The 61,413-nt window shown below is 44.3% G+C and overlaps 1 protein-coding gene across 1 annotated transcript; it reads left to right on the top strand.

Annotated features, from left to right (window-relative positions):
* The first annotated feature begins 775 nt into the window (after positions 1-775).
* Positions 776-12,885, top strand: tmem59l (transmembrane protein 59-like). The gene is given in 9 exon segments (XM_061240130.1): positions 776-1,082; positions 3,064-3,175; positions 4,837-4,931; positions 6,292-6,444; positions 10,824-10,932; positions 11,571-11,685; positions 12,094-12,175; positions 12,178-12,213; positions 12,703-12,885. Coding segments are annotated over 9 exon segments (1,026 nt in total). The 5' UTR covers positions 776-917; the 3' UTR covers positions 12,862-12,885.
* Positions 12,886-61,413: the final 48,528 nt, after the last annotated feature.

The raw sequence follows: 61,413 nt of genomic DNA, 5'->3' as shown, positions 1-61,413 counted from the left end.
ATCAATCATACGGAAGCCTCCATTTACCAAACTGGGGAGATTGGCACTTCTGTGAGATTCATCACGGTACATTTCACTTCACAAAACTTTACAGCTTGACTCCAGAAGGGCACGTGGACCATTTCCAGACCTGCCCTTCTCCCGCCCTTCTCCTTTCCTCTCTTACTTGCCGGGAGCAACAACACAAAAAAAATGTGCGTGTAAATTTTTCAGATAGGCTGTTCCTAAATTGAAATATGAGCATAGCATATTCCCAAATTAGATTGTTATTGTATTTACAATTTAATAATGTGTGGATATCATTAAAATATTTTGTGTTTTTTTCTGCCGAAAACTGGTTCTTGTGGGAAATTTTAAAAAAGAACAAAAAAAAAAAAATTGGTTAATAGCGTAGCATATAAAATTGGTCGTCACGTGTATATCTTCCTGGGTTTTTTTTCCCTGCACGTTTGCCCAAATTATGTTTTATGCGATGAGCCAACGGGGATTAGGTCATCAGATTCCTGTTGGGGTATCCATTGATGCACGCCTCGAATATGGATACAGAGCATGAATTTCCACTAGCATTTATGCTACTGGAGAATAAGCGCCAGTGAATTCCGGAATTAGGCTAAATGTGATTATTTTCGACTCACTATACCTGTGCGCAAAATACATATATATGTAGGCCTACATGAAGGAAACTTGATGTGTGCATCTCTCTTTCTTCCGCAGTGTCTTGCATAGTGAGGGAGAAAGGGCCGGGGGAGGAGGGGGGCACGTGTGTGATGATGTTCGGAGTGACGACATCACGGACCCATAGCACAAGATTAGTAGAGGAGGCTGTTACCGAGACCAAGCGGCAGTTTACAGAGATAGAGAGCCCACTAAAGCGCCAGTGCTCGCCGATACTGTGGGTTACAGAGTCCTGCTTCGCGATGCTTCAGTTCGGCGGCAGGGTGTGTGGTGTCCCCGTTCTCGTCTCGCTGATTCTGGCGGGGCTGGCGGCCGCCTCTTCTGATCTGTTTGATAACGACCTAGGCGACATCAATTACTGCAAAAAGCAATGCCAGATCACCATCAAAAACAAAAGCCCGTCTAAAGTAAGTGACACATATGCGCATTAAAATAATTCATACTCGTAATGATAAAATATGCAGGCTATTGCATAACTGTGAATTTGCAGACTGCCTTATATCTACCGTTTAAAAGTGGTCCTTTGTCGTCCTGCATGGTGTTACAGTAGCTGGATGTACAATGCGTACTTGCAACGTGTTCGATGCTGTTTTGCGCTAAAATGTTTCCATGCAATCAAACAGGAATTTAGCAGGAAGGGCATCCATTTTCACGCAAGGACTACAATCTGTGCCGAACACGTCGTCCCGTTTTCGGTGTAAATAGGTGGATATCATTTCATAATCAGCATGTCAGACTACCTTTAATCAATTAATCGACCCCTGGCCGTCAGTATTTGTCCACCATTTCCAGTGGCCGTTCTGCACATTGACAGTGTCGATTATGCCGTGTCGATATGTGATGCGTTTTAATGCATTGCATTTTATGACGCATTTAATTTTCTTGCATATCACCACGCATAAAATAGCTACCAATTCGGGGTTTCGTTTCAGAAGCAATGTTGATTCCAACAAGAAGTGATTTGCAGTGTTTCTTAAGTGTTAATATTGCCATCACCAACATATCGGCAGCATTCTCTCCACCGGCGAATGTTATTAGATCGTTTTAAATTGCATAGAGTAGCCTGCAATTATTCGTCTGGTACTGATGTACAACGGTCGTCATTTTCCTTTTTTCCTTGCTGTGGTGTCGATGACATCTTTATCTCACGGCCCTGTTTACGATGAACCGCGATGCAACAAAAATGTCCCTGAATCCAACGATGGTTTTTCTAGAATGCAGGTTGTTCTCGCTGCCAAAAGTCATGCTGTTAACAGTTTTGCATCTCTCAGGAGTGAGACACTCGTGCCCTTTAAAATTCTGTTATAATTAAGAGGAGAATAGCCATTTTATGTAGTACTGTTCCTGCGGACTCCTACTGGCTCAGGTGTGGTTTTGAAATCAAGTGCACCATTGAAGAGACGCGTAAAATATATGTATGCGAATAATGGAAAAGCCATATTGATTTACAGGCGGGTAGTGTACACCTGATTAACTTTGATTTAAAATAAATGTTAGATTAGCCCTTTAATACTGCAGCGTTCCCAAACAGATGTTCATTGTTCATTTTATACATGGAACATAATTGCCAATGCTGTTTTACTAAATAAACGACTATAAAAATAGAACAGCGAATTAGAGAATAGAAAAAAATTCAATAAAACGATGTCCCAGAACGCTTCACTATTGGACTGGAAATGTGCTGTAAATTGAATTGCTGACATATACTGTATAATACAGTAGGCTATATTATACAGTACAGTAAGCCTCCAGAATCCTGCGGTTTGAAAGGGGGGTAATTTCTGTCTCCCCATTGTCATCCGTATGGGGGCGCTGTTTTCTTTGTCTTTTTTTTATTGGTCAAATGAAACCAGTTATGTTTTTGCTTAATGGTGTTATTTTTAAGTCAATTAAAAAGCGCAGCCTATATCATATTTAGAATGTAACAACGAGTGCATCCAATCTGACATGAATGATGTTGCCTAACTCACTGAACAATTGCTTTAAATGGATTAAATCAAGCAGTACAGTGGAGGCAAACACACTGAGTTATTCTGAACTAAGTAAATTAAAGCCTATATATGACCTCACACCAACAGTTTCCAACACACATTTTTTAATGTTGGATGAAAGTCTATCCTTTTATGTCCCGGTTTAGCGTCTTTGTGTTTTGTCTTTGTGCAAAGAAACGTTGCTATGGCAAGAACTGTAATGAACACGTAATCAGTGCTGAGGAGAACCCTGTAATAAGCTGAGCAGCACAGCTGACTGCCATCATCGCGCAGTGCCAACGAACCGCTCGCGGAAACCACCGCCGGGATAATACGGGTGTTTCAGATTTCACGCCTTCAAATTAGACCGTTGGCTTGCGTGGGCCGCTCCCTCTGACCCGGGCGCTCTGTTTGTCAGCTGCAGGACACCGTACTCAACGCCTGCCACCGGGGCTGCCGTCTTTTCTCCATCTGCCAGTTCGTGAACGGCAACGCCGGCTTCAACACCAGCAGGGAAGAGTGTCAGGGAGGTGAGGGAGCCGGGGTCGCCGGGTGGGGGTAGGGAGCGGGGAGCGGGGTTTTGGGGGGGGGGGGGGGGGGCTGGATTTGGGGGTGGGTGGTGATGGCGGGGGAGAAGGGGGGCAGGGGGCGGGGGGTTGTTTCACAGCTGTCTTGTTTGCTAGCAGCTGCTGCTAAGGTTAGGGGTCACCTCCGCAATCTGGAAAGAGCAGGATTCCCTCCCCGCTCTGCCTCTCCCCGTCCCCCGTCTTAGAACAATGACACAGTGCGGCCCGTCTGCGAATCCCGCACTGTCACAGTTATAGTCACGCTGCCACCTCCGTGCTAGACCAGTGTCACCGGTGTTACCGGACAATGCGCGGTGTGTCACTTAAGTCGTGGGTGACTGTAATGTGACCAATCCCACAGTGCAAGGCTTATCGCAGGGCTCTACGTGAACAGTGTTTTCCCGAGGTGCACATGTGCTAGTAATTAGAAAATTTTAGGAACACCAATGAATCCCAATTAGTAGATGTGCTCTTAAATTATTTTTTTCCAGTTGGCACACGTCCATTTTTCAGAGCAAACGCTCCAAAACTGGGAGCACTGTAGAGCTGTGAATTGGTTGCATTGCTTATGTTCAAAAAAAACATTTCTTTGACTTTTTGGCTAGATAAGACAAAAATATTGAAATGAGTTTGACTCATTTCAAGATTTTTTACAAGGGGGCAAGGTACAAACTTACAACAAACAGTATTTTCTACTTGAGAAAAAAAAAGATCTGAAGTCTTATTACTAGACTAAAATGCTTGCTAAGACAGTCTTATTTTGCAGTGTAGTAAACTGTAGCTTGCTTAATCCATCGTGGGGATGCCTGTTGGTTGGAAATCAGCATTAAGGTCTGATGTTACTTCCAGTCAATGGTGTTGCACCCTCTTAGTGCCTCTTCCTGTGGTCATTGATGAGGGTTGAGTGAGATGGGTGCACTACAAAAAACAAAAAATAAGTCAGTCTTCACAAGCATTTTAGTCTTATATTTAGACATAAAATCTTATTTCTATAACTTTTTTACTAAACAAGGCAAAAAGATTAGCAACGAAGAAGGTTTTTTTCAGTAAAATCAGCTTTGCTCATTCCAACATTTGCCAATGGGGTATGATAATTTCAGTTGTCAGGCAAAAAGTAACAAGCTAGTATTTCGTACTTTACATTTTTAATCTTGAAAATAAGATACTAAGTTTCATTACAAGACTGAGAGGCTTAGATGTTAAGTTTCATTACAAGACTGAAAGGCTTAGATATGAAGTTTCATTACAAGACTGAAACACTTAGATTTTAAGTTTAATTACAAGACTGAAACACTTATATTTTAAGTTTAATTACAAGACTAAAACACTTATATTTTAAGTTTCATTACAAGACCGAACCACTTAGATACTAAGTTTCATTACATGACCGAAACACTTCAATATTAAGTTTCATTACATGACCGAAACACTTCAATATTAAGTTTCATTACAAGACCAAAACACTTAGTATTAAGTTTCATTACAAGACCGAACCACTTAGATACTAAGTTTCATTACATGACCGAAACACTTCAATATTACGTTTCATTACTGGACAGAAAGGCTTGGTAAGACGGGCTCGTTTTGCGGTGTGACTGACTCGGTGCTGCGCCATCTCTCTGCAGCCTGCCAGGAGGCCTACAGCAGGCAACTGGACCAGGAGGCCTGTAGCACGGGCTGTGGGAACCAGCCGACCGAAACGGAGAGCATGAGGAGGCGGGTGAGTCCCGCCGCCGTCGCCGCGGGTTACGGGCTGCGCGCACGCCGCGCAGTCAACTTGGCGGGCGTATCGCGGAGCGGGATTATCGAATCGACTGGATATGTCCACCGAGTAAACCCCGCGACAGCTGTTTTTACTTCAGTCCGTGTTCCAGTTTTGGAAGGGTTCCGGGTTTTACTCAGTGAACTTATCAGTAATCCCCCCCCCCCCCTCCACACTTATCAACTAAAGCCAGGCTTTTCAACCTTTTATGATCCAACGCCCCACCCAGACTCAAATGCTTCCAGTGGACCCCAATCATAATTTAAAAAGCGGTATATAAAATAAAATAAAAATGTATGTTTTGAAATACCCAAATCTAAGTCATGACAGTACCAGACTCCTGTTGAGAATGCAGAAACAGAATCAACCAATCAGTCCATCAATCAATCAAATCTTCATTTATGTCCAGTGGCGTTTACAAACAGGTTTTCCTACTACGCTTCACAGCGGATATTTTCCAGACGGAATTAATTAACCAGGAAAAAACTCCCAATTGAGCCTGTCCAATCTGGAAAATGACTCCCCTGCCTCCTTAAACGGTGATCAGGATGAACGGGAAAATGGCGGGTTGCCGAAAAAGAATAGCGCAACAAGCAGACACTGGAGAAAGTAGGCCAGAGCTCTTCAGGGGGGGCAGGGTGATTCAGGTGTTGTGTGCAGTAACCTACCAGCCTGGCGTGTATAGAGCCTCCTGTCTTGCAGTTCTGCAGTTCCTAGAACTGCTGGGAAAAGCCATGCAAGATAACTGCAGTGTCAGCGTATCTGTGTTCAAGGTGTGAGGTCACCAATGTGTGATTAGAATGTTCTCAGGTTAACATTCTAACTGTGATGTAACAATCACAACTAGGAATTTGGAAGCAATGGAGTTCTAGAACACTGACTTTTTGAAATTTTGAAAAGAAAAACGTTCCAGAAAACCTGCTCCTGAAAAGGGTTACGTGTTTGTTTCTTCAAACCAATCGGATTTCCCCGTAGTGGCAGCGCGTCACAGGCATGTAGCTAGAGCCTCCTGAGGGTGAAAGCAAACCATTGTTCTGAATAGGGAGCCGTCATAGATAATTGCTATTTCAATTTTAAAATAAATTAAAGGTAATTTTATTTCAGCAAAGTACACTCAGTCGTTAAACACTAGCAGGTATTTTGGCAAAGGACCGGAGTGCTGTCCTTATGGGATTACAGAATGGACAAATTATCCGGCTCAACCGCCTGCGGGTATCACTCCCTGACATCTTCTTCCGTTTTATTAAATCCCAAGTCCATTATGATCCATAACCGTGAAAAGTAGACTGACTCCCCCCCCCCCCCTCCCCTCCTGCAGCTGAAAGCGATGACGCGTCGCACAAAGCCCGTCTCCGTCATGGAGGCCCTGTCCAGCTGGTGCAACGACATCGTCAGCTCCGCCCAGAGCTTCATCTCCTCCACCTGGACCTTCTACCTGCAGGCGGACGACGGCAAGGTGGTGGTGTTCCAGGTCAGTGTCCTCGCCCCCCCCCCGTCAGCGGGAATCCCAAAACGCCTGGGGGATGCTAACACTCGCCTCCCGTTGGAAAACGAATGGGAGCGATGCCAGTGCCGGGGATGTGTGGCTTCAGCCCAAACCTGAGAGGGAGAGGGGAAGGGGGGGGGGGGGGGCAGAGGGAGAGGTAGCGCCATAAAAAATGAACTGCGCCCAAGCTCGACTCACCGAAGGTGGTAGGCGGGGGACTTCCTGTTTACATTATCTCATTAGCGGGGTCGACCCTGTGAGGCAGCGAGGAGTGTATCCCACTCAGGGAGGGGGGAGGAGGCCCCCCCGCCACCGTGTCAAATCCATTAATAAAAAGATGTAATTGGAAGAGACCCTGAGGGGGGAGATGGGAGGGGGGGGGTCAGAGAATAAGAGCAGCCAAAAAAAAGAAAAGGGGCCTGTTCAATCTTTCTTTCTTTTATGTGACATTCTGAGCAGTGAGCGACGCGGGCGTGTTATCGACCGGAGGAGGGGGGCGCGCCGGGGCGTGATGGGGGAGCGGAGACCGAGCCGCCGCGCGGACTCATCCGACAGGCCCGCGGTTAGCGGGACCACTGGCGGGCTGCCAGGGGCCTTGAAGGATCGACTCCGCGTTCGGCGGGGAAGGCGAGAGACCCTCGGAAAAACAGAGAGAGGGAGAGAGAGAGCGAGAGAAAAGAAACCTGACGCTGAGCGACAGCTGGGGAGAAAAAAAAACCCCACCAACAAGCCGTGTGTGTGTAATACAAATCACCGTGTCAGTGCGCAGGGAGCGCGGCGCTGGGGACGGGGAGTGGCGGGGCGGGACGCCGCCGTTTAGACACCGCAGCTCGCCGCTTCCAGGGCAGGGGGGCAAGCCCGGGGGTAACTGCCGGGGCAGAACCACATGTGCGAAACCTGAAACTTCCCCATCGCGGGCGGAAAAAAAAATCTTCTCCAGTGGTGCAGCGCTGAGGCAGAGCAACGGGACGCTAACACAGAGGTGTATTGATTATCGGGGTCTGGAGGGTGGGTGTTAACCAGCATGTGGAACTAATTACCCCCTCCCCGCCCCCCCCCGGGCACTGCTGATTACCCCGGGGGGGGGGGGGGGGGGGGTTGTGTTTGGGGTGAGGGGTTGGGCCGGGTCGGTGTGATGGGCAAGTCCTGGAAGTGACGGCTCGGACACACACACACACACACACACACTCACACACACAAACACTCTCACACACACACACAGACACACACACACACACACACACACACAAACACTCACACACACACACACAAACACTCACACACACACAAACACACACACACACACTGTGGTCCTGACATTAAACATGGGCTCAGGCTAATCAAGGTTGTATCAAGGCCCCATCCATATCTCTCTCCTTCGTGCCATGAAAACAATGGGAGACATTTGTGCCGTTACGTAACGCGTTCGTTGCGGACGGACACCGCCTTTTTTCGGACAGCGGGAACGGGGGGTGGGCGGGCGGGTCGTCACACGCGGGGGCACGGAACACCGCTCCCGAAATTCCTCAATTAGCGGGGACCCTTGATCAAAGCCTTCCCTCTTAATTGCTCCGGGCAAGCCACCTGTGTTTGCGGTGACCGACCTCGGATTTCGGCCCCGCACCGCTTCCCATCAGGGGTGAGCGTGGAGCCAACCCCCGCTCCTCCTCCTCCTCCTCGACGGGGAGTGGGAGGAGGTGCAGCCCTGCGAACAGTATCTCCGGGGGCTCCGCTCCTCGTCGGTTAGGGCCCGGCCCGGGGCCCGCTGCCTCCCCCTAATAGTGTTTATCCGCCCCGTCCGCTCGTTCACGGGCCCTCGGTCGCAATCAGCCGGGAATCAAGATGTTTCCCCTTCGCGCGCGGAGGCCAGTAAACAGACCGCGACAGCGCAATCCCGCCCTTGATTGGGAGAGAACGCTTGTTTAGAGTAGGGTCTGCCGTCTTGTTTAAACTTCCCCCGTGAGTTCAAATGCACGCAGTTTTCCGAACGCATTTGGGTGGGGGGTTGGGAGGGGGGGGGGGGGAGTGTCCCAGAGATGCAGAGAAGCGGAGAAAGAGAGAGAGAGAGAGAGAGAGAGGGTAAGGGAAATGAGATTGTTTCTAATTTGGTAAGGAGCTCGCTCGCTCGCTCGCATAGTTTCTGAAGGCAGGCGAAGCACCTTTGGCATTTTCCTTCAATAATGCATGACAGATGTATATCAGGCTCCTGCTCTCGCCCATGGTAAGATTCCTCCTGTCTGTGGTCAATATGTACTCCCGTCTCTGATGTTTGCCTTTATGTTTTCCTTTTTTTCCCCCCTCTCTCTCCGTTACATCTGGATCCAATGCACCGGGCAAGCATCACCAACAATAAAATCAGACCGGGGGAAGAAGGTCTGAGAAAGAACCATGACAGTTCCGTCTGGAGATTCCCTCCTCCTCCTTCTTTTGCGGGACTAAATTGGTCATTCCGCGAGCGTTCGGTGTCGTATTTAGATATCATCTGTCCGGCTTGGAGGTTTTTGGTCTACCGTCAGGACCGCCCCGTGTCCTTTCTGTATTCCGGGAGTTGCTCATTCCGATCCCCGTGGTCTCCCTCGGCCTTGCGCTCTCCAGCTGCTTCTTCTTTAATGGGGATTTTCTAGGAATATGAGTTCCTGCCATTTTGTTTCAGTGCGTTCTTCCGCAGAGGGCCCGCTAAGTCGGTCCAGACCTCGTTTCGGAACCGAGCTGCAACCGGCCGGCGTGAACGCGGGGTCCGGGGGTGTTTATGTTTCTGCGGCCGTAAACATCGTTTGCGAACATCTTGACGGCCGTCGGAGGGGGCCGGCCATCTGCCACGCAGCCGCGCGCTCTGATTGGCCGAGGCGGCCGCGGCGTTCGTCTGCAGCCCTGCTCTGGCCGTGTCACCTCCGGGCGCCCGGGCCTCCTCTGCCGTTGCCACGGCGGGTTGTTGTTGGAGGAGGTTCAGCGGAGGGGAGCTGAGATCCAGGTTTAATGAACCCTCCTGGGGGAGGAGGAGGTAGCAAAGTCCCCGGTAATGAAGGGAATCAGGCCTGCCCTGAGTCTGCGGTGAAGGCAGGGGAGGGGAGAGGAGGACACCGTGTGTGTGTGTGTGTGTGTGTGTGTGTGTCTGTGTGGGTGTGTGTGTCTGTGTGGGTGTGTGGGTGTGTGCGTGTGAGAGGGTGTGTGTCTGTGTGGGTGTGTGTGTGTGTGTCTGTGTGGGTGTGTGTGGGTGTGTGCGTGTGTGAGGGTGTGTCTGTGTGTGTGTGTCTGTGTGTCTGTGTGTGTGTGTGTCTGTGTGGGTGTGTGTGTGTGTCTGTGTGTGTGTCTGTCTGGGTGTGTGTGTGTGGGTGCGTGTATGTTTGCGTGCATGTGTGTGTGTGCATGTGGGTCTGTGTGTGTGTATATGTGTGTGTGTGTGTGCATGTACATGTGTGTCTTTTTCTGTGTATATTTATATGTCCGTGTCTGTGAGCGCAAGCATTTGTGTGTTTGTTTGGAAAGCCCTCGAGTGGTATTTTGAGGCACCTTCCCCCTAGTCCAGTGGCGGTAACGGACACACAGGTGTGTACTAAAGCTCCTGGGAAGCCACAGGGCACGGGCGTGGATGGGGGGGGGACAACAGGGGTCCGTTTTAACGAAGGAGGACAGGCGGGGAGACTCAGACCCGACACAGCTTGGCCAAACGCCCGCTCCGTCTTCCCAGGCATCCGCCCACATCCTGGGAATGATGACACGCACTTTGGTTTTCCGATCTTATGACTTTATTTCTTTTAATTATTTCCACAACATTTCCCCTGGTCTACTGTTGCCTGATTGCCTTATATTTCCTCAGTGTTTGTTTTTTTCCCCCCATCAGTTTCTCCCGAATATTTACTTTTTTTTTTTTTACAAGTAGCCGTGTAACAGATGCTCTTTGTACGGATTTGTTTGCGTTTGTACATACAGTCCATGTACACAGTCAGTGGGATATTCAGGTTAAATTCCTCACTGAAGTGTACAGTGTTTTTAGGCGTTTAAAAAAAAAAGAAAAAAAGCGGTTTTAGTGTTCCTGAGATTTGAACCTGGGATCTCTGTGCGTTGAATGCCCAGTCCGCCACGCAGGGTTGTAACTTGCTGGGGATTTAACTTATTTTTCCAAGATCTAGCCTGCATTAGTTGTTTTTTTTAACCTGATTGGACCGTTGTGTACCAGTACCGATGTTGCTACACAGATATTGACAGTAAAATGTTGCTGAATCACTGTTGATTCAGCTCTAACAGATTATATTGCGGGTGCAAAATGTTTCACACAATCTAGCAGAGTTATTGTACTCTAGAGTTTTGACTTCATAGTTAAGCGGTCAGGCTGAAAGTGACTGGATGCTTGTTTCCTTTGTCAGAGCCAGCCGGAGATTGAGTACTCTCTGCCCGAGCTTCAAGCCCCCAGGTCCGATGTGGCTGACAAGCCTTGGCCCCCGGTGAACTCCCACACACAAAGACCCCATACCGGTGAGACTCAGACTCCCAGACGTGGCGAACGCCGTTCCCAGACTCCCAGACATCGTGACTCACGGTGACTCTGGGCTGAAATGGCTGGCCACGGCTTTGCGGTCTGCTCTTCCCTCTGTCAGGGGGCCAGAGCAGGAATGTGTGCAGGGCTGGAGGGGACCGAGCGATCTGGGTCAGGACATACAGTGCAGTTACCGTTCACATCAGCAGCTTAGAATCAGTAGTTATCAGCAGTAGCTAGTGGCTAGCGTTAGCATTAGCCGCTAGTATCAGCATCAGTGGTTATCAATAGCAATTAGTTGCTAGCGTTATGATTAGCCACTAGTATTAGAATCAGCCGTTCGTGGCTAGCCTTAGCAGTATCCGCCAGCATCAGCATTAGCAGTCGGCAGTGGCGGTTAGCAGCTAGCTTTAGTGGATGGCAGTTAGCATTAGCGGCTCTGCATTCCTGCTCTGCTAGTTAGTGACTAGCATTAGCCGCTTGCGTCAGCATTGGCGGTCATCAATAGCAGTTAGCGGCTAGCATTAGCAGTAGCCGCTAGAATCAGCATTAGCAGTCGCCCGTAGCAGTTAGCAGCTAGCACCAGTGGACGGCAGTTAGCATTAGCGGCTCTGCATTTGTTCTCTGCTCCTCTCAGGCTCCAGGCAGCGAGGGGAGAAGGCCGCGGCCAGGGCAGGGGGTAAAGGGAAACACGTGAACCAGCACGCTGAGGACCCTGCCGCCGAGCACGACTTCCTGGGCTGCATGTCACGGTAAGAGCCCCCGATTGACCTGAGAGCCCACTGGTCAGTGGGGTCAAAACCCCCCGATCCCACCAGCAACGCAGGCCTGCTGGAGCAACTTACTTCACGTAGAAACAGTGGAACTTACCACGAATATTATTACTGATAATTCATTTCTCCCTTATCCCAAGTATGACAACGATAATCACGAACGATAATCATTTCTACAAAAATTAGTTGTGTGTTTAAAAAATGTTCTTATTTAGAATACAGGACAAAGGACAAAGCTAGTCCTTTTTTTATTGTATGTTTTTAACACCACCCTCCCTGTGATCTATATCAACTTCCTCCTGCCCCCCCCTTCCTCACTGTATCTTTCTTTCTCTCTCCTCTCCTCTCTTCCTCTTTTCTCCGTCTTCCTCTCCCTCTCTCTGACAGTCGCTCCGGGCTGCCTCGCTGGATTCTGGCCGCCTGCCTCTTCCTGTCCATCATGGTCATGCTGTGGCTGAGCTGTGCCAGCCCTGGTCACTGCGCCCCGACCAGCACATTAAGACCCAGGTACCCTCCTGCCCTGCCCCCACGCCCCCACTGGGTGAAAGGGGTTACCCAGCCCCGCCCGCACACTTCAAAAAACTGAGAAGATAGTCAGTCTTAGCCAATATTAGTATATAGGCAAGGTGAGTTTTTAAGATTTGCCAATGGGGTAACCAAATTTCATGTATCAAGCAAAGACTAACTTAAATCAAGCCAGTCATTTTTTCCTTGATAGAAAAAAAAAAGATTTAAGTCTTATTGCAAGACAAAAACACACATTTGTAACATGGAACCAGGGATGTTAAAATATCGATGCTCAAACGACATAAAACCTTCAGATTTACAAGATTCCACTGCTCTTTTGGACAGCAATCTTGTAATGATCAGCACAAGCGAGATTGAGCCATAGTTTTTTTATTTTATTTTAAACAGTTAATTTTCATTTGGATTTTTCAACTGTATTTGCTTCGGTTTAAGCTGTCAATCACATGGTGGCGTGTCTCACTGTTATAGCTGAGCATCAACGGAGACAAAGAGTTCCTGGACGATGTCCAAAAAGTCACCCCTTACCCTTTGGCCCCTGTGATTGCTGTGGCCATCAGCCAATCGGATGAAGGTGAGGAGGCGGGACCGCTGCCGGTGAAGGTTGACCTGAACAAGACCGTTCTCTGAGTGGCCAATGAGGTCAGGCCATGGGGTGGCTGGGAGGGGGGGGGGGGGGGGGGGGGGGGGGAGCTTGTAGTTTCCAATGCTCCCTCACTGTTTTTGTTTTTTTGTTTTTTTTGTCAGGGAGACGAGAACACACACACACACACACACACAAAGACATTTTTTCTAAAAAAGGCATGGCACCATTATTTCACTTCTGTTTATGGTTGAGTCTTGTTTTGAGTTGTAGCTTCTCTAGTGTGCCAGTCTCATAGAGCTTAAACCTCTGCTCTCCAGCAGGGAGGCTTGCCTACATTAGTAGAACATTCATTTCCCATTAGCGCACACGCTAGTCCTGAACCTGACAAGCTTAACGGTACGTTGAAAAATTATGACATTATGTTGGATAATGCGCATAGGCATGTAAATATACTTAATCGTGAGAAAGAGGCAAATTAATCAATAAAGCATAACAACAAATTGTCAAACTTTTACCCATTTTCAGAACCATCTGTAGTGTTCAGATCAAAGGAACAGGCACGGAGAATTCAAACAGAGATGAGAACTATTTGTCTTCTCTCTCCGTGATTAAACTTGTGGAATTGCTTTGCGATTCATCTCGGTTTGGAAATCACAGGAGAGCAGCCAGATGTTTTGTGAAAAGTGATCATGTAAAGTGGTCCAGAGTCAGAACTGAGACGCTATTAGCCAGGCACACATTCAGCCCGATGCAACCCTGCCTCGTTTTTATAATCAGCGTGGCGGGCTTTGCGTGATTTAGCCTCATTGTAGCCCAGCAGTAGGTATGCAGTAGTTTCCGAATTCGCTTAAATTACTCTGTTATGTGACAAACGGAGTTTGTTCTGGTATTGTATCCTCCTAATGTACTGTATCCTCTGAATATGAATAGTCTCTTCCCCATCTCCCATTTTTTTAAAAGAATAAGGGTTGTTTTCATGCATTGGAAAACGAACTGACATTCATACAAATGAAATGTAAGTGATTTTGCCGCTTTAATGGACCCTCCCCAAGCCACTACAAGGCATGGCACTTGGAGATTGAAATATCTGAGATTGAAGATTGAATTGAATACGTTGGCAGAGTGCTTATTGCCCCATATCAACTCTCAGTGGAATCTATTGAGTGACATGTTATTTATTTATTTATTATTTTTTATTTATTTGTATAATCAATGAAACAGTTACAGTTCCGGCTTTCAAAATGTCAGTTTGACAAAAATCAACTGGAATGGTTGAGGTGCGTTGGGAATCTGCATCACTGGTGACCTCACACTTGACTAGAGTCCCCATTGGGTATCAGTCTTCTATGGGCGATGCTATTGGTCTAGAAGACTCTATCAGAAATGTGACAGGAAGAAACTGAGGAAGAATGCTACTTTTGTTTAGCTCTTAGATGTGCCATTGCTAATTTTAGACATTTTTATATGCTTCTAGCTTGCATATGTACACTGAAATCCATTTAAGAGAAAACCAATGTCATGCATAATACAGTGTTTTTAATAGAGGTCGATTAATACATACAATAAATGCTTTTGTAATCAGGTCAAAGTATTGATAAGTTCAAAGTTATTTTTAGTGCAGTTAAAATGTCCGGTAAGGCTCTATCTTCTATCTTCCGTCTGGTTTATCATTTCTTTTCAGTGTCCCGCTACAATGCATGCGTGTATGTTACAACAATTTAGCTCTACAACACATTTACGAATGGCAGGAAACCTGTAGACTTGTGATTTGTGTGTTTCTGCTATTTAAATGTTGAGTAGCTAATGTAATAATCATATACTTTTCTAAGAAACAAAAAGAGAACTCTATCGAAAAGCCATTCATTGTCTGGTCCCAGCAAAGGTCACGGTTTCTGTTGAAAACAAAATAAGTAGAAAAAAAAGGTGTGGTTCCTTTTTAAACTATGGATGTTTTCAATGAAATGATACAAAATAAAGTGTTTTCATGAGATAAATGTGTTGCATTGTTTTGTTTATTGTTTCTTTAATCCTGTTAATCTGCCTGTGAATGAGTAACAAGGATTTATACATAGAATAAGAGCATTTGTAAGCAATAATAGATATAAAACACAGAAGTGCAACCTCCGGGTCACTACTAACAATTAAGGATATAATTATCTGAATGCTGCATCAATGTATTAGTTTCAGCCATCTGGGAGTGAATTGTAATACCAAAAAGATGCATCTTCCAACTATCAACAATAGAGGGCACACACAATCCATCAAAATTCATATAATAGCCACCATTTCTTTGTTTATTGCATTTGTATGCCTTCCAGTATCGGAAGAGACGCGCACATTGGATTAATTACATAAAGCAAATACATGACAGTAGTGTTTTGATTCATGGTCCCAGATATATACACATTTCCCAAATATGTTTGTAGGATCAATTTCCATAAAAGGATTACGGGGAATAATGGATTTACTTGCTCCCCCACCGCCACCCCCCCCCCCCCCCCCCCCCCCCCCCCCACCCCCGAAAATAAAAACAATGCTTCCAAGATGCAGGGACACGTTTCCAGGCACATTCCAGGGAAGAGCTGATGTCTGTGGGCAGAGCAGAGAGCCGAGGGCCCAGAACTGCTGGTTCTCCACCTGGGGGTCAGGTGTGAAGACGTTGGGCTCATTCCAACCACTTATTTTTCTCCTCTTTTTCCTTTTCCTTTCTCGTTTTCTTGCCCCTAGCTCCACCCATCGGGAAATGCTAGGAAAAGATGAAAGAAAAAGATGTAAAGACCAGGAAATCGAGAAAAAACGTGAATTAGGGGAAATGAGTGCCCTTGCTCCTTCAAACGTCAGTTCGAACTCACGTCAGTTACAGACGTGGCAGATGGGGAGAGGTGGACCCACAGGTCGGGCATTTATAGCTCACAAGAAAGGAATGGGAATTCTTAAATGTTCCTTCTAGGAGCTAGAAGTAGAAGTTCATGGGCTGGAATGTCCTTCAAGATGGCGGACCTCGATTGATTTCCGGGTGCCAGGACCCGGACCAGGAAGTGAAGAAGAATAAGCTATTGGAATGAGCCCAGTCTGGTCAATCAATGGCACTATTTGTTCAGTTAGTCACCCAGAAGAAAAGAACACCAGGGCTGGATTTGGATTTGAAGGCCAGATTTGATGATCCCTGGTGTACAGGTTTATTTATCCCTGGTGTACAGCTGACAGGGTGACATTGGCTCAGGCGGTAAGAGCAGTTGTCTGGCAGTCAGAGGGTTGCCAGTTAGATCCTGCTGTGGGTATGTCGAAGTGTCTCTGAGCGGGAATCCTAACCCCTAAACGTTCCTGACGAGCTGGTTGGTGCCTTGCATGGCAGCCATTGGTGAGTGAGTGAGTGAGTGTGTGTATGAATGGGTGAATGAGAAGCATCAATTATACAGCACTTTGGATAAAGGCGCTATATAAATGCTAACCATTTACCATTCTTTAAACTGCACCTTGACTCTCACCCTCCCTCTTTATCCAATTTCCTTCTGGGATAATTTATAAGTACAGCTGTGTAGAGATAAGTTAGCGGTATTTCGGACTTGTCTTGAATTGTTTTGCATGTTTTATTAGTTTGTTCAACTAACCATATACATATTGATCATGAATAGACTTTCTGTGCTTGCTAGGCGATACTACACTTTTGAATTCCTGAGGCTAACACAGTGAGTTAAGTAAGTAACACTTAAGTAAGTTGCTCTGGATACAAGCACCTGCGTGTAGTCACTGTGACTGAAATTTGTGAGGTACTGTCAACAGCTTTAACCGTTTAAGTATCACCCCTCATTCTTAGCACAAGCTAGAAAATGACACACTCAAAATAAAATGGTAACTGTTCTTGAACCCTTTTGACTACAAGCATAATCTTGGTCTCATCTGAAAGGTAATCCTTGGGGGTTTGTTTATGAAGAGTCCAAATTACTCTAAAAATAAGAAAAAATGAGTAAAAGCGAAGTTACAGAAGCTCAAACACAGTGGAAGTGGAAGCTTTTTTTTTCTCACCGAAAACATTCTTTTTGTTTTTGAGTGGATACAGATGCTTGTGGTTGTGCTTGGTGGGCTTAGGAACACAAAAGAACCATAGCGACAATGCAAGACAAACCCCCTTTCAAATTTGATGACAATATCATAAAAATGAGCATTCTGCATTGCTTTTTGTAAGCTATGTCCTGGCAGACTTCCAAAAACACCCTTTGGTGACTCCAAAAGGACACATGGTAACCAAATGATATTTTGGGGTTTATGTGTAAAATACTATATATTGTATACTACATTATCCTGGAAGATATGAAATGCTCCTGATGAAAGTCGCCCCCTGCCTGCCACCCTCCCCCTACCTCACCCTCTCAACCTCCCTCAACTTGCTCTCCCCTCTGGCAGCAGCAGGTACAGACGATTCTAAAAAATAATTAAATTAAGTACAATAATAACATCTCATTTGCTCATAGTATGATCAATGATTAAGGTCCATTGATTTGAGTTTCTTTAAAATACCCCACCCCCATCACAAGTCAAACACATTCCACAATTTCACATGCTATTTATTATTCAAAAGCAGGCTGCTCTTTATTTATAAGCATACTGAATAATACAGTATTCTGTATTATTGATATTCATAAAAATGATTAATATAATTTCATAATTATTTCATAAATGTAATAATATATAAAATGTATTTAGAGGTTCACTGACATAATATTGGGTCGCTAATAATGCACACTATTGTGGAGTCAAATGCGTTTTTAACTGTCTCAGAAATATTCACTCAGAGGCTTCTATTTAGACTTAGTCATTGCAAAATATTTTTTTGTGTTGTAAAACATTAAAAAATTTTGTTAAAGGAAAGTCATCGTAACATTTTTTATACATGTAGAACCATCAGTTTTGGATCTTTACCTCATTGTGACACACTGTGACACACCCTTGGGAGGACAGAAAAGCTGGACACAGGGATATACCAAAACTGCTTATTGACGGGGAGTGCGAGCGGGAGAGAGCACGCAACTTATAAAGAAACAAAAAGTCTCTTCACGGGACCAAGGTTAAAATAACAAACTAAAATAATAAAGGCAAAGTAAACCGAAAATCGGAACGGTAGCTTTTCAGTTTTGCTTTCACCTCGGTCACCGCGAACGGCTCTCTCTCATACGCCGACGGTTACCTGGTCTCAGCCACCTACTGTGGACAGAACCACATAACATGGTCCGGGCGTGGCACGGTCCTCGGTTTGCCCCGCTTCCTTCCCGCAAACCGAGCCAAAATGCCACACACATATTTAATGATCAACAAACCTGCATTATTTTAGACTTTAACAGAGGCACAAATAACAAAACCTATCAAACTGGCCCATGTCTCCCACCACAGACCATCATTTTGCAGTTATAAAATAACTACACATTGTTTACTTCTTAATATCATTCACATAAAGACGCTTAAACAGGCATATTTTAAGGGCTGCAACTACTTTGCAATTTTGCCATCTAGTGGACAAACAGGCTAATGCTGCTACTTGTGACCGAGCCTCCATAAGAGGGAATCACGAGCTATGGATGTAACTGTAGCTGAGTCTGCCCTCTCCAATCACAGCCAATAACAGATGATTGTCTAAAAATGTTGCAGATGTATGAAAAGCATACATTTAGTCAGAATCAGGAGAGATAAAGGGAGATCTCCTGACATGGGACAGAAGAAAAGGATTAGTGATTAGTGATATTTATGCATTTGGATACTGATATTTCTGAATTCAAACCAGCTGTCATGTGGCAGACCTTTTGTACCACCACATCTGCTTTTCCGTAAAAACATCTCTTGCCCCTTAATTATCAACCCAATATTTTACTTACTCTCAATATGTCAAATTGCATAATTCTATTTGCAGCAGAAGGCAAGTTGGACATTTCAAAATGAAACGTACAACCGAAACTGTAAACATTTTTTGCAAATCGCACAATAAAATAACAAAACTGAAGATGAAAAAGATATTTATGGGGAGTATGTACTTCACAATAAAGAACAATATTTCTTCCAGATATACATTCATTGTGCACTTTATTAGGTACATCTGTGCACTAGCTTGTTAATGCTAATATTTAATCAGCAAATCATGTTGCAGTAACTAAATGCATAAACGCATGCAGATATGGTCAAGAGATTCAGCTGGTTTTCAGAATAAATGTCAGAATGGGGAAGAAATGTGATCAAAGTGGCTTTGACCATGGAATGATTGTTGGTACCAGACAGGGTAGTTTGAATAACTCAGAAACTGCTGGTCTCCTGGGATTTTCACGTGCAACAATTTGCAGAGAATGGTGCGAAGAACAAAAAACATCCAGTGAGCAGCAGTTCTGCAGGTGAAAGTGTTGTTAATGAGAGAGGTCAGTGGAGAAGGGCCAGACTGGTCAAAGCTGACAGGAAGGTGACAGTAATGCAAATAACCACACCTCACAACTGTGGTACGCAGAAGAGCATCTCTGAACACAGCAAAGTGGATAGGCTACGGCAGCAGAACACCAATAAGAATAAAATAATGAGTCTAATAAATACCAAATAATACCAAGTGCTCACTGAGTGTATTAACACCACTATAACTTTAAATCAGATAAACTTCTGAACAGGATGCCACCCCCATATGTCACTTAATCTAAACCAATGGACCAATCAGAGTGGGCGCCTTGTAACACCTGACAGTGGTTATATTTCCGTGGCCATGTTGGTGCCACTGTCATTCAAACTCCTTCCCATATAACACCTCCTTGGCATTAACATCACACTCACTAAAAGGTAACAGCTAACTTCCATATTTGGATGAAAAGCTGTAATCACCTTACCCTCAACTATGGCCATGCCCACTTTACCAACTCAGGACCAATGAGAACCAAGTAATATACAAGGGTGAAAAGCCTAGGCTTGAGCAGGGATGGGCTATTCCAGTCCTGGAGGGCCGGTTTGTATGCAGGTTTTGGTTCCACCAGTTACCCTGGCTAAGTGAGCTAACTGGCTGTAGTACACACCAACACTGGCTCACTCATAGATTAGATCACAGTAGAACATTTTGTGTTTGGGATACAGGAAGTCTTTGGCTGTCATTCACACGCTTCATCAAGACAGGTAGCTAGAATGACAGATGGCGTAAATGTGAGGGATAATCGAGTAATTAATGCCAGAAGTTGGCATGAAAACCAGACGCGGATACAGCCCTGGAGCCTCCAGGAAGGTGCGATTGACGTACGGCCGAGACCAGAAGCTGCTGCGGGGAAAAGCAAGAAGGACTGGCGGGTGTTAGCATGTGCCGCTGCGTGGCGTAACCGTGGAAACACCAAAAACGTGACTGAGTGGGTGACATCCAAGGGGCTGTAACTTTGAATGGGTGTGAACTGACAATGTTATGACCTGCTGTTAAAGATCAGCACATAAGGGGCTCTACACCAATGTACCTCAGCATTCTTTAATTCTGTACATTCAAAATCATTTAAAAAATAATAATTAGACTACATGAAAAAGTACTTATGATATTAAATCTATTTTCAGGTCAGATTTAAAATTATGTTCTTTATGCTGAAAGTAAAACAGTGCTTATGCTGTCCACTGCAGGATAATTTGTTGCATGCTATTTTTTTTATTTCCACATTTTATAGGTGCCATTTTAACATTTAATCAGTGCGACCATTTATTTGCCAGTCAGAAGTGAACTTGAAGCGAATCTCAACTTTCATGTTTAGAAATGACATGCTTTGCATCAGAAGTACATTTTGTCATTTTGCCCGGTCGCAAATTGGGAGAAAGTAAGTGTGCACCTTTATCTTTGGCTTAACAAACACTTAAAACGCGAAAGGGCTGATTGATCAGGGTACATACAAACCCCCAACAGGGGACTAATTAAACGAGATTACAACAGAACCAGAGTCAGATTTATGTCCTTCTGCCCGTGTTCCTGTGTTTAAAGTGGGTCTCTGCCAATACAGATATAATCTCTGATATTTCCATCTACTATCAGATATGTTTACTGTATTGTTCAAGATTAATTACTTATTTAATTAGCTAATCATTGTAGGGCCTGGATTCAATGGATGATTAATCTTAATTAGACCCAATGCTAATCCTTATCACTCCTTGGTTTCAGGGCCAAATTAAATTGTACAGGAGCACTTTTTACGTGTATCAGTTTAATGGCAAAAACATGGCTCTGACAGCTTGTCGTTTTCCCAGAAGAGTAAAAGAAATGTTGAAAAGTAAACGTGTGAGGTCATCAGGGAAGCCCCAATGGCACAGAGAATGTATGAACTAATTAACCAACTAATTCATTTCAATTCAATTAATTCAATTTAATGTTTAATTTAATGAATGCTCAATCCTTACCTCAGTGAGTCACACCAGTAATGACCAGTTAAAAACAATTAGCAAAATACAGTGCAATACAACATTCACTCAGTTACACACATATTGGGCCGATCTAACAGGCACAGATTAAGCTTAGTCATGGACTAAATTGAATTATGTGTGGAGAATCTCCATTCAAAATAGAATATAGTCTAGGACTAGGCTTAATATTTCTCTGTGTGTATTAATCAGGCCCATTACAAGCACAATCAAAGAGAAATGTATTAAAGTTGTGTTTGGAAATAGGCCATTCTAAATAAATCATTCTGTTTTTGTCATCAGTGCATGACAGGAAATTAGTGTGGACCAGTGTGTCCTAAAGCAGTGTTCCTCAACTGCAGACCTCGGGATCCACTTGCCAGAAGGTTTTTGTTGCAACCACAAACTCACACACCTGATTTAACTAATCATGGGCATTTCTGGCGGTTTGATTGGTTCAGTCATTAAATCAGGTGTGTGAGTTCCTGGTTAGAACAAAAACCTTCTGGCAGGTAGATCAGGAGTCGAACCACATGGGTCTGGGAATGACTTGATACAAATTACAAAAGAGGTTTCTGTATATAATACACACTGACATACAAACCAGTCAAATGACACTTCACTTGTATGATGTACTGTGCTAGTCATTACGCATGCAGATGTGTTTTTTTTCCATGTCAAAAAACTGTTTAATGCCATATTCAAATATATCTCAGGCTACATTTCAAATGTGGACCACAGAAGACGCGTTTGCTTATTTGTGGGTTGTGAGCTCAACATCTTTGGAGAGCAGTCACTTAAATGCCTATAACTAGTACATACAACTGTATTTTTTATGCCTACTCTCTATAACTTATAACAGATCCCTAAAGCCACAATATTAGAGGTTTGAGCTCTGCTAAATGACAATTACTGAGCAGACCTAGGTCAAATATGTTGATCACAGTTTTGGATTCAAATACTTTTCTGTGGTAGATTGATCTTGCCTGGTGCAACTGGGTCAACAAAGATGCAGGGCTTGCACTTTCTGAGAGTATTTAATGGGCTCCAATACACCAGATAAGCTCGGCAAAGAATATAAAAATATTTTAGTCCAAAAGAATTATGTATTTGACACAGGTCTGGAGTTTGTGGTAGTTTGGGGCGGCCTGTAGCGTAGTGGTTAAGGTACATGACTGGGACACCCATGATCGGTGGTTCTAATCCCGGTGTAGCCACAATAAGATCCGCACAGCCGTTGGGCCCTTGAGCAAGGCCCTTAACCCTGCATTGCTCCAGGGGAGGATTGTCTCCTGCTTAGTCTAATCAACTGTACGTCACTCTGGATAAGAGCGTCTGCCAAATGCCAATAATGTAATGTAATGTAATGGACACAGCGGTTGGGGGCTGGGTGGGAATAAGTCACGCAGAGCTCCTTGGGTGACTTCTGCAGTTATTCTTCCTGCCAAGATGGCAGTCACCCAAATGCTATCAGTTGTCATCAGCGTACACGTCCTGTGGGCCGCGGTGTCTGCAGGCATTGCTTCCGACCATGTGCTCCACCACCGGATTTCACTAATTAACTTATCTGAACCAAGCAGGTAAAATAATTAGTGAAATCAGGTGGTGTAGCGAACGGCAGGAGCAAACGCTGTGGCCCGCAGGATGTGGAGTTGAGAAGCGCTGGTGTCCACCAAGGACATTCAGATTTGTTGGGGGTACCACTCTCCTGGGAATAGTGTTGGGGGGTACCACTCTCCTGGGAATAGTGTTGGGGGGTACCACTCTCCTGGGAACAGTGTTGGGGTACTACTCTCCTGGGAACAGTGTTAGGGTACTACTCCCCTGGGAACAGTGTTGGGGGGTCCTACTCTCCTGGGAACAGTGTTGGGGGTACCACTCTCCTGGGAATAGTGTTGGGGGTAGTAATCTGAAAGCGTAATTGTACAAACTACCAATTACTTCACACTGAAAGTAGTTGAACTACAGCAAAGCAACCCTGGAGAGAAATGCAGCTTGGAAAACTACAATTGATCAAGAAATGTAGTTCAAACTACTTTGTAGAAATATTAGCAGAAGAATCTAATATTCTTCTTTATCATGTTGCCCATACATACATGATGCATGTGTGATCATTGCCTATTTTTGCATTCCAAGAGAGTCAGCAATGTGTGCAAACTGGCAGTTGACCGTCAGCAACTACAGTGGAGTACTTCTCACCAATCAGAATTACAGGAAAAAGATTGAGAGGAGGTGCTATTGGTCAGAGAGGTTTCGAAACAAAAAAACGACCCAAATTAGTGTTTACTCAAAATGGCAAATACGTAATTCACAACAGCATCAACCCTGTTCCTGGAGGTCTACCGTCCTGAAGGTTTTCACTTCAACCCTAATTTGGAACACAAAAAAACACAATTGAACTACTAGCTACATGTAGTTAGACCACTGCAAAAGAAATTGCACAGATCTGGGTATTGATGGACAGTAACTGCTAAATACAGAGTGGCTAGAGTGTTTCAGGAATTTAAATTAATATTAACACATTGCTTTCAGAGGCCTTTCAGTCCGTAGAATCAGCCACATATTAATGCCACATTAGGCCTGACGGCACTGAGACAAGAGATCCGTGTCAATTTTAACCGTGCTTTGAGTGATTTTGCAGTTTTACACTTCTTCATTCTGAAACATGGCCTAACCTGGTGGTCGTCACTCTTGCTCTTGGGAAGTTGCAGATGGTGCGCAGATTTTGTTGTTCCTTATCACTTATTTAACCAGTTAGAGAAGGTGATAACACAGGGAACTCAGCTAGTCACTTGTGTGGACTGATTTTAAAAAACAACAACAAAAAACCCCACTTAGCCTTCGAATCCGATGTCTGTAATTTTGTATTTCACATTTTAAAAACGTAGATTGTTAAACGTTGGCACTGAACATTCCAGTTAATTTCATTTTATCTTTCAAAACATCATTTTGTAACAGAACACGTTCTGTAATCCACAAAACCAATCTGCAAACAAATAGCCTCAGGTAGCAAGCTGTGCTAATGACTGCGAAATTCAGATTGTAAACTAAACCTCAAACCAACAGTAGGTCGTCGGGTAATAAGTCAGCCACGTCCATAAAGTAATATTGATAATAAGTTGTGCGGTGAGGAAATAAACACGACAGCGTTCAATATTGGTTAAATTCTTTAAACGTTTAGGAATTTCTTTTAAAATACTTTTCCTCGTCTATAACGCCCCCAAGCGTCGAAAATATGTCTAGAAAACAATAAATCTTTCCAGGTATTCCGATTAAAATAGCCTTTAACGTTCAAAAACTATGGGCAACGCTGTTTGCGCGCGTTATATTTTATTTAAAATAGTTTGGATGTTTTTGACTGAAGGACAACGGGATTGTGCAGTTTGCAACTACAAATAGGGATTGTTTATAAAGCAGGCTATAAATAGTTATCCTTATCTCCAATTCTTTCCGTCTTTTCAAGTAGAATGCTCAGCCATGTGTTATTTGTCTGGGTTAATGTTCTTTTAATTACTATAATCATCTTTTATCGCTATATTTAGAATATATAATGATGATATTATATTATAATATTAGTCTTCCCACATGGTGGCGGCAGAGATCTACAATACTTCGGTTGCTGACAGGGTGTGACTTGCAGTCCCGTTTGAATATCCCATTTATATGTGTTTTACGCAGTGGAATTGTAAATTTGAATGGCCTATGTTATGTTAGACATCTATTGCTATTCAATGTCTTATGAAATATTTTATTTGAACTAAATATGAAGACATGTTGGTACATTCTATTTTTGGGGGACAGTCCCTTACTCACTGCTTTGCGAGTTCTGCGTTGGTGGTATGAATATAAATCAACGGAAATACACCAGCCACTGAAAACCATCCGTCTTCAAAGCTACGAAATAAGCTGAGAAATGGATAAAGATCAGGTTGTACTTCTGACCCTGTCTCTGTTGCGCTCAAACAGCAAAGACTAGGTGAAAATGGAAAGTACAGGATATGGCATGAAGTGGAAATGAATGAAAATTAACATGAAAGTAAATTGTTGCTGAATAACAAGCCACGATAACACATTACAGGTCATGACAATGTATTTTTAAAAAATCTTACAAATCAGCTTCACAATTATTGCTGCATCCATCTCATGGGAGTCTAGTGTAAGCTGTAATATGCTGTCATGACTGGTTATGACAGGTGTTATGTCATGCTTATGACAGCACTATGTAGGCATTATATCACATTGATAAAGTAAAGTGCTGCTGTATTTTTTCTGACAATGGTTATATGCAATTATCTCTATGAGAAAGTCTAATTGGTGACAAGGCCAAATTAACAAGGTGACATATCAATTAACAGTGAAGTTAACTTGCAAAAATATGCACCTTGAAAAAGGTGATTTCTATTACAGTGGGGCTTTCCCAGAAGAGGAAATCTGTGTGGGGATACATAAAATTTATTTTGTGTGATTTTCTGAGGCACGATTACACAGCAATGGTGTGTGTTTCAGCCAAGCCATCAGTAAGCCAGACACCAATATTATTCCATTAATAATTAGCTTAGCAGACACCCTTATCTTATATAGTTTATATTTCACACATTATCCATTTTTACTGCATATTTGCCAAAGCAATTCAGGCTAAGCTCAAGGGTGCAACAACATAAATTGAACTTGCAACCTTTGGATTACGAGGTCAGTTCCTTCATGACTACTGTATACTGCACAGCCAGTTTTATCTCGCTGGAAGTGTAAACGCGTAAGTCTCGTACCCAGTGCTTGGCATGCGTTAGCAACTGGATGAGGCTATTTGTGCTCAGGGTTTTCTGCATTCTGCAGAGGAAAAGCGCTTGAAACATGGAGATTTTTTCAAAATCTTCATTGGCGCAAGGTGGTGCAAAGATGCGTGTTTCGGTGAACATTATGCGCTTTAGAAGCTGTGCATCTGAAACCAGTAACGAGCGGAACTCTTGTATCGGCTACAGCAGGGCTGCTCAACCCTGTTCCTGGAGTACTAGTCCTCTAGGTTTTCACTCCAACCCTAACGAAGCACACCTCATTCAACAGCTAGAGCAGGGTTGCTCAACCCTGTTCCTGGAGTACTAGTCCTCTAGGTTTTCACTCCAACCCTAACGAAGCACACCTCATTCAACAGCTAGAGCAGGGCTGCTCAACCCTGTTCCTGGAGTGCTACTCCTCTAGGTTTTCACTCCAACCCTAACGAAGCACACCTCATTCAACAGCTAGAGCAGGGCTGCTCAACCCTGTTCCTGGAGTACTAGTCCTCTAGGTTTTCACTCCAACCCTAACGAAGCACACCTCATTCAACAGCTAGAGCAGGGCTACTCAAGCCTGTTCCTGGAGTACTAGTCCTCTAGGTTTTCACTCCAACCCTAACGAAGCACACCTCATTCAACAGCTAGAGCAGGGCTACTCAAGCCTGTTCCTGGAGTACTAGTCCTCTAGGTTTTCACTCCAACCCTAACGAAGCACACCTCATTCAACAGCTAGAGCAGGGCTGCTCAACCCTGTTCCTGGAGTACTAGTCCTCTAGGTTTTCACTCCAACCCTAACGAAGCACACCTCATTCAACAGCTAGAGCAGGGCTGCTCAACCCTGTTCCTGGAGTACTAGTCCTGTGGGTTTTCACACCCACCCTAACAAAGCACACCTCATTCAACAGCTAGAGATCTCATTGAGCTGCTAATTAGCATGGTCAGCAGTGCCAGATTACGGTTGAAATGAAAACCTACAGGACGGTAGATCTCCAGGAACAGGGTCAGCAGTTGAACAGGGTTGGCAGTTGGGCTGGCGGATGTGTAATCTTTCCGTTGTTGTTTCTCTTCACCAGCAGGCCCATTTGGTAAATGGTTGGCATTTATATAGCGCCTTTATCCAAAGCGCTGTACAATTTATGCTTCTCATTCACCCATTCATACACACACTCACACACCAACGGCGATTGGCTGCCATGCAAGGCACCAACCAGCTCGTCAGGAACATTTAGGGGTTAGGTGTCTTGCTCAGGAACACTTCGACACAGCCCGGGCGGGGGATCGAACCTGCAACCCTCCCGACTGCCAGACAACTGCTCTTACTGCCTGAGCCATGTCGCCCCCCCCCATTTCATTGCAGGGTTTCAGGCTCTTCAGGTACAAACCCTCCCGGAAATCCATCAGATGTCATTAGATGTCATTGAGCCATATTGGCGTGTTCAGACCTGTTGCACACAGGCATCTGAAGAGAGACCTTTAGGCCCTAAGGAAGACATACGTGATGCTCAACATCAGCACTGCTGGATGACTCATCGTGTAACCCGCGTGTTCTTTTTATTATTAGCACCCGGTAGTCTGGGTCACGCTGTACATACCCCGGGCATTATTAGGATTTTAATGAGGAACTGAAATATAATTAATGCAAAAACACTCAAACTATATTATCTTCATATCAATTCCAAACAATATTATCTATATTTGGTTAAGGGTTTAGACCACTGTGTGTTAAAAAGTGTAAAAAATATTTAACAATGTTTTTTTTGCAATGATGTGATTCATATTAAAATATGCACTATAATGAGGGCATGGGGGCATATTATGTTTATTTGTGAAAAACTTAAGTGAAATAAGGTTTTCATTCAGTATATTATTGCTGTGGTGGTGGACCTATAATGATATGGGCAGCCATCTTATACGGCACTCTGTCTAACCCTATACCACTGTCTCCACCTGATGAAGAGTAGTTATTTTTGGAATGTTTTTTATTTCAATATTATAAGTCAGTGTTCTTGAACTCCATCGCTTTTAATTACCAGTAGTGATTGTGACATCGGCATCAGAATGTTCAGCTAAGAACATTCTAAACACACGTTTGTAACCTCACACCTTAAAGGGTTAAAAGGGATCACGCTGAAGTCACATCTCAGATGCTTTCCCTGACCTTCGACCCTGCTGAGAATGAGGCAGGCACCTGTACAGCGTGGCGTAGGGGGGGGGGGGGGGCGAGCGGGGCTGAAGTCGCAGCGCGGCGCTCGTAAACGCGGCCTGTATCGGCGCGTCGCGGCGTTAGCCGCTGCGTACGTCAGCGCCCTTTTTATACATCCCCACCGCGTCTGGTCCCTCGTTTTTTTTCTTCTTCTTTCTTTCGTTTTTTTTTTTTAACTGCAGTTATCTTTCCCTGCCAGCAGGATGAGCCTTGAGGAGTGACACAGAGGCCAAATAACCCCCCCCCCCCCCCCCCCATGCCTCCCCCCCTCCCCCTGCCGCTGAGCACCACGGCGAAAAATGCCTACACAAGGCGGAGAAACGGCAGAACAGGTGGAAAGGACTGTGTTCTGTCCCCGACGGCTAAACTACAAGAGCACAAAGCCCTGGTCACAGTTTGGCTCAGCGATGTGTTATAGTGAATACACACATACACACACACACACACACACACACATAACACAGACATGCACACACACACACAGTACACACACACACACACACAGCACACAAATGCACACACACACGTACACACAGACACATGCATGCACACTCACACTGACACACACACACATGCAAACACACATGTACCTACATGCACAGACACACACATGCACAGACACACAAGCACATACATACAAGTACACAAACACACATTGACACAGTCTCGCACACACACACATGCACACACAGACACAGAGATACACACTTACACACACACTCACATTCACACACACACAGACACACACACTCACACGCATGCACATACAGACATAGAGACACACACACATACTCACACCGACACACACACATACTCACACACACTCACATATACACACAGACACAGAGATACGCGCTTACACACACTCTCACATTCACACACACAGACACACACACTCACGCACATGCACATACAGACATAGAGACACACACACACACACACACACACTCACACAGATGCTATGAACTCCCAGACTCCATTCACAGAGATGGGGGAATGGCTGTGTGCCAGGGCTCTTAACTGATTTCTCATGCAGGGGCCGGAATTTATTATTATTACTTCTGTTAAAGGTGCGGGCAGGACACACATTTTCCATATCCTGTTTACAGAAAAATATATGCGCACGGAGTACGTGATTTAAACTGCAGACACGTTTAAAAAAAAATACGCACAGCCATCGTTTATCATTTATCATCCATCCAAATGCAGACCTGCTCTCGTTTTTCATGCATATTAAATATGTTTTCTTGTTGTTCTTCAGCGGTCAGAAGGCCCCGGGCTGCTGGTTCAACACGCCTGCTGTGAGCAGACAACAAAGCAGAGGTGTGTTAATGTTCCTTCGGGTGAAGGGACGCCTGATCAATTTAATTGGCAGATTCAATGAGCAGGTTTTATTTCTACTAGCGGCGACCGACTCTATTGTTTGTTTTTTATTTTTGTTTTTTTTTCACTTTATTGGTATGCATTACGAGCAGCCTATCGGATGTGTTCTAACTCCTCGCTCGAGAAAAATGTCTTCACCAAATTAGGGTGATTTTCGGCCAGTTCATTTCACTGTCCCACGGTTTACACCGTCTCGAGGGTTGAGTTCCTCCCTCTCGGACTGCTGAGGAACAGTGTGTTACCGAGCGACTCTGAGCTCGTCCTGATGAAAAATTCACATGTGAAGCTTGTATTTTCACATGTGAAAGTCACAATTTCACATGTGAATTTCACATTTTCCCATATGAATTCAAATATTCACATGCAGAAAGTAAATGTCAACTGGACATTTTTAGATGTGATTTCTTTTTCAATTTTCACATATGAAATCAAAACATGTGACTTGAAATAGCATAGGTGAACTCTCTGTTATAAGTGGGATTCTTTTTATAGTTCACATGTATACTCTTCACATTTTGGGTGTTCACATGTGGTTCTTGAACACAGGTGGTTTTGGAACTCATAATTTTTTCATAAGGGTACCATGAGCTAAAGTAGGAGTTCCAAATCCCGGTACTAGACAACCCCCATCTATCTACGCTGGTTCCCATTCGAGCAAATCTCCTGATTAATTGTATTGTTGAAAACATGAGATTTAAGTTTCATAATCTTGAACTGAAACAGGGTTTTAACTCAATGCAGGTTTGGCTCACTGCTCTCTGTTTTGCCTTTGAAGTCTTCATTCCCCCACAAATGTTTAAGTTTCAATGACCAAGTGTCCAGACCTTGAGTGTTTATATCTGCACTCATTTCAGCTGAAGGTCTGTCAGTGAATCAGTTCAAAATGTAACCTCCTTCAAAATTAATAATTTGCTAAAAAGTCTCAATTCTCTAGGAACTGGTATGTCGTTAAATGAATATGGAATATTAATTATTTGTAACATTGAATAATGTCATTTTTTGACATTTCTTTTCCATTCTAAAATTATTTCTCAATGTGGCATTAAAGGGATAAATCATCCATCATTGGATATGAAAAGTGTCAAATTAAAAAACACTGTATACTGTAGCTCGTTATTATTCAGGATTTTCTATTAAGGTTGGAGCCAAAACCAGGACACATACTGTAGGGGTACAGCAGGACCAGAGTTGGGATCTCCTGAGTTAAGAGAATGGCTGACCACTCTTAGCGGTGACCAAGTGGATTTGCGCATCAAACGCTAGACGGAACCGACGTAACGCGCAGCGTCAGAAAACAAAAGCCGGTCGACTCCCACTCGCTCACGGGACAAAGGACCTCTCAATGAGCTGATTGTTTTCCATACATCCAGGGGTCTGTACGGACAATATCCCGAAGCCCCGTTGAGCTGCGCGGCAACACGTGACCGCCGCTGAATGCGGACTGAATGAGGCGACTGCAGCTCGCTCTCCATTGATAACAATGGTGGCTGTGCGTGTCTGCTACAGCGAAATCACACAGACAGACAGACAGACAGACAGACAGACAGACAGACACACACACACACACACACACACACACACACACACACACACACACACTTCTATGCAGCGCACCGGAAGGAAACGTTCATCAGCCACATGACTTGCAGCAAGGTATCCGATTCAGCTCCTAATGTCCATATACTGTATACTGAAAATTCTTGGCAACAGGAAACCCGTAGGACGGCTGCACTTGATTTGTGCATGTGATTAAATATGTTTCTCTAAAACTTTAATATTCCCAGTATGTTGATGCTATTGAGTGTGCTGCGTGCTTCTTTGTCTTCATGGTTATGGGGTCAATAGCTGTGATTATAAGCTATCCACTCCATGATGTCAACCTGATATCAATTAAAGCTCTCAGCCTTAAAAGCCAGAGTCCAGCAGCTTTAGTGTTTCCTAGAATCCGTTTCCTGTTCAGGCCCAAAGAGGATGCTCTGGTCGCGTTTGTTCAGTAAATCACATGTAGAGTTGGGCCAGCTCACGTCACAGTATTAGTCATCCGCTCTTAAAAGTTTACAGGACGCTGTCGGTGGGGTTTTTAAGTCTTCAACCCAGACCTGTTCGATAGACAGGTTTCGCATGTGCAGTACCGCTGACCGCAGGCAGGGGGAGCAAGGGAACGCTATTTGAGGATTGCCTTCGCCGTCGGCCGAAAAGACTCCTTGTGGTTTGAAGCGACGCCCGGCCAGGCTGCGTTCGCTGTCCCCAGCAGAACGCTACGCTAAAGTCTTATCTGCCCAAACCTGCTGCTCGACTCAACCTGCAGTGTATTAAACAGCCGGAGCCGACCACCGCGCACGGCCGTCTGGAAATTACTGCTCCCGTTCAAACGAAGGGAATAATAAAAAAGAGGAGGGGGGGAGAGACAGCCTTGTACCATGTGGCGAACCTTTGTGTGACAGTTTCAAAATTGTGCTGCTTCTGTTGTTCTTTCCAAGCTACCCCTCATTGCTCATCTCTTTATTTCTGAATATTGAAACAAAACAAAACGAAACGTTTTAGTTTTTGCAATTAATGCGATGGTGGCTTGAGAAATTGTTAATTCATAAGCACACCATAAACATGTTTTCACACACTGCCTCTAATCTGTGGCCTGGGATTGTACTTGGACAACATAACAGAGCTCATTGCACTGAATGATAATTAAAATCGAAATACATGTAAAAAAGATCTAATTGCTAGAATGTGAAACGAGCGGTACGCAGGCAAAGTCTTCAAAAATAAACTCTGATAGAGTAGTTTTAACTCTAATAGAGTACATGTTCTCCCCATTAGACTCTGCTGGAGTTGATTTAGCACTGCTAGAGTTCATTTAACACTAATAACTTTGCCGTGTAGGAGATGTGTCATTGTCTCCCGGGGAGAAAGACAGCATCTCATAAATTTGGTAGCGAGGATACCGTGGAGATTCGCCCCTGCAGTTTAAAAAGATACTATCCCGAAACGGATCGCTCCTCCGTCCAATACCTCTTCAGCCCCCCCTATCCCCAACGCGAAGGAGTGGGAGAGGTAGAGGAGTGATGCTGAGACGCGGACTGACAGTTTGAGGAGGTGACCGGAGCTGGTTGATGGAGTTTCTGAATGGATGGGTTTCCAGTCCGCTGGCTAGAGAAGAATGTTAGTCTGCTGGGAAGACTAGAATTGAAGAAGGTATCTTAAAGAGCGGCGAAAACAACAATAATTCAAGTCGTCGGAGCACTTTGTGAACCCAGATTTCAGGACAAAAACACGCTTTAAACGATTCCGCTGTAATTTGCCCCCTCATAATTCATTGTTGATTGGGCTCACACACATACTCCTCTATGATTCATTGAACTGGGTTACTAAAATGACACGGCAGCCCTATTTTAAAATGCGGGAATAAAGCGTGAAGCTTGTGTGCACAAACCCAGATCTTCCACATGAATATGTTCTATTCCTGAAAATAAATCTGCATTCATTTCTTGTTTCTATCTTGAATATTATTTTGCAATAATATGTAAATGTTTACAGGTGTACTGATCACCTCCACCTCTTAAATTTACTACATTAATAATGGATAATTGTTTGCCTGGGCAATGATAAAATATTCATAATATTCGCTACTATTAACATCTGGAATGATTAGTAACATATCATCTGGATGTACACTCGATAAGAGAGTGTACCACATTATTATTTTGACAAACTGGTTTGTGTGATAATGAATGCTTAAAATGTATGTATGTATACATGTATGTATGTATGACAAACTAAATATATAATGCTTAATACATTTGTATTGGATATCACCTTACCTGGGGGACACTACCATTGGGAATGTTTCTCTGTACTTCTGAATTCTCTGCCATAGACCTTTCAGAGAATTGTCATTTCGACCTGTGTTTTTGCTTTTTACGTCAGGAAAAACAAACAAAACATACACTTACAATATTGGTAATCTGCAATCATTTAACACAGCAAGTTCAATGAATAGAATAACACACGAATCAGCATTAGAAGTCCAGATAATCGATCACAATTGTAGATTTATTATTATTATTATTATTATTTTTTATTTGCCTAACTGAATTTACTAAGACACGGAATTTCAAAAGAGCTCCATTAAATTCCGTTCTGCTACGAAAAAAGTGGTGAACAGTGGAAGAATTCGGAGTATGGGAATCCAAACATAAGGGTCATCCACAGAGACGGATCAGTCATACAGAGCTCTCCACCTCCCATTAAGACCCGCAAATGTAATATTAATGAGGCTCATTGCCCTGATGGTGTTAGTCATATCAAGCCTGTTTTAAACTGCCACAATGTTGGGCCTGAGTGCAAGGACTTCTTATGCACGTACAAAAGAAATGCCTGCACTAGACAGAAGAAAATGAGTCCGTTCTTCTGAAAACCTTCTGTTTCAGATTCTGCATGGCACCAACACAAAGGTGATTTCTTAAATAAGAGATTATGTTTGAAATATACACTCAGCGATGACTTTATTAGGTACACCTGGACACCAGCTTGTTAACGCAAATTAATCAGCCGATCATGTGGCAGCAACTAAATGTAAGAAAGCATGCAAACGTGGTCAAGAGGTTCAGCTGTTTTTCAGACCAAATGGGGTAGAAATGTGATCCAAGTGACTTTGAGCGTGGAATGATTGTTGGCGCCAGACCGGGTGGATTGAGTATCTCAGAAACTGCTGATCTGAGATTTTCACACACAACAGTCTCTAACAAAAAAAAACATCCAATGAGTAGCCGTTCTGAGGGCAGAAAAGCGTTGTTCATGAGAGAGGTTAGGCTACAGTAGCATAACACTTAATAAGTCTAAACAATAAGTCTAATAAATACCTGTGTATGTTTGCCTTGTGAAGCCAGTGAACCAAAGATGTTGAGATACACATGTAAATATGTAAATGTATTGCAATATATATTTGAATATATTGCGGTTCATGTTAATCCATAATGAAAGCTACTCTGTTACTCAAAGAGAGGCATGGGATGCCCTTTGTACCATAATATGTGTTCATGCATTGAACAAATGTACAATAAGGTGTCCTTTTAAAACGACTTTGCTTTCAGAACTAATGCTTGGATTTTGTATTAAGCACTGCGGCAAGTTTGCGCCTACTTCAAGCAGCTCTTGCTGGTCGTTAACTGCTTATGAATTAGATACCTCAAGTATTAAATAGCCCTTAAGTTATGATAATCTCAGTTTGTGCCGTATTTGAGAAGTCTTGCACTCTAATGAATATACCATATCGGGGAAGTGTGTGTGGGGGGGCTTTGTATTTTGTCAGGGCAATGCCACTGTCACACTCAATTACGAAACACGTACCCTGGCACAGGAAACATTTTCTCGTTAGCCATGCTTTCCTGATCTCACTACAGTCACATAATAGTGGGCACGGTATTTATCCAACATATTTATATGCATCTTCAGTTTGCGTTCAGAATCAACTAAGTCACGATAGGAGAGCAAGGCTCAATGTTTTTTTCCAGCAACGAGGAGCTCTTTGTAATGGTAGCTATATTATCTCACAAAGGGAAAACCGTAACGTAGCTATAAGCGTCTCTGCATCTGTCAGAAACAAAACCCATCCGCTGTCGTTTGCGTCGCCTTGGTTGCAACTTAGCACATTTTGAGTAGTTACCCACGGTATTAACTTTGGTGAAGATGATCATATGGTAAATGATTACTGGGCGGTCATAATCCAAATGAAGATGGCTAGAAGCCACAACGCATACATACAATTAACGTTTTGTGTGCGGTACAGAGATAGCAAGTTACGTGTTCATATTCCCACACTGGGCACACGCTCCCGGTGTGGGAATTATTTTGGTTACAGCTCCGCTACAAATCACCTGACCGGCGTATATATATATATATATATATATATATATATATATATATATATATATATATATATATATAGCTTGACATGCACGCAGCTAAAGTATGCTACAAACTAAGGAATACAAAGTACGATAAATTATTATAAATGTAAGTAAACTAGCCAATTAAAATGCATTTCGTTCTAATTTCATATTTGCGTTTGTAATGTTACAATCGTAAACGTGAGCCCTCAGTTCTTTTGATACTTCCTTTCAGTCTAAAAAGAAAAACATAGATAAGTAGGAAAGGGGCCACATAAAACAGATCCTATACTGACTATTTAAACCCAAACTGCCCAACACGCTACTCTCCAAACTCGGCGCACAAGCATGAGTTGACGGTTTCAAGCTACCCTCTCAGTGAATTGATTCTACTATGGGCTCGCTCGAATCTGAGCTTTTTGAAGCAGGGGTGAATTTTGTAAGCATATCATATTAACTTGCAATTCAGCATTGAATAAGACATAATGAACTATATTATATTTTATATGACCACGCTAATACAATTTATAAAGTGAAAAGCAGAGTCTTTAATGCTGTATTTAAAGCAGACGATATATTCGTCTCAGGATGCACAACCTGCATTGAAAAATGGAACATTCCACAATTTATTCCAGGGAAAGACTGACAGTTTTTTGGGTCATGAAGCAGCTGTTGAAGTCAGCAGCTCGCCCTCCCTCCGCTAGAATAAGAAATTAGTCCATTTTAAAGTAAATAACTAAAGCCTTTAGCCTATAAGGGGAAAGATGGTAAAATATACACCCTCGATTCTACGGAGAAACGGAACAAACTTTAGAGACAACACGTTTTATTTTCCCGATGCATATTGTTTAAGAAAAAGCAAATATTTGCGTGCAGTCATCCTTTAAAAGTACTACTACCGTTTATCCTGAACGGGATAAATATTCAATTGTAAGGTCAAATAGTGTTTCACGTATGTTTTCTTTATGTAGCGTTCTTACTGCAGTGAGAGGTGTTAACATTATTGTTTATCACAATTACCACGTCATCTCATTTTATGTAAATTCTTGTTTTTAGTAACAATGAGGGAAAACAGGAGAAAATGCAAACCTGGAACGTATCATTAGCACTGCTGTTGGGAAAACACTACAATCATAACTTAGCTCACGTTTTCATTATTGATAAACATAGCTGCCCACCTAAGCACTTAAACAACTGACAATTATCTATTTTCAGAGCCATTATGACCATGTTACTTAGTTATATACGGTAGCAAAATATTTAATATAATTTGCTCACGTATTTAATGTCATGCATTTATGCGTCCTACTGATTTCATGTTCTGGTCAATAGGGCTTACACATAGTACAGAGTACGCGTGCAGTAATGACAATATGTAGATATATAGACATTGTCCCTCGATAACAGGTTTAAAAAAAATGTTAGTTTTTTAAGGTTCTTCAAGCGTAATTTAATTTAACAATGAAACACAACCTTGTCTAAATCTGGAAAATAAAGTGTTTTTGTATTTTATTTTCAACAGTCTACGTATGCAAATGGTCAGTTCAGGAAACTCAGTGTGATATGTGTGCAATGCAGTATACTGTATTTTAATGCGTTTAATTTTTAATCACCTTCTCAAACTTCACCGTGTTGCCCCACTTACCAATGTTTGCATTTTCTCTCAGATAAAGAAGCCCGGATTAAAAGCGAAGTGCTAGTATTTAGTGTTTTATTTAATGTACGTAATCCTTTATCAATAGAATGACTCATTGTGATTGATCAAGATCCCACTGTAAAATGTTTTCGCTTTGTCTGTCCATCAAGGCAATCTACTTGGTCTGCGGTGAACATGAAGTATGCTGGGTAGAGAAGCCCTTTCCCTGATCCAGGGGCGCCACAAGGGATATTGGGCCCCTTGAAAAGATCTCACAATTGGTCCCACCAGCCCAGGCCGACCCACCCCTGCACCATTGCAGCAGAATCTTTTGAAGGCCCCAGGAATCTTCCTATTCCCCCATCCCCCATGCGAAAACCCTGCCCTGATCAGTCCATGTCCCTGATCATATATAAGTCCAGAGCTCAGCTGGTCAAAGTCTATCATCATATTTACATTTTGCCGGTTTATTAGAGGCTTTCAGCAGTGCAACTTATTCAAACCACCCATTCATCCAGCTGGAAAATTCCCCCGAAGCCATGCAGATTAAGTGCCTTACTTAAAGAGTACAGTGGTAGCAAGCCACCTGGGACTCGAACCGACAACCTTGGAGTTGTAGGCCAATTTCCCGTAACTATTATACTTCACTATGCCCCATAATGCAATGAGAAGTGTGGCGCGGAACACGACTTCAGCTCATGTCACCGCTGTTGTGCTGGCCAATGCCGTATGAAACCGCTTCCAGAAGCTGTTTGTGTGATTGCTTTCACCTCCATCTTCTGACACAATGTATTTCAGAGGTATGCCTTTCTATTAGGCTGTTGAACTATCAGAGGTGTGTTGGCCAACAGTGATTAGGGAGTAGGGGAGATGGGGGCACAAAGTAACACAGGGCATCGTGAAACATGGGAATTTTGATGGATTTAAACAAGAATGATGTGACGTTGTACTGTAACAGTTTTACTTCCGGAACTTTTGATGGAACTGTAATCACCAGCAATGTCCTTGAACTGCACTGATGGTCTGTACTCATAGCAAAGACATGTTTCTTTGTGTACCTTCTTTGTGGATTAAGTTTACTTGTGGATTCACTCTATTATGTGTATGTGTTTTTTTCAATCACGCGAAAACCTAAAAATGTTAGGTTGTGGCCTGGTCTCGCCTACTGAAATAAGGGCTCTAGTCCTGGAGGGCTGCAGCGTCTGCAGGTTTTTGTGGTTTCCTTTGAATCCACAGCCAACTTTGGCTTTGGAAACAAGGTGTGTTGACTCTTTAGCCAACCGGTGACTTAAATTAACCGTCTAAGCACTGACATGCACACAAACCCAACAGACACTATGGCCTTCCTGGACAACAGACTGATGCCCTGTCTGAACATCAAAGCAGGACAGGCTGATTTGTTTTACAAATCCCCCAGCCCTTTGTACCCCTTGCAAACATGTCATGCCAAGACACGAAAAGCCATGCCAAGATGTGCTGGAACCAGATTTGACCAGACTGGCCAGGTCTCGTTGGTTTCACACCTCAACACCTTATGCTCTCATACATCACCTCACTTCATTTACATTTAAAATATGAAATAGAATATTTTGAGAAGCGGCATGCTTTATCACCGACAGCAGGGGCAATAACATACAATGGGCTCAGGAATTATTGGCGTACTTGATAAAAATGAAGAAAAAAGGTTCCATACAGTACAATAAACAGCAAAGATAATAATCTATATGTTATGTTCAAACATATAGGAAAATGATATACTTTTATTTCAATACATTTACAACATTCATGTTTCAATGTTTTTTATTCAGTAATCTCATAATTTCTGAAAACCATAGGTGTCATAATTATTGCCACCTCAAATAATTATTTTAAATTATGTTACTTTATTTGGTTCATCACAGTCTAAAGGAACTATATTGTGTCATTCCATAACTTGTTTCACTAGAGGAGAAAAATGAGGTAACAAGCATGCAGAATCAATTTCTCACCCATCACCATGGGAAAAGCCAAAGAACTGTCAATTCAAAAGAGACAGATGGTAATTGACTGTCTGGTAATGGGTTCAAAGAAATACGTAAATGGTTTCATAATAAATAAATACCACAGTGTGGTAATAAAAAAGTAAAACATATGGAATACTTGCAAACTTGCCAGAAAGAAGAGGCAAGTGCATGTTGACCTCACGGATGATGAGGAAGATGGTGAAAATAATTGCAAAGATTGGTTGCATCTCACCATGTATCAAAAAGAAACCTCCATACCGACAAGCTATTTGGAAGGGTTGCACGGATTCAGCCCTTACTGAGCACAATAAACAAAAACCAAGTATCTGGAGTTTGCCAAACCTCATTGGAATTATGACTGGAAGAGAGTGCTATGGTCAGATGAGACCAAAATGAAAAGTTTTTGGCCATACACATCATCGACATGTTTGGCGACCAAAAAGAATGGTCGCCAAACATATTTCGATATTTTTCTGCCAGTGGTCCAGGAGCACTTTTTAACATCAAAGGCACAATGAATTCAACAAAGCACCAGGAAATTTAGGAAGCAGAGACTTGGTCATAGGTAGATTGTAGGTAGGTCGGTAGTAGGACAATGACTCCAAACAAAATCCACACAAAAATGTTTAAGTGAAAACAACATCCATGTTCTGCAATGGTCATCTCATTTCCCCTCAAAAACCTGTGGTCTGAACTGAAGAGCCCAGTGTACATGGTTAATTGTTCACAAACTGTTTTATCAACAGCATACGCGATAACTAAAATGATAGAAATGTTTACCAATGCTGGTGGCAATTGGTCCCGGGTGAAAAATCCAGCTATGACCAGCTTGAAATTTAGAAAAATATCGCTTGAGCTGGTCAAACCATGTTAGGTATGGAGCTGGTCTGAACTGGTCAAACAGATACCAACCTACTTTAGCCAGAACATATGTACAAATTACCGTTGCCATTGTTCTTTTGGTGGTTACTAATGTACCCCACAACTGGTGGGTTTCAATCAGAACTGTGATGTCACCAATGTCTTATCCCTATTCTATTAACCCTAACCACAGCAGTGAAACAGTGGTGCTGGATATGCTAACGGTCTATCATTTTGCACAAGCTGCTAAATTCAGAAAGGGCATTAGTCAAACTACTACCACTCATTCTAGTAGCAGTAGGTCATACAAGACAAGCTTGTGTAGTAAGAGGTTCATCAATGGACAATGGCTGTATTTTGTGCCTATTTTGGTTAGTAACAGTAGTCGGGAGCCAAGGTTGTTTGTCTCTTTAAGGACCGAAGCATTCCTCTTCGCTGCAGTTACCGATCGGATGCGGGGCCCGAAGCCTCTCGAATGGTCTTTATTAACACTTACATCACCCTTCCCCGTCCCGCCAACCGAACGCCACAACTCGGCAACCAGCGCGGGTTCCCGCTAGGCCCTAATGGGGATCATATGTGCGGCCGGCGCTGAAACCCAATACAAGACCTCCACATCAAATAAAACCTGCTGTCAGCCACGGGGCCCGTCTGCAGAGGGGGAACGCCGCCATGTCGTTGTCCCGGGCCGACGGGAACGGTCCATAAAACGGGAGCCCGAGATTCGTTTCGGTCGTTCACAGTTGCCCTCTCCGTTATCCTGGGTCTCTGGTGGCGATAGGCAGTCACAGTCAAGAAGACCACCCGTTGGGATTTACCGGCTCTTTCCGTTGTAGCTGTTAATCGCTGGGGGGGAAAGGGCAGTATTGCATAGGACATAATGCCAGGGGCTGTGGAACGCTGTTCTGTATATACTTGGAGACAACAGACCCTACTGAAATAAGACAATTGTTGGTTTTCGGTTTTTAAAACTTCTGTTTTGTTATGTCCTTTGGATCTTCTTGAAGGGTAGAGATGGCTGGTTAGCCCTTAACCGTCAGTCATTATGGCGGCTGACGGAGTGATCATTTTTCGGGACCGCTCATTTCGGGACTAAGTTATGAAATGCGCAGTAGTGCTTTGCCACAGAGCTGAAACACTCGGTGTGCTAGCTAAGGCTGATTGGTTCGGGTAAGCCGTCTCAGCCAAATCATCGGACAGGAGCACCGTATTGTGCAGGGTAGGGTTTTATAGGACAATTCCAAGGGACCTGAATCAGGGGTCCTCAAAATATTGTGCTGAAATTGTGCCGGGATGATGGGGCCTGAGGTGGTGGGGCCCAATGTGAGATCTTCTCATGGGGCCCAAAATCCATAGAGGCACCCCACGTTTTCTGGCCAGGCTCCAATACCTTTGGACCTCTGAAGAGTTGAGCTGAGGTGCCTGTCGAAGGCCACCCCTTCCTCTTCATTCGCTGAGTACCCGGAGCAGCCTGATAACAGAAGTACCCATAACTACCCGAAGAGCCTGGGCCAATGCGCTCTGTTTTAAGGTAACAGCATTACTAGTACTACTGCTACCGGTGATGTTGTTACGGCGTTCTTTGATGTTTATTGAATTACGCTGCCCTTACACGAGGAGTTAGTGCTTCGGGTTTTTTCCTTTACTAATTTACACAGCTGTATTTTTCCTGGAGACGGCTCAAAGATACAGCTGGTCCATGTATATCTGTGGGTCGAAAGGAGGATGTCTGGACAAAATTATTGATTGTTTGTGAATTTGGGTGTCGCGCCCAGCGGTTTATTCCATGGGCGGTGGGGTTGTGTTCTTCATCGACGTCCAGGCCCTGTGGCTACTCCGGAAAAGGGACCGGGGCCTGTTGTTTGTCAAGCCCCTCCGATCTGATGCTATCTGCCGAGGAGGTGTCCGTACTGAGGTGGCCATTTTATGTAATGGATAAACAGTGTCCCGAGGTGTAATCCACCGTCTGCAGAGCAGGAGGTGTGTGGATTACAGCTGGCTGGTCTCACCTCTCCATTTGTTTTACACCTCAAGACGTTTCTAATTGAGCTAAAGCTCGTTATTTATGCCGGGATGTAGAGCTGGCAATGAGAGCAAGCAGGTACGTCTTTAAAAAGATCTCTCCCGGACCTGCCGCCTAGTACACACAGGTCCCCTAATGAAATGAAGGGGGATTAAGAGAGGAAGTCCCTTTTCAGTCATTGAAAAGACTTGCTGTACTCTGAATGGCAGCCATAGTTTTTTTAGACATACTGTGTTTCTTGGAGAGAGAAAAACACAATTGAATAAATACTAGCGTGTCTTGAATAAAAGTATCAAAATAACCTTGAAGTCTTTGAATCAGACCTCTCCCTCGCAAATTCCTTTTTGTCAGTCTTTTGAGGAAATAAATTGAAATGCTAATAAAAACAGGAGTCTTTCAATATTGGTGCAGGAGTTTATCTTCGTCCCTCTCTCGCTCTCTCTTGATTTTTGCACAGCCAAGATCACAATAACTCGATATTAAGTTATGAAAATTTTGAATGGCCACCAAAAAAACCGTGGAGTGACCCCGATGGAAAGGTGGCGGCGGTGACAGGCAGCTTTCATTAACGCCAAACGGGTTATTAAAACTTAAAAAGCGGTCCAACATCATGCCGGCAATCTCACACTTCAAAAAACGGACCGCAGAAACTCCATAAAAGATACACACGCGAAGAAAAGACAAGCTGAAAAGGGCTGAAAGATTACAGACTTGTAAAGAAGAACTAATGAAACTAGGAGGTTGTTTGTCATCGGGAATAAGGGACGCGTGCGCCTGCGGCACGCCCGTGCGCACGGACTTGAGCGAAAGCTAATGCGCGTTATTATTATTATTTTAAACAATAAAGTTATTTGATCGGTGCTAGGGAAAAGGTCTGCAAAATGGCAGAATCACCCAATGTAATGTGCAGAGACAAAAGAAAGAGAGGCGTGTGTGAGTCGTGTTGCCAAACGGAAGATGGGGTTGGTCGTAGAGGGATTTTTCTTTCTCTCTTTTTTTTTTTTTTTTTTTGGAAAGTGGGCTTCCAGTCCCAGCGACTCGGCTGAGGGAGAAATGTAGCCCTGCGGAGGGTTACTGCGCAGACGCAGCTCTTGGAAACACATGGATTGTGATTCCAGATAGCGGCATTAACTGGGAGAGGCATTTTACTGTTCACTTTTACGTCTGAAAAGCACAGTTACAGGGCTGCTTCTCATTTCTGGCACCAGGGCTGCAGCCCACAGTGAACACTGCATCAACCACTGCCTTTAAAGCGGCTTTTACAGTGCACTCTTTTGCCAGATGCCCGTGTCTTAAAAGGAGATATGTGCGTGTGTAACTGTGTGTGTGTGTGTGTGTGTGTGTGTGTGTGTGCATGTCTGTGTGTCTAACTATGTTGTTGGTGGAAATATATGTATATAAAAGTATATTTTATGTGTATATCTGTGAATATATGTGTTTGAGTGCCCTTTTGAACGTACAGTGCAGTTTGTAAGTGTTTAGACAGTGACACTGAATAGAAATATTGCAATACTGCAAGATATGGCTGCGAATACCCAGAAATTAAAACTGAATGTCTATAATTTCATCTCATATTCATTGTTTTCAAATCCAATGTGCTGGAGTCAGAGGCAAAAGTAGAAAAATATGTTAATGCCCAAATACTACACTGTGTAAGTCTGTAGATGTAACAGTGTGTGTCTGTGCAGATATGTATAGTATACATGTGTGAGTGTGTGGCTCTACATTGTGAGAGGGCTTGTGCTCTTTGGGTGAATATGTTAGAGCCTGCATGTGTGAGTTTGGATGAATGTGTGTACTTAGCTCATTTTTAGAGTGTGTCTGTGTGAATGTGTGATGCTGCAAACACGCGTCTGTCCTACGTGAGGTTGTGAAACGATGCGGTTAATGCATATGGAGTGTAAATGTGAGAGTGCACATCTGTGTGTGTGTATGTGTGCGAATGTATCCGAGATGTTTGAGAGTGTGTAATTGTTTTGTTTTTTTATGAGTGGCCGATCTTTCTCTGTGAACATGTGCCAGTGTGTGAATGTGTTGCGAGCATGTGTGTGTACGTGAGAGAGACAGCGCGTGTGTGTGTGTGAAAGAGAGAGAAGGTGTGTGTTTAAGTGTAAATAAGTGAGTGTATGAGTGCTTGAGTGTACTGTTGTGAATGTGTGTGTTTGTGTGTGCATTGCGGTGTCCCCAGAGGCACCATCGTGCTGTAGGGCTCCCCCCTTTCCTGCGCTCTGCACCCCTGCCCCTCATGTGGTAAGCCTGGCGGATCGCACATTGGCCTACACAGCCGCACACAGGCCAAATACACCCCAATAATCCCCCAACACATTCATTCGGAGTACCGTCATCGCCAACATCGATGGACTGCCGTAAGCATAAGTGTGGATGTGTGTGTGTGTGGGAGAAATTGTTTGTGTGTACGTGTGTTTGAGTATATCTGTGAGTGAGTGAGTGTACACTTGTGTTTGCGTTTGTGTGCGTGTGTGTGCGTGCGCTTGTGTGTGTTCATGTGCATGTGTGTTTGACTGTACAGTGTGTATATTTCAGTATATTTGTGTGTGGTGTTTGAGTGTACACGCACATGTTCCTGTGTGTGTGCTTGTGTGTGTGTGTTTGACAGCACACACGACACAATGTGTATATGTGTGTGTGTTTGAGTGTACATGTGCGTGTTCGTGTGTGTGCGTTTGTGTGTGTGTGTGTGTGTTTGACAGCACGCACGAGACGGCGCGTGTATTAACGTGCAGTCCTGAGACGGACCGGGCCCGTGTACCCAGCAGTGCTGATCCGCTGGAGAGCCGAGCAGAGCTGGCAGCGCAGTTTCCCCTGCAGTCACCAGGCTGAGGGGTGGTCTGGCTCTCTCTACCTCTGCCTGTCTGTGGTTAGTCCACATGCTTCTCTCTCTCTCTCTCTCTCGCTGCAGAGGGAGGGAGGGACGTGCGTGGGGGTGGGGGTGGGGTGTTGAGGCCCTCCGAGGGAGCAGGGGACACTGCGTTTGCTTAGCCTGGCTCGGGCAGGGCTATCGACAGCACAGAATACACCAAAAAAAAGAACCGATAAACAAAGCGCTTTGCTTCAAACGCACGCGGAAAAAAAGCGCCTTAACGCAGACGGGACACGACAGACATCGACGGGCAAACGCGTAATTATAGGCCTCTCTCGCCGAAAGCGTGCGGTCGCCCCGGCGTGTTTACGGTAGTCCTACCCAGAGACGATTCACCTACGCTTAAACACCGCTCGTCGAAAAACCCGACGGTCCCTTTCCTCCGGTATTAAATCTGATTCGCAGTTCTTTTTCTGAGAATAACAAAAGACAGCTGTCCACGGGTGGGTGGGGGGTGGTGGTGGGGGGGGGGACTCAAATCCACTGGCTGTAGTTTGGAGATAGCAGAAAACAGTGCGTTAATCTGAAGGTGGTTTTGATGCAGTGCACAGCATCCTCGCCCCCTCGCCCGCGACTCAGAAAGAAAAACTATCTGAGCCCACCCTCTGAGTATCGGTAAAACACCAAAAATCATTTAGGGGGGAAGTGTGGAGGGATGGATGGCCTTCTGATGGATGTCAGAAAATCTTCCACCAACAGGATTTTCAGGACGCTGTACTACATTGTGAATGCATGTACACTCACCGAGCAATTTATTAGGTATTTATGAGACTTATTTTTTAGTCTTCTACTGCTGTAGCCTATCCCCTTAGTGTGTTCAGAGATGCTCTTCTGCATACCACTGTTGTAATGTGTAGTTATTTGAGTTAATGTTGCCTTCCTGTCAGCTTTAACCAGTCTGGCCATTCATTGCACCATTCTGTGAAAACTCTAGAGACTAGTGTGTGTGAAAATCCCTGGAGATTAGCAAACAGATTTTTTCAGAGATACTCAAACCACCCTGTCTGCCACCAACAAGCATTCCACGGTCAAAGAGAGATCGGTCTTCTGCTGCTGTAGTCCATCCACTTCAAGTTTCGATGTGTTGTGTGTTCAGAGATGCTCTACTGCATACTGTTGTAACACCTGGTGATTTGAGTTACCGTTGCCTTCCTGTCAGCTTGAACCAGCCATTCTCCTCTGACCTCTCTCATTAACAAGATGTTTCCCCCATAGAACTGCAGCACATTGGATGTTTTTTGTACCATTCTCTGTAAACATTAGAGATTGTGTGCGAATCCCATAAAATCAGCGGTTTCTGAGATACTCGAACAACCCCGCCGGTCCCCAACAATAATTTCACAGTCAAAGCCACTTAAATCACATTTTTACCCATTCTGATGTTGATCTGAGCAACAGCTGAACCTCTTGACTATCTCTGCATACTTTTATGCATTGAGTTGCTGCCACGCGATTGGCTGATTAGGTATTTCTATTATCGACGTACAGGTCTACCTAATAAACTGGTCACCGAGTGTGAGATTTCCAGTAAATGGAAATATGTTGTCTTTACGTGAGGGCTTGTAAAAGGTACCTCCAGCAAAATCCATTCTATTCCTGACAGCTCTGCTGGTAATTACACACCATTACGCAGTTTGGTAGCCCTGCGGTCGGCCTGTTCCGAACCAAGCCGGCTGCAGATAGGTGGCCTATCTGCGTTATGATATGGTTTTAAAACAAAGGCCTCTATCGGTGCGAGTGAGGCCGGCTGCACAGTGGGGGGAGAAAGAGTAGTGGAGATACAAAGCACTCCACTGCAAATTCAAATCAAACCAGAACAACTTAAATAATAGATACTACGCACACATCTTAACTCACCGAGGAGCACAGATACCGAACGCTCAAATTCCACTCACGGACCGAAGTCTGTGGTCTGAACGCTCGTCTGAGAAAGTTAAGCGCACCACACACTCACACACACACACACACACATCACTGTGTACATAATATATCACAGAACAGAGCAGACCAAAGACAAGACAATAAACACCAAAACACCAAATGTGTCGTTCTACAAAGCATGTAGCCCAGGGACTACATATGGAAATTAGCCTTCCTGGCTTGCTGTAGGGCATTTACAGAGATGTTATTAATGTGCGCTGCCCCTGTCGAATAAACTAATGCGTTAAATTAAATTAAATTAAATTAAATTACGAGAAGAGGCAAGAGAAGAGGCCCACAAATGAAGACTCATCCACTCGCTCTGAAGAACGGTCTGAAGTTTTACTCCTAACACTAAATTGACAGCAGTGCCGGACATTATCCGAGCGGTGTAAACCCACGGGAAAAGATCAACAGGGAGACCGTTGATCTTTTGCAGCAGCTACGCATGGAAATGAAGAAGAAAATGAGCATATGACACTTCCAGAGACTTTGTTCAGAGGTCTTTATGCATGGCTACAGGTGGCACATTATGCTTGAGATAATACACGCACAATTCCCACTCAGGTGGCTTTTGAGCTAAATTCCCAGTGCAGTTCTGAATGCTATCCAGCAGCTTTCCGTAAGCTGCGTTTCCCAGGAATTAGTTCCTCCTTTCCATGTCATTAACCGTGATTACATTTAGTCTTCTCTTCACACCGGATTTTGACCGTTTTTCTACTGTCCGAAACAAACCGAGGCCAAACTGAGAGCGAGTGCTTACCTGTCCTTACCTGTCTGTCCCTCCTCAGTCAGTATATCCCCTGAACTCCTCTCTGTTCCACCTGATGACACCTCCACCCGTCTCACTGCTTTCACCTTCACACACAGCAAAACATACGAGTGTAAAATCAACTCTAACAGTGTTAAATCAACGCTAACAGTCCAAAGGGCACACTTCAGAAGTACTCTATCATTGAAGAATTTGCTGCGCATCTTGTCCATAAGACACAGTCTTACATAACAAAGATATTTTTTCTCATCCATTATATTGGCCTTCTTGATCTGTCATTTTTTGTGACAATAGAAGGCTGTTATCATGATATTTTAAGTCTATTGGATGAAAAAAAACATGCAGTGAAATTAATTTTAAAAACATAATTTATATTATTTTTGCAGTATAGAATATATAGTTCTTCAGATTAAGACCAGAGACTCATGTCCCCTATGGGGGACACAAATTAATTGCTGGGTCTTAGGTTCTTCATTTCAACATCTTTGACAAGTAAAAATCCCTTTGAGTTAACAAACCACAAAATCTATCTGCATCGGTTGGTCTTTCTGATACAGCGCCTCAATATCCTGACCCGATCGTCTAGTGTACACCTACCTACCCAAACACTCCTTCCTTCAAACAGTTTCTCTCAAATGAATTCAACCCACTTTTCCTCGTACACTGCCAACCAGGTTCGTGCCAGTAGAGCATCGCCTTACGTTTCCAGATCTGCGCGTTCCACCGTGCCCGCTGCGACGGCGTCGAGCGTTCGTCTCGCCCTCGCGATCGCACGTCCCATGGCTTACTCAGCAACGCGTCGCCGCGGTGACGTGGCTCGCACCCTCATCTCCCGCGTGTGGGTCTGCGGCTCCCCTGGGTTCCCCAGGGCAAATCTGACCTTTTACACTCATCCTCTACCGCCTCGACCCGCTTTCATTAGCCGCGCCACGTCCACCCAAACCCCCCCGTCATAAGTGTACACTTTGCTTGATGACATCACGCCGTGCCCACTCCCGGTTGGCTGGGAGTGGGCGGCGGGGAGACTGGAAGGTCACACTGCAGCGTTATCATTTCGTGCCATTACCCAGAGTGCAGTGCGCACGACGGAATTCGCCGTTCGGTTCGTACCCGCTGCAGGACTCCGCCGACTATTTATAAAGCTCTTTCTTTGCCGTTCACCGCACACATCTGAGTCACCTGTAGGGAGGGATTTTGCAGCAGTCCCATTAGTGTTTTTTATTGCAGTTTTTAAATTACAGTTTAGACCTAGTAAACAAAAACTGTATTGACGCCGGGCATCCATCAACGTATGTGCGCGTGGAGAGCTGGGATACCTGCTGGTAATGGAAATAGGTTTTCTCTGTTCCTCTGTCGCCTGCCACCCGCTACTTTCGAACCCTAATTTCTAACCTTGGTGTAGAACTTCTGTAAGTAATTGCTTAAATAGTTTTCGCAAATGGTTCTCAAGACGAATAAGTGTGCCGTGTATTCACTTTGTGTATATTTTCAGGCTATAGCATCTACCCCTGTTTCATTATTTTCTATCTGCTTTGCCCATACATTTGGTAGCTACATTTTCAGATACCTGAACAAGCAAGGGAACAAACAAACAGGTTGTGAATAAAACTTGTCAATTATTTTTTCAGCATACAGAGAGTATAAAGCCACTAAATAGGCCTGCTTGGCTATAATAATTATAGTTCATAATTATTGTTTGTATTTGGTTTAATGCTCTTCCTTTATATAATGTGGTGAAACCTGCTGGAGCTTTTACGTGTAATTCTGACAACAGTGTATGCACTCAGAAATACAGGTACAAAAAGTGCCCAAAAAGCCAAATGCTTGTCCCTGGGGTGGTACCCTATAGGGACATAAAACTGTACCCCTAGCCAGCAATATATAATTCAACTGCAGCCTTTTTGCTTGGAAAATCCACTCATTTGTACCCAAAGAGAACATTGCTGTACTTTCAGGGTACATTTGGGAGATTTGATCCTTGAAGAACACAAATGTACCCCACTCTCACCCTTTTGAGAGCGTGGCGGCTCATGCACTGATCTTCAGAACAGTTCACAGATCTTTCTGACCTTTAGTCCGATGCGCTGATCTTTAGGCCGATGCACTAACCTTTAGATCAGCGCACCGTTCTTTCCACCAGTCATTGTTCTTTAGACCATTGCACTGATCTTTAGACCAATGCACTGATCTTTAGACCAATGCACTGAACTTTACACCAATGCACTGATATTTAGACCAGCTCGGTGACCTGTAGACTGGCGGTTCTGTGCATCTCTGTGAAAAATAGCATCAGTAAAGCTGAAAAACCAGCGCACCCAGACTGTGTTTTGCGTCCCTCTCTGTACATTACATTACATTACGTGGCATTTAGCAGACGCTCTTATCCAGAGCGACGTACAACAAAGTGCAAATCAATCACAAGAACAAGTGCAAAAGTAGACCTGAGAGGACAGTACAGTTCCGAGTCCTAGTGTAAACATACAGAAATTCAGAACCCTTGAAGAGTACAATCAGCTTTCAAACTAGCATACCACTGTTGGCAGCTAGAATACAACAACAGCCAATAAAAACAACAATACCTATACAAGTAACGATATCTATACATAAGTGCCATTACGGTCTAAGGCTAATCACAGTGATTGTGAGTTGGGGAGGGAAAGGTGTAGCCTGAAGAGATGGGTCTTTACCTTCAAACTATCCAAGTAAACATCATCATCGCCAGATAGAAGATCCACAGAGTGTTCGCTCTCTCTCTCTCGAGGAAGCAGAGGGCGAGCAAGCAATTTGAGTCTCAACTTCATTGTTATTCATCCTCACAGTTACGGCGGAAATGACTGGTCTAATTTTCGAGCTACAATGTGTGTTTATGTGTTAGAGCCATGCATACGGTCAGGGAATAATATAATTTAAGGAAATTTAAAAGGGAGCTGGGGACTAAATAATCTGCGTTGTGGGCACTCGAGGTCTTATTGGCCCGCCATGTCTGTGTATTTATCGCGTGGTTTATCGCACGGCAAATTGCGTGGTCTTTTTCTCAATCAAAACGCGCGAGGAAAGAGTTAAACGTAAATGTTTTGAAGCTAAAGTGAAATCAGCGTGCCGTGTTATGACTCCGGAGACGGAGAAGAAATGAGATTCCCGGTTTCATGGCGGTTAGAGAACGCGCACGCGTCTCCGTCTTCGTTTATTTTAGTCATTCGGCGTCGCCTTCTCGCTGCCATTTGAAAATGACTTTCAGTGCTTCTTAGGGTGAATTTACTGGCAGCGCTCGCGCCGCCGTTCTCCAGCTGTCACTCATTCTAATTTCTGCCTCGGTTTTTTCTTCTTCTTCTTCTTCTTCTTCTTCTTCTTCTTCTTCTTGTTCTAGCGCTAGAAAAAAATGAAGACACCAGAAAATACAAGGCCAGATTAGGTCAGTTAGTTTCATAACCATTGCGTGACCTCTTTACTTTCCTTTTCTCTCTCTGTCCCTCTCACCCTTTCTCTCTCTCTCTCTCTCTCTCTCGCTCTCTCTCTCTCTCTACCTCTATCGTTTGCTCCCTCTTCCTTATATCTGCCCTTATCACCGTTTACTTTGCCCTCAATGCCCCACACCCATCCTTCCCCATCTTTACTCTTTCTTCCTCATTCTTTCTCTCACACACATACACACATGCAGTGTCTCTCTTTCCCCCACCTCTCTCTTACACACATACACACTCTATGTCTCTCTCTCTCTCTCTCTCTCTCTCTCTCTCTCTCTCTCTTACTCACACACTATTTCTCTCACAAACATACACACTGTATCTCCCTCTCACACACACAAACAGTATGTCTCTTCCCTCTCTTTTTCTCACTGACACACATGCTCACTCTCTCCCTTTCTCACAGTGTCTCTCTCTTTCTCCCTCTCTCTTACTCACACACTATTTCTTTCACAAACATACACACTGTATCTCCCTCTCTCTTTTCCCCCTCTCTCTCCCTCTCTTCCTCTCAGACACATACTGTATCTCTCTCTCACTCTCACACACACATACACACTGTATCTCCCTCTCTCTTTTCCCCCTCTCTCTGTCCCTCTCTTCCTTCTCAGACACACACTGTATCTCTATCTCCCTCTTTCTCTGTCTCCCCTCTCTCTCTCCCCCTCTCTCACAGGGAGGCTGGAGTCCCACTGCAGGCGGACTGCCTCTGGGTTCAGGGAAACTGCAGTCCCAGTTTGAATCGGAGAGACACTGCCACTCTCTGTCTCCTCTCCTCGCCCAGAGGACCTCCTCACCCAGAGGACCCACGTCCAGCTCCGCTGTAAGACATGAGAACAGCCCAGAGCCCCATCTACAGCCACCCAGGACCTACACCCAGGAATCCAGCTCCGCTGTTAGACATGAGAACAGCCCAGAGCCCTGTCCACAGCCACCCAGGACCCATACAACACCAGCAGAGAGACAGAGCCCTTGAGCCAGCACTGCAGCACCTACCTGCTCATAATATCTATGGAGAATCTGTACACTCTGCAGATTATCTCCACAAGCACACATGCTCACATAAACACACAGACATACACAAACACCCCTACACACATACACAAAAGCATACACACACACACATACACATGCTCACACAAACACACAGACATACACACACACACCCCTACACACATACACACAGACATACACACACACACCCCTACACACATACACAAAAGCATACACACACACACACATACATATGCACACACAAACATACACGCACACACATACATACATATATACGCATACACACACAAACATACACGCACAGACAAACATACATATATACACACACACAAAAACACACATATAAGCATGCATGCACATACACATGGACACATACATACACACTCACACACATTCACCCACACACACATAAACATGCACAATCATGCACTTGCACATACACACACACATACACATGAATATGTAAATAAACCTTTTTTTTGGATCTCCCACCTGTAACGTTCAGCAATGAGCTAAATTAATGATATTTCAAAACATGGATAAGAAAAGTTGAAAAGCACAGAGCACTACAGAAGAGCTGCAAGCACATTTTTCAGAAAAAAGTTTGATTTACAGTAAAAAAAAAAAAAAAAAGGATCCAGTAAGAGGAGACAGAAAAGCATCTTCGCATCTGACACAGTCAGCACCAATATAAGATTTATACAGCCTCCCTGGTACACATGATAGATATATGAAATATATATGTGTATGAGTGTGTGAGAGAGACTGTGTTTGTGTGGGTGTAATGTATATGTGTGTATGTATGTGTGGGTGGGAGTGTGTATGTCTGTGTGTGTGTGTGTGTGTGCATGTGTGTAAGCATGGGTGTGTGTGTGTGTGTGTGTGTGAGAGAGAGAGAACGTGGGCATATGTCCATGTGTGTATGTGTGTGGGTGGGAGAGTGTGAATGTTTGGGCGATCGTGTGTGTATGCTTGTGAGTGTATGTACGGGGGTGTGTGTGTTTGTATGTTTGTGTGTGTTTGTGTGTGTGTGTGTGCGCATGCATGTGAGCGTGTGTACATATGCAAGCGTGTTTGTGCAAGTCACACAGGTCCGTGTTTGCGTAAGTGAGGATGTGGCGTGTGGCTGTGTTCTCTATACAAGCCGTCTAACCAGCAGAGAGAAGAAGAAGGAGGAGAGGGAGGGGGAGGAGGGGGAGGAGGGGGGGTGAGAGAGGGGGGAAGAGAGGGGGGGGCTGGGAAGGAGAAAGGAGCATTAGCATTAGCATTCACGGGCTGTAATTATGTGTAATTTTCCAACAGCACTGAAATTAGAGCCCATACAAAACACGGGGCAAAATGACTGGCAGGATTAGCTTTTCATTGGCACACGCGGTGTGAAGGAAGAGGCGGGGGGGTAAAACCCGCCCGGCAACATCAGAAATGCAAATATTGACAAACAGAGGCGTCCGGAAACCCGGGGCGTGTGACAGGTGAAGTGCACCTTGAGTGAAACGCTGCCGCAGATGATACAAAACCGTCAAGATACTCAGCTCCTGCGCTCCCTCCCATCCTCTCTGCTTCTCAGACACAGGGAGGGCCCCGGTTGGTGAGAAGAGTTTTCAGGGACGTTGGACCCAGGCACAGACTGTCTGTTTCCACAGTGCTGTAGCTGGTTAGAAGGTGCATGGATCCGGAATGTTCTGGCACAAGCGGAATGGAATTTTCAGTGGTGAGAAGAACACGGAACACAGAGCTGAGTATCTCATGGATCTGTACAATCCTAGCTCCAGGATTTTGGGGGCCCTAAACCAGAAAAAACCCTGGGGGATGGGGAAGAGGGGCAGGAACAATAGCTATTACAAAAAAAAAAACCTATTTGCACCCGGGGAATACTGCATGATTAACATATATTAAAATAACTAAAAACATAAATTGTGTGGATGGTTGTGGCCTTAAACGACCACAGGGCGTGTTTATGCCAGCAGCCAGCTCTGCTGGCAGTGTTACAGAGTCAGTGTCGAGTCAGTGTCAAGTCAGTATAGAGTCAATGTAGTCAGAGTGTAGTCAGTGAGGAGTCAATGTGGAGTCAGTGTAGTGTCAGTGTCAAGTGAATACAGAGTCAGTGTAGAGTCAATGAAGGTTATGATGGGGGAGATACTTGTGGTTGGCCTGTAGCATAGTGGTTAAGGTAAATGACTGGAACACGCAAGGTCGGCGGTTCTAATCCTGGCGTAGCCACAATAAGATCCCCACAGCCATTGGGCCCTTGAGCAAGGCCCTTAACCCTGCATTGTTCCAGGGGAGGACTGTCTCCCGCTTAGTCTAATCAACTGTACGTCGCTCTGGATAAGAGCGTCTGCCAAAAGCCAATAATGTAATGTAATGGTCGCAAATACTGAGTGGGTGTGGCCAGGGGACCTGGGATCAAATGCAGAAGGACTCCTCCCATCTCCACCAAGCAGTCCTGTAGCCACTCCCATCCACCCGGCCAGGATGAGCTTCTGTTAAGAGGGTGTTTGCAGCAGCAGTCTAAATAAAGGAACTCCCCGTAAAATGAAAGTCTCGGGACCATAACCACGTAAATCTGTGAAAATCCACCCCGGCGTGTCTGCGGATCCACTGTAGTATTTAGAGAGCGGTTCATAGATAAGCAAATTAGCATGCAAATGAGTCCCTTAAAAACAGGAAGAAAAAAAAAAAAGAAATCAGGGGAATCTTTTTTTTTTGTGTTGTTTTTTTTTTTTTTTTAAAGGCACTTTGAATGTATGAATCCCTGCAAATTAAAAGCGCGAGGAACGGGTAATTAACGGGGGCCTGGCCTGATAGGGCGCGCGTCAGTCCTCCGACGCTCACGCGCGCTTGGAGGAGGTGATGTTTTCAATGACATCTGGGCTGGAGTCATTAAAGCAGTGCTGGGTAAATAATCCCATCAAAGGGGAACAACATATCAACCTCTGTTTAATCCCTAATTACCCTAGCTCCTCCCCTGAAATTCCACCCCCCCCCCCCCCCCCCTGAGTTTGCGTTAATTAACAGGCTGCTAACGACACCGGGTCTCGTGTCGCACGCGGCAGCTGAAAAGCAATACTCTGCAGTATTCCATCCGCAGGGAGAACCGTCTGCTCTCTGCCACACACCCGCCACAAACAAACACCCTCACGTTATACTCCTGTGCATTTAAAAAACAATGACGTGAAGTACTGGTCCTATGTAGCGTTGTCATATTGAACTGGTGAGGTCTCGAAAAGGAAAAGTACCGGGCGTGCTTCAAGGGCATCAAAGCACACAGCATGGTGATGTATTTGAGTATTTTCAGCAGCTATTGTTCGTATTCGGCCGCGATGTGTTGGTCAGCAGCATTTATTATATGTTCTAGCACATGGAATAAATTATCTTTAACATCCATGTGAGTGCCTTGGAACCTCTTTCTTTTCAGTATGATTACACAGTCTTGCTTTTTTAAGGAATAGTGCTGTACCACACACGAATACAATTTATAATTTGAAGGAACATACTGCAGTAAATAAAAGCATGTTCTTTAAGAAAACTAAAAATTGCACGTTTACATTTGGAGATCATTTGTGATATACACTCAGTGAGCACATTATTTGGTATTTATTAGACGTATTGGTCTTCTGCTGCTGTAGCGTTGTGTGTTCAGAGATGCTCTCCTGCATGCCACTGTTGTAATGTGTGGTTATTCACGTTACTGTCACCTTCCTGTCAGCTTTGATCAGTCTGGCCATTCTCCTCTGACCTCTCTCATGAACAAGTTTTTTTTCCCACAGAACTGCTGCTCACTGGATGTTTTTTGTTTTTTGAACCATTCTCTGCTGGGACTCAGGGACTGTTGAGTGTGAAAATCCCAGGAGATCACCAGTTTCTGAGATACTCACACCTGGCACCAACAATCATTCCATGGTCAAAGTCACTTCGATCATATTTATTCCCCATTCTGACATTTGGTCTAAAAAACAGCTGAACCTCTTGACCATTTCTGCATGCTTTTATGCATTTAGTTGCTGCCACATGATTGTCTGATTAAATATCTGCATTAACAAACACGGTGTATGGGTAGCACTGCCGCCTCACAGCAAGGAGGTCCTGGGTTCGAATCCCTGTCGGCCGGGGCCTCTCTGTGCGGAGTTTGCATGTTCTCCCCGTGTTTTGCGTGGGTTTCCTCCAGGTATTCCGGTTTCCTCCCACAGTCCAAAGACATGCAGGTTAGGCTGATTGGAGAGTCTAAATTGCCCGTGGGTATGAGTGTGTGAGTGAATGGTGTGTGTGCCCTGCGATGGACTGGCGACCAGTCCAGGGTGTATTCCTGCCTTTCGCCCAATGTATGCTGGGATAGGCTCCAGCGACCCTGTGACCCTCCTCAGGATAAGCGGGTTAGGATAATGAATGAATGAATGAAACACAGTGTACAGGTCTACCTAATAAAGTGTTATTTTTCTGTGTTGACTGTAACCCCCATACTCTGCAACAGAATGTAACTGGTATACAATACTTTATATGTGCTTTATTGATCCTGCAATACCTGTTAGTGAAGAACTGTGTCACCCTCTCTCAAAGTCAACCCTCTTAGCCCTGAATCACATCCATCTTGAGACATCCATACTTTCTATCCATTGTATCTGTACGGTTACACCACTGTCTTTCTCTCAGTTCTCACTTATTACACGCATGCATATTTCATTAAGTACTCCAACTAATTTTGCTGATTGCTTTCCCAAGATGGATAGTTCAGTTTCGTGAATGGGCAGGAGGGGGTCTGGGGAGACTTGCTTCTGTGTGAGGGCACTGGGGAAAGGATGGGATAAAGTGTTTTGAAAAAAAAAGCAAAAAAAAAACGCAAAAGGCAGTAAAAGGTTATTCCTCGGCCAGGATAGGATCAAACTGCCAGCCCAGCAGCCAGATTGTCGAGTCGCGAATTACGAGGTACACCTTGTCGTGCGGCACGTCGTCTTGAGGTTACTGTCAGTCCTCGAGGCCTCAGAAACGGCTCGGCCATCTGTGAGTCTCCGCCGGCTCCAGGAGCGCAGACTGAGCTGGCCGAGCTGTTGGACGCAGGTTCTTTGGGAACGGTTCCACGCGATCTACTAAGTCTCCGGTTTGGTCTGTCGTCCCGGCAACAACAGACTGGCAGATCCCAGGGAGGCTCCGTACATTGTTTACAACACTAAATAATTTCTGTCCACAGCTGAACGGAAATTATTGCCGTTTTCAAATTTGTTATTTGTTGTCGATTTTAATATTCATAGCCAGTTGCCTCCTTCACTCGGTAATTGTGAATCCTATTTCTGTTTTACATCGAAAATGTATTCAATTTACAAAAGACAGAGGCGATATTAACAGTGAAAAACACACACGCACGCACACACAAAGCTAGCAATTAAAGGCTTTAATCCTATATGTTTATTTGAGCATAATAAGGCTTATATCTCACTGTAATTGTGTAAAGTCTCTCAAGATATTTTGTTACTTTTGGGAATTCTCAGAATGCTGAAGCATCTAAATAAAAGATATTTAGTTTTAAAAAGTCACAATTACCTGGAGCCATTTTGAATCAGAAAAACGGATTATCCACTTTGCCAAATGCCATTTGAAAGCTTCCATAATTTAGTGTAGTGAGTGAACAGACTCGTATTTCTTAAGCATAGAGAACATATTGCTGTCCGCGCTGACACAGTACCAGGAAAGGTGGACATACCTCAGTTAAAGTTGTGCAAGGACATTAAATGGACCCCTTGGCTAAATATTAGAGGCCTTTAAAAAATTTTAAAAAAAAGGTAAAATATAGAGAGAATATATTCCTCAATGTCTGTCAAGACAAGTCATACAACTTCAACAATGTTCTTTATTTGCTTACTTCATATGTACAATAAAACATTTAAACATAGGCCTACTATCCATTCAGGAGTGTGGGGATTATATTGTGTGTTATTTGTACGTCACGGTTAGCTTTAGTGTGTGCTGCTTTTACATTCGAGATTGAAGCAAGGCTATTTGTACAATTCTCAAAACAACTAATGTCTTTTTATTGATCCGTGTTAACGTTTTACGTCGCCGGGTGCTGTGAAGCGCAGAGTATTGAATTTGAACACATTTCGCATTTTTAACACACGTCATCTTTACCGTTAAATTAGAATGATGGATGATATTTTGTAGGCCCAACTAAATGATCCCAAAAAAGGTCTGCATCCACCAAGGTGGGCCTTTCCGAGCCGAATCTTAGAGCATCAGCTCAGAATCATGGTGTAAAATCCAGCTATGACCAGCTTGAAATACCAGCCGCCAGCTGTTTCAAAAGAATATCTTGAGCTGGTCAAACTGGTCAACCACCAACCAGCCGGAAGTGTTACCTTTACGGATCTTCCCTGGGTTATTTTTCCCCTCGGTTAAACTCAGAGTTCAAACACGAGGGACTTTCATCTGACCTGCCAGAAACCGCGGGCAGCCCGTGTCCTACGACGACTCGCAAAACTTTCAGCGCAACCAATGAGTGCATTTTTGAGGCGTCGCAAAAAAAAAAGTTATTGTTACTCAGCAGGGAAGCGCGGTGTTATCTTGCTTCTCGATGTCTGCCTGGGCGGCTCATTATTTCCGAACGGTCAGGACCCTCGTAATGAACTATTTCGCAATCCGGCGTACCCCGCTGTTTAAATCACAGCGGTGAAGATGCGGAATTGGCTGTTTGTGACAGCATCGCTCCAACTTTTGCTTTTCTCGTCTTGATGGATCCTGACAAACCCTGTTGATTTACTGACTGCAGTGCGTTGACCACAGCAATTACAAGAATAGTTTGCATTTCAATGTCATGATTGCCAGTGGAAGCGGGGGGAAAAAACACTAGACGTTGCAACATAATTTATGAACTAAATCATAAAAAGTTCAACATCAACAGGTTTCACTTCCAGATACAGTCGTCAGTCTGTAGTAACTACCATTAAGGCAACTGTTTCAAAGATAAAGTGCACAGAGACATCTATAGATCAGGTCTATATTTTGAAAAGTGGCATGTTCTTCTCAAGCAGTCTTAAGAACTGCATGAGTCCAGCGCAAGAGATTCAGAAATCCCAATGTGTCAGAAACCGCTTTTAACAGGAAGCTTTGGAAGCGCTGAGAAACCACACTGCTGCACGGAATTCCAGGGGGCCTTGAGCTCTGAGAAATGGCTGTCTAATGGTAGGTCTGCAGTTCTGTGTGTGCATGTGTATGTGTGTGTGTGTGTGTGTGTGTGTGTGTGCGTGTGTGTGTGTGTGCGCGTGTGTGTGTGTTTGGACTCCAAAACCTGGCGTTGCCAAGTAGGATATATAACCTTTAGTCTGACTGGCGACCATTGACTTTGTTACAGAGGTACTTCATGTTTCTCCATCTCTGCCCTTTTGAACTCTGACCCCCTCCCACACCCCCACACCCGCCGTTAATGGAGTCTCGTGAAAACGAGAAGGTAAGGGAACAGGAACCGTCCTCGGCTGTGCTGGAAATGATAAACAACCCGCACGCCCCTGCACACATCATTTAAATTCACCTATTTGTTTCCGTTCGGTCTGATTCCGAAGTGGATGCTCAACGCCTTTTGTAGCCGAGGACGCCGTCGTATAAATAGACATCTGCCACAGTCTCGGAAGACTGAATTGTTCTGCGCCTGTACAGTTTCCCAACAACTGCAATCTCTTCCCACTCGTTCGCGCTTTCACTCTGTCCGGGTTTTTGGGACGCTGCCGCCTCCTTTCTTCTGAAATTATTTTTAAAAAAACGGAGGAGAATAAACATTTTTAAGAAGATACAGTCACAGAGATGCGCAGCACTAGGTAGGGAAAATAAGAAGAGATTTCTGTCGTCAGCCCCTTGGCTATTCTCCTGCCCGTTCAGAGACAAAAGCTGAAACGGGAGCTGGCTGATGGCATAAACTCAGTATGCAGCCGTTTAGGGGGTCGCACAGTTTGAGTTTAAAATGGATTTATTTGTTTGGAACACGTTTTCATGGTACAGTATTGATATGTACGTGTCTGCGGCGATTGGTTCCCACAACATTCAGAATCCTACAGCCAGCTCTGGCTGAAGGATTAAACATGGCTGGCTTAAACATTTGCAAGAAACAGATGAACTCAACCAGAAGAGATGTGTTAAATTTTATTGCTTTGGAAAGTGACCCATGAAGCCTTGAATCTGTGACTGCCTTATCTCACTCCTGTCCTGTCCCTGGTGCAAGACATGTTGAAATCAAAAAAATCCATAAAATTACTCACACCAAAGCTTTTTTCTATCCACTTCCTGGAAAAAACTATTTGAATTTAGATTTGACATCATCATGTACCAGTGGGCATGTATGTATCCATAGGCTGCAGTTCTGCTTCCTCCTCCTCGTTTGACATCAGTCGAATCTACTCCCCACCCCCTGAAAACCCCCCCGGAGATTTGTTTCGTTCGCATATATGTCATATTGCGGAAGCTAGTGCTGCCTGTCTTTAACAGAATGAGCCTCTCACATACTTACACTTGTAAGGCTCGTTCTTCCTGGCTGGCTCATTGCTGGTGTGCCTGCCATACCCCTGTGAGTATTTGGCATTATTGGTGAGCAGGAGCTGTTGAAGACAATTTTCTGGTTAATATGGAAATAAACTGACAAATAAACGGGTAAAATGTGGAGCGGTGATGTTCCGGTTACAACACCGCATTCACATGTGTGGTGATCGGTTAATGCAGGACAGCATGGGGCCTGCGCTGGGGCTGTTTCTACAGAGAGAGAGAGAGCGAGAGAGAGAGAGAGAGAGAGAGGGAGAGAGAGAGAGAGGGGCAGAGGGAGAGAGAGAGAGGGGGGGAGAGACAGAGAGAGATGGAGAGAGAGAGAGAGAGAGAGAGGGGCAGAGGGAGAGAGAGAGAGAGGGGGGCAGCAGAGGGAGAGACAGAGAGAGAGAGGGAGAGAGACAGGGAGAGGGAGAGAGACAGAGGGGGAGAGAGAGAGGGAGAGGGAGAGAGAGAGAGAGAGAGAGAGGGAGATAGAGAGAGGGACAGAGGGAGATAGAGAGAGGGGGAGAGACAGAGAGATGGGGAGAGAGAGGGAGAGACAGGGAGAGGGGGAGAGAGACAGAGAGATGGAGAGAGAGAGAGACAGAGGGGGAGAGAGAGAGGGATAGGGAGAGGGAGAGAGAGATGGAGACAGAGTTAGGGAGATGGGAAGAAAGCTAGAGGGGGAGAAACGAGGAGGCGAGAGAGGAAGACAAAATAGAGAGAGTGTGAGGGAGAAGGAAAACAATGGAGATTGGAGAAAGACAGAAGGGGATAGAAAACAAGGCGGAAGGAGGAGGAGAGAGTGAAAGAGAGAGAGAGGGAGAGAGAGAGAGAGAGAGAGAGAGAGAGAGAAAGGGATCCCACAGGACTGCCGCTCCCGTTCACACCCTCTCACTCCTAA

Source organism: Conger conger, chromosome 4, assembly GCF_963514075.1.
Source record: "Conger conger chromosome 4, fConCon1.1, whole genome shotgun sequence".
Taxonomy (NCBI): domain Eukaryota; kingdom Metazoa; phylum Chordata; class Actinopteri; order Anguilliformes; family Congridae; genus Conger; species Conger conger.
The sequence above is the reverse complement of the archived record's forward strand: the minus strand, read 5'-3'. Positions and strand labels throughout refer to the sequence as shown.